The sequence below is a fragment of the Manihot esculenta genome, chromosome 7 (genome assembly GCF_001659605.2).
Source record: "Manihot esculenta cultivar AM560-2 chromosome 7, M.esculenta_v8, whole genome shotgun sequence".
Taxonomy (NCBI): Eukaryota; Viridiplantae; Streptophyta; class Magnoliopsida; order Malpighiales; family Euphorbiaceae; genus Manihot; species Manihot esculenta.
The window spans coordinates 12,645,930-12,718,018 of NC_035167.2; the positions used below are offsets into that span (position 1 = coordinate 12,645,930).

A 72,089-nucleotide genomic window follows, 5' to 3' on the forward strand; every position below is an offset into this window, starting at 1 on the left:
AAGCTCTTCAAAACTCTCTTCACACTAGTCGGTCCACAGAAACTTCTGATTCTTCCTGGTTAACCTGGTCAGAGGAGCTGCTATCTTTGAGAAGTCCTGAACGAACCTCCTGTAGTAACCTGCCAAACCCAAGAAACTTCTAATCTCTGTCACTGAAGTGGGTCTAGGCCAGTTAGCCACAGTCTCTGTCTTCTTGGGGTCCACCTCAATCCCATTCTCTGACACTACATGCCCCAAGAACGAAATGCTCCTCAGCCAGAACTCACACTTAGAGAACTTGGCATACAAGCCATGTTCCCTCAAAGTCTGTAAGACCAACCGCAGATGATGGGCATGCTCCTCTGCATTCCTGGAATACACCAAGATATCATCTATGAAGACAATAACGAAGTGATCCAGGTATTGGCTAAACACTCTATTCATGAGATCCATGAATGTTGCAGGGGCGTTGGTTAACCCGAACGGCATCACAAGGAACTCAAAATGCCCATATCTGGTCCTGAAAGCTGTCTTCGGCACATCTTCATCCCTTATCCTTAGCTGATGGTACCCCGATCTCAGATCTATTTTGGAGAAACAACCTGCTCCCGCTAACTGGTCGAATAGATCATCGATCCTTGGCAAAGGGTACCTATTCTTGGTAGTGACTTTGTTCAACTGTCTGTAGTCGATACAAAGCCTAAGGGATCCATCCTTCTTTCTCACGAACAAAACCGGAGCACCCCATGGTGAGGTACTCTATCGGATGAAGCCCTTCTCTACCAACTCTTGTAACTGCTCTTTCAACTCCTTCAACTCGGCTGGAGCCATCCTGTAGGGAGGGATAGAGATCGGTCTAGTTCCAGGCACCAACTCTATCTCGAACTCTATCTCCCTAACAGGTGGTAAACCTGGAAGCTCATCCGGAAAAACATCCTGAAACTCTCTGACAACTGGCACCGAGGCCGGCTCCCTGACCTGACTGTCTAGCTCTCTCACATGAGCTAAGTACCCCTGACATCCCTTCCTAAGCAACCTACGAGCCTGAAGGGCTGATATCAGACCTCTAGGTGTGCCCCTCTTGTCTCCTCTGAAGACGACCTCTGACCCGTTCTGATCTCTGAACCTGACTACTTTGTCCCTGCAGTCCAAGGTAGCACCATGGGTAGATAGCCAATCCATCCCTAGAATGACGTCAAAGTCTGTCAAATCTAGAACCACAAGGTCGGCGGAGAGGCATCTTCCCTCAACAAAAACTGGACTGTACTGGTAGACTGACACTGCCACTGACGGGTCACACTTGGGTCCACTGACCCATAGGGGACACTCTAACCTAGAGACTATCAGACCCAACCTCTCAACGGCTCTCGGAGCAATAAATGAATGAGATGCACCTGGGTCCATTAATGCATACACATCAGAACACCCAATGACGAGATTACCTGACACCACGGTGTTGGATGTGTTAGCCTCCTGCTGAGTCATTGACAGAGCGTATTTTGGGCCATATTATCATGATCTTAATGATAATTATTTGCACGTTTTCTGCCTAATTTGGTTGTTTTGTTCATGTTTTGCAGAAACTAGGTGTGAAAAGACATTCTGGAGAAAATGTGGTTAAAACTGCCAAAAAGTGCCAAATATGGAAAGTTCCAGAAAAGGAAAGTTTCATATATGGAAAGTGCCAAACAAGGAAAGAGTCAAAGAACGCAGCCAGCAAACTGTCCGAAATTCGAACTGCAGAATCCTTCCTGCCTTGTTTAGAACGTGTGCCAAGAAAGGAAAGTCTTCAAATAAGGCAAGTTTTCAGAAAAGGAAAGTCTTCAAATGAGGAAAGTGCAGAGGCAAAAGCAAATAAGGAAAGCTCAGTCAGAGGATTATTTAAAATTCAAATCGCAGATATTTCTTTCCTTATTCAAAGATGTGCACATACTGCAGCAGTCATATCTTCCAATTTAGGCAGCAAGATCTCATGAAGGCACACTTGCCTCTTCTGCGTTCAGCGTTTAAAATTCAAACGAAGGCTCCACCTGAAAAGGAAAGACTTGGCAGATCCACTTTCCCTCTTGCATTCAATGACTGCGCACTACTTGCCTTCTGCAACATGATCTGCGCACCACTCTCTATTCAGGAAGGAGATCTCTATGCACTTGGCCTTCATTCAGTCCAGATTCATAATTCAATAGAGGATCCATCTAAATAGGAAGTTTGGACAGCAAATATTTCCTATACAGAAGCATCCGCGCGCCTACCTCTTCTGCAAAGCCTGATCCGCGCGCCTCCTGCCCTTTCAGTGCTATCCGCGCGCATGCCTCTCTCCTGCAGAGCAAGCCACGACTTTTCTTCCTCTATTGGCATCCTTGGATCGCTCTTCCTTCCTTTTCAGACACAAGGTACGCTCCTTTCCTATTCTGAAAGCCATCTGCGCGCACCTGCCTTCTGAAGTGCATGCACTACGATTCTTTCCTCTTCTGCAACAACTTGGGCAGCAAGTTGAGTTTGGGCAGCAACTTGGGCAGCCTCTACACTAATAAGGAAGACCTAGGCAGCATCAAAACTCTATAAAAAGGTACTCTATTTGGCAGCCACGAATTTTTTTGGACACTTTCAGACTCATCTTCTCCTTCTCCATCCGGATCAAGCAAGGCCGCGCCTCCACCACCTTCGGCTTCTTCTTTTCTTCTTCTACCTTTCTTTATGGTTTTTGTTTCAGCCATGAGTGGCTGAAACCTTTCATTCTAGTTGAAGATCAAGTGAAGCTTTAGTTGTATTGTGGATTGAGAGACTTGGACATTCATTGTTTTACCTTTTGTTATTCAATATTCTTGTGATTTCATGCTTAAGGATATTATTGCTTTGTTATTTAAGATCTCCATTGATTTTTGTTGCAAAGTGATATATTGTTGTTTTGAATGATTTTAAGTCCGTATTTGCTTGAATCGTTTGAACATAAGAACACTTGGTGCACAACCAAGGAAATTGCATGATCTAGTGTTGTCTCCATGCATGTGGGTGACTAGAATTGGTTCTCTCCATTACTTTATGCGATTGACTTTTGCAAAAGGCCTAAGGCTCAAAGACTTTTTTTGGCAATTGTTAATTAGTAATTGATTGGTGGACTTTCCCTAATTAATTTAATCTAAAAGAGAGACTATGGATGTGAGAAGCTTCTTCAATCTCCATAGCCAATTTATTGAATCAACAAAGGAACATTTGAGTCAATGATCAATCCCTTCAACTAAAGTGAATCTAAATCTTCAACTAGAGTTTTTACCATCATTGTTTTACCCTCAATTTACTTTCTGCTTACTTTTAATTGCTCTTTTCTTTAGCTTAATCAAATCAATCTTGAAACCCCCATTTTTTACTTTACATGCACTTGCACTTTCTTTTCTTTTCTGCTCTCTTTAATTTGGTCTATTCAAGGAAGGTAAACGAGTATCAATTCCCTGTGGATACGATCCTCTTACCACTGTCTGCAATTTTAATATTGTTGGTAGTTAAACAGGTTATTTATTTTGACCGGCTTCGACAACCGTTCTGTCAAAATTGGCGCCGTTGCCGGGGAGTTGTCTAACTTGTTTATTTTCTTTCTTTTATGACCAGATCTGGACGCGAGGAAATTCTACCTTACGATCCAGAAATTGAGCGCACAATCAGGAGATTAGGTAAGCAAACAGGTACACATTTGAGGACTGCGCAATCCGGATCTGCGCAAAGACACCTTGAAATCGCAGATCAGCCTTCTGAAACCACTCCAACGCATCCTGAACCATCTGAAATGGCTGAAAACGTGGCACCACCTGCTGTAGATGCTGAACATGCTGTCCGTGAGGAAATACCTCAAGGAAATCCAGCCGTAAGGGCCCCAGAGCCAAGAATAAGAACCATGGGAGAATGGGCAGCCCCAACAGGTGATCAAGCACCTCTGTGCATCAATTATCCACCTCTGACCGTTCCTTTTGAGCTCAAAACAGGTTTGATTCATATTCTCCCAAAATTTAGAGGATTAGAAAATGAAAACCCACACAAGCACTTGAAGGAATTCACCATTATTTGTTCATCCATGAGACCTCAAGGAATTACTGAAGAACATGTTAGATTAATAGCTTTTCCTTTCTCTCTTGAGGACCTTGCTAGAGATTGGTTATTCTATTTGCCTCCTGGATCTATAAATTCTTGGGAAGAAATGGTTCAAACTTTTTTGAACAAATACTTCCCAACATCTAAATCAATTGGCATAATAAGAGAAATAACTAGCATAAGACAGAAACCTGCTGAAGATTTATATGACTATTGGGAAAGGTTTGAAAGGCTTTGTACAGGTTGTCCACAACATGATATGACAGACAGGTCCCTTATACAATTTTTCTACGGAGGATTGTTGTCATCAGAAAGGAGATACATCGATGTAGCCTGTGGGGGATCCATCAAGGACAAGACACCTGGAGAGATGAGGGAGCTGATCTCCACTCTTGCAGCCTCATCTAGGCAATATGGGGAGGAAAAGCAGATGCAAAGAGGGATCCATGAGGTAAGTAATTCTGATTCTCAAGTTTCAAAGCTAACTTGTCTTGTGGAAAAGCTTCTCCTTAGCCAAGCTCAACAAGTTCATCAAGTCCAACAGCCTCAGCAACTTCGACCATGTGGTTTATGTGCCTATGTGGGACACCCAACTGATCAATGTCCCACACTTCAAGAAGAGGACCAGCACGTTAATGCAATTGGAGGATACAACAATCAGGTAAGACGTGATCCTTATTCTAACACATATAACCCAGGTTGGAGAGACCACCCCAATTTCAGCTACGCCAGGACAAACAATCAGATCAGCCCCAGGAATCAAGTCCAACCAGCACCTGCAAATTCAGACCATGCCATTGGTGAGTTGACAAAGACGATACAAGTGCTGCAACTGCAGATCGGGGAATTAGCCTCCGCAATGAACAGATCTGGCATTCAAGGTAAGTTACCTTCTCAAACAGAAGACAATCCTAGAGAGAATGTGAATGCTATAACACTGAGAAGTGGGAAGGAGCTCCAACATGCCAAGACAGATGAGCCAGAAACCATTCCTGCGCAAGAATCAGAGGTTTCAGCTGAAACCACCCCTGCGCAACATCCACCTGAGCCAGCTAGCCATCCTCCTGCACAAACTGAAGCACCTTCTGCGCAAAAGGATGACCCCCAGGTACGTTTTCAGATCCCTCCCCCTTTTCCGAAGAGATTTGAGAAAGCACAGAAAGAAAAAGAGGAAAGGGAGATCCTTGACACCTTCAGGAAGGTGCAGATCAACATACCTCTGCTAGATGCTGTGAAGCAGATTCCCAGGTACGCGAAATTTTTGAAAGAACTATGTACCAACAGAAGGAAGCTGGCAGAGAGGGAAAAGGTAAGTGTAGGTGAAGTTGTGACAGCTGTCATTAAAAGAGAACTTCCAGCCAAGTGTAAGGACAAGGGCATGTTTGCAATCTCTTGTAAGATAGGAAATGTTGGGATTAGAAAGGCTATGTGTGATCTAGGTGCATCGATAAATGTTATGCCCCTGTCCATTTACAATTCTTTGAATGCAGGTGCACTGAAGGAAACTAGAGTTGTAATTCAACTAGCTGACAGATCCGTGGTATACCTAAAAGGTGTGCTCGAAGATGTTCTAGTGCAAGTAGATGAGCTTGTCTTCCCAGCAGACTTTTACGTGATTGACACTAAGGAAGACCGCTGCAGCACATCTTCAGACATCCTTCTTGGACGTCCTTTCTTGAGCACTGCCAGAACCAAAATAGATGTGCACGATGGTACCTTGACCATGGAATTTGAAGGGGAAGTAATCAAATTTAATGTCTATGATGCAATGAAATTTCCCCACGATTTTTCCCCTGTTTATGGTTTAGACATGATTGATTGTTTGAGTCAACAGATTTTTAATGAGAATCATGCTGATGTGCTAAACCGTGACTTTTGCAGGGAATCTGATCTGAAAAATGAAGAGCCAGAATTGACAGAAACCGTCTGCAGCATTCAAGATCTGAGCTGCAAACCACTGCAGGAAGAACAGGTGGAAATCGCACCACTCCAGAAAGGACTGCAGGACCAATCGCAGAAGACCTTTCAGCTTCCGCAGAAAGGCATCCTTAGGCCGCCGAACTCCTCAATGCCTCAATCGGCGCCTCCTGAGCCACTTCCGCAACATCTTCTGCCTCCAGCTCCAGCGCAAATGGTTCATGAACAAACAGAATCCCCTTCACAACAAATTCTGAAGTCTGAAGAGAGTGAGAATGACCTCTATGAGCAGGTCCACCACACCCAGGATGATGAACCATGGTACGCAGATATTGTAAACTACCTTGCTACAGGTAATCTACCTTCTGACATGCCCAAGCACACAAGAGACAAAATAAAGAATGATGCAAAGTACTATGTTTGGGATGAACCATACCTGTGGAGACATTGTTCTGATCAGATGATAAGGAGATGCATTCCAGATCAAGAAATCGCTTCAGTACTCACATTCTGTCACTCATACAGTTGTGGTGGCCATTTTGGACCACGAAAAACAGCTCATAAAATACTTGAATGTGGATTCTTTTGGCCTACTCTTTTTCGAGATGCTAATCTGTTTTGCAGGACATGTGGTAGATGCCAACAAACAGGAAATCTTGGCAACAAAAGCCAAATGCCACAAAACCCCATCATGGTTTGTGAGGTATTTGATGTATGGGGCATAGATTTCATGGGCCCCTTCCCACCTTCTTTTGGATACACTTACATCATTCTTGCAGTGGACTATGTGTCCAAATGGGTGGAGGCCAAAGCAACTAAGACAGATGATGCAAGGGCAGTAGTTGATTTTGTAAAAACTAACATTTTTGCTAGGCATGGAGTTCCCAAGGCAATCATCAGTGACAGAGGCACCCACTTTTGCAACAAGGTCGTTGCAAATCTTCTCAAGAAGCACAATGTGGTGCACAGAACATCCACCGCATATCATCCGCAGACTAATGGACAAGCTGAAGTGTCCAACAGAGAGATCAAAGCCATTCTAGAAAAAACCGTGTCACCTAGCAGAAAAGATTGGAGTACAAAACTGGAAGACGCCTTGTGGGCATACAGAACAGCCTACAAAACACCCATAGGTATGTCTCCTTATAGACTGGTCTATGGAAAAGCATGTCACCTTCCAGTTGAAATAGAGCACAAAGCCTACTGGGCTGTCAAGAATTGCAACATGGATCTAAAAGAAGCTGGACACCATCGCAAGTTGCAACTGCAAGAGCTAGAAGAGATAAGAAGAGATGCATATGACACTTCGTGGGACTACAAAACCAAGATCAAGGCCTCCCATGACAACCGAATTTCAAGGAAGCACTTCGAGGTTGGTGATAAAGTCTTACTTTTTGATTCTCGTTTGAAACTGTTTCCAGGGAAGCTACGATTTAGGTGGATTGGACCATTCATTGTTGAGTACACTTACCCTCATGGAGCAGTAGACATTCGCAGTATAGATACAGGAAAGCAGTTCAAGGTGAATGGCCATCGCCTGAAGCCTTACTACGAAGGATTCAAAGTACAACTAGTGGAAGAAATTCCACTAGATCGTCACTCACTCTGAATAGGCTCATCGCACCATGCCAACCACACCAAGGGAAGTACTCAGTTTCTTTGTTCTTTTATGTTTCTATTACATTGAGGACAATGTATGATTTAGGTGTGGGGGTACGGCATTTTAATTTTTGCATTTTAATTTTTGCTTTAGATTTTTGCGTCTTTGCTTTCAGTTTTTCAGTTTGCGTTTTTTTTTTTTTTTGCTTTCAGATTTCCTTTCAGATTCATGCTTTGCGTTTTGCTTTCAGTTTTTTTTAAAATTTTTCGTTTTTTCTTGCTTTCAATAACACACTCATCCACAATCTTCTTCTTGATTTGCTTTACTCAAACTGAACAAACTATGTTGAATGAACTTTCTCTCCATGGCCCCATTGATGTGATGACTCTTTAAACCTAGGTTGAATCAATTGCAATAAGATGTATTCATGTTTGGGAATTGCTTTTTGAATTGAATCCTTGAGCTTGCCATGGTGAAAAACATACTGATGACCCTCAACTGATGAGAATAAATTGAAATTGTGTGAATGTACTTAATGTGACTTGTTAGCAATTGGTGTTGATTTGCCCAAATCATTGAGAAAAGAAATTCAGAAAAGGCCTAGACTTCATAAGCACAATGTGAAAACTGTTCCAATGGTCAACAGACTATGAACAGAGCTAGTAGCCACTTGGACAGGTGACCAACTGAGTAACTGGGGGTGGGTATCACCAATATGTACCTTCACGTCAAAAGGTTGGTGACTTTTCCAAGCAAGTTTAAAGTGCAAAAAGGCTGAATTAAGTACTTCAAGGTAAGGGCAAGCCACTCTGAAAGCTAGATTAAGTCTTTGAATGAACAAGAACTAATGCATGTATGATCTCTCTATTGAGGAAAACCAATCCTAGCCATGGTAAGTAAAGGGAAACAAGGAAAGAGGTAAGTAACCTTGATGCATACATTCTTTATTGCAATGATTCAAAATAGGGGTCTAGAGTAAGAGCTTAAGTGGACATAAAGGATCTAAGTGAAGAGAGTTTGTTGAATTGTGTTTGTTTGCTTGAGGACAAGCAAAAGGTTAGGTGTGGGGGTATTTGACAGAGCGTATTTTGGGCCATATTATCATGATCTTAATGATAATTATTTGCACGTTTTCTGCCTAATTTGGTTGTTTTGTTCATGTTTTGCAGAAACTAGGTGTGAAAAGACATTCTGGAGAAAATGTGGTTAAAACTGCCAAAAAGTGCCAAATATGGAAAGTTCCAGAAAAGGAAAGTTTCATATATGGAAAGTGCCAAACAAGGAAAGAGTCAAAGAACGCAGCCAGCAAACTGTCCGAAATTCGAACTGCAGAATCCTTCCTGCCTTGTTTAGAACGTGTGCCAAGAAAGGAAAGTCTTCAAATAAGGCAAGTTTTCAGAAAAGGAAAGTCTTCAAATGAGGAAAGTGCAGAGGCAAAAGCAAATAAGGAAAGCTCAGTCAGAGGATTATTTAAAATTCAAATCGCAGATATTTCTTTCCTTATTCAAAGATGTGCACATACTGCAGCAGTCATATCTTCCAATTTAGGCAGCAAGATCTCATGAAGGCACACTTGCCTCTTCTGCGTTCAGCGTTTAAAATTCAAACGAAGGCTCCACCTGAAAAGGAAAGACTTGGCAGATCCACTTTCCCTCTTGCATTCAATGACTGCGCACTACTTGCCTTCTGCAACATGATCTGCGCACCACTCTCTATTCAGGAAGGAGATCTCTATGCACTTGGCCTTCATTCAGTCCAGATTCATAATTCAATAGAGGATCCATCTAAATAGGAAGTTTGGACAGCAAATATTTCCTATACAGAAGCATCCGCGCGCCTACCTCTTCTGCAAAGCCTGATCCGCGCGCCTCCTGCCCTTTCAGTGCTATCCGCGCGCATGCCTCTCTCCTGCAGAGCAAGCCACGACTTTTCTTCCTCTATTGGCATCCTTGGATCGCTCTTCCTTCCTTTTCAGACACAAGGTATGCTCCTTTCCTATTCTGAAAGCCATCTGCGCGCACCTGCCTTCTGAAGTGCATGCACTACGATTCTTTCCTCTTCTGCAACAACTTGGGCAGCAAGTTGAGTTTAGGCAGCAACTTGGGCAGCCTCTACACTAATAAGGAAGACCTAGGCAGCATCAAAACTCTATAAAAAGGTACTCTATTTGGCAGCCACGAATTTTTTTGGACACTTTCAGACTCATCTTCTCCTTCTCCATCCGGATCAAGCAAGGCCGCGCCTCCACCACCTTCGGCTTCTTCTTTTCTTCTTCTACCTTTCTTTATGGTTTTTGTTTCAGCCATGAGTGGCTGAAACCTTTCATTCTAGTTGAAGATCAAGTGAAGCTTTAGTTGTATTGTGGATTGAGAGACTTGGACATTCATTGTTTTACCTTTTGTTATTCAATATTCTTGTGATTTCATGCTTAAGGATATTATTGCTTTGTTATTTAAGATCTCCATTGATTTTTGTTGCAAAGTGATATATTGTTGTTTTGAATGATTTTAAGTCCGTATTTGCTTGAATCGTTTGAACATAAGAACACTTGGTGCACAACCAAGGAAATTGCATGATCTAGTGTTGTCTCCATGCATGTGGGTGACTAGAATTGGTTCTCTCCATTACTTTATGCGATTGACTTTTGCAAAAGGCCTAAGGCTCAAAGACGTTCTTTGGCAATTGTTAATTAGTAATTGATTGGTGGACTTTCCCTAATTAATTTAATCTAAAAGAGAGACTATGGATGTGAGAAGCTTCTTCAATCTCCATAGCCAATTTATTGAATCAACAAAGGAACATTTGAGTCAATGATCAATCCCTTCAACTAAAGTGAATCTAAATCTTCAACTAGAGCTTTTACCATCATTGTTTTACCCTCAATTTACTTTCTGCTTACTTTTAATTGCTCTTTTCTTTAGCTTAATCAAATCAATCTTGAAACCCCCATTTTTTACTTTACATGCACTTGCACTTTCTTTTCTTTTCTGCTCTCTTTAATTTGGTCTATTCAAGGAAGGTAAACGAGTATCAATTCCCTGTGGATACGATCCTCTTACCACTGTCTGCAATTTTAATATTGTTGGTAGTTAAACAGGTTATTTATTTTGACCGGCTTCGACAACCGTTCTGTCAGTCATGGTGAAGATCCTGGCTGGAGCTGATGGACCTTCACCTCGGGAACCAGAAGAAGGGCTGCCCCTCTCCCTCTACCTCTGCCACTGCCCTGAGTTGTGGCTGGAACTGCTGGCTGTGCCACACTACCAGAAGCTGTCTGTTGGGGCTGGCCCATAAAAGGCGCTCTAGGACAGTCCCGAGCCATGTGTCCCTCCTGTCCACATCTGAAACATGTGTTAGTCCCAGCTCGACACACTCCCCTGTGTGGTCTTCCACATCTCTGACATTCTGTACCATCTGAGCCTGAGCTCGAGCCACCGCCAAATCCCAGACCGGATTTCAGCTTGTTCCAAAACTTATTCTTCTTCGGCTTCCTGGTGGTGTTATCCCACCTCTTCTTACCTGAGCTCTGAGAAGAGAACCCTGGTCCTCCTCTGCCTGGGGTCTTAACCCCTGAAGACTGGGTCACTGACTGCTTCACTGACCCCTCAACTATAGCACTTGCTTCCATTCTTCGAGCCATATCCACCACAGTGTGGAAACTTTCTCTCTCAGCTGACTGAACCAACGAGGAGTACCTGGAATGCAGCTTCATAACATATTTCTTGGCTTTCTTCGTATCTGTATCTAGAGCCTGCCCTGAAAAAGGCAATAGCTCCAAGAATTTATCCGTGAACTCCTCTACACCTATGTGCTCTGACTGCCTCAGTTGCTCAAACTCAATCATCTTCAGTTCTCTAGAACTGTCTGGAAAAGCCCATCCAGCGAACTCATTCGCAAATTCTTCCCATGTCATACCGTCTAGTCTCGGGTCCACATAACACTTGAACCATTCCCGTGCCTTCTTGCACTTTAAAGTGAACCCTGCCATCTGAATGGCCCTGCTGTCACTTGCCCCTAGCTCATCAGTTATTGTCTTCACCACTCTCAGATACTCAAAGGGATCATCCCCTGACTTGTATTTGGGAGCATCTAGCTTGAGGTAATCTGTCATCTTTACCTTGCTCCCATCAGCTGAGCTAGGTCTAGGAGGTTGAGTAACTGGGGCTGCTGGTTCTGTAGGTGGTGGAGGTGGAGGTGCAGCATTCCCCGAGGTGGGGTTTGCTGGGTTTGGATAGAAAGGTGAGGGTGGATAAGCTGGGTACTGTGTATAAGGCGGATAGAAAGGTGGATAAGGCATGTAGGTAGGGTAGGGGTTAAAGCTGGAGTAATCCGATGTACCTCCCATCGGATACCCTGAACCCTGTGGGAAGGGTGGGTAATGGGGTGGAAAACCATACCCCGAGGCCTGAACGCCTCCCTGAGACTCCCCTGTCCCTTCTTCCTCCATGCTCACATCCAGATTCCCATCCCTACTCTGCTCCTCTTCCCTAACCTCCCTCACATCTGCCGAACTTCCTCCTCTATCAGTCCCCCTTCTGCTAGCATCAAAAGACCTTCTAGGGTCCCTTGACACTCTTTCTCTGTTGGCTCTACAAGACATTGCCCTAGGCAATGTAGGAGGACGGGCGCTCGTGCCCTCATCCTCAGGTGGCACTCCAGTCAATCGTGCAGATCGACGAGTTCCTCTCATCCTATTTTCTGAAAGACAGTACACATCAAGCAAGCATTAGCATCATATGGTTCATGTGGGCACACATGAACTCTCATCACATACATCACATAGCATAGCATATCATTAATGCACATGCACAAAGTCATGGCAATTCACATCATCATGCAAGACAGGACTCCACATCCTATCCTAGTGGACATGATCTTCCTATTGTGCTTGACCTTCTAGAACATCTATGAGCCCGACACTCTAGGTCCGATCCTATGAACCTAGGGCTCTGATACCATTCTGTAACGACCCGAAAATCGGACCGCTACCGGCGCTAGGATCCGGGTCGACTTAAGGCCGCCGGGACCCGTAGCAAGCCTGACATATAACCTGTAAACCTGTTTAATCCCAAACATGATCAACAACATACATAAAAATTTTAAACTTTTCCTTTCATTCATCCAACTCAACCTGAACATATATTGTGCATAGTCATAAACATAATCCTGATCCCTCTGAGAGATCTCAACAATGCCTCAATGGCAATACATCATGAGATGAGTTGGCTAACATCTGTATCATCAAATATCTAAGATCATGCATCAACAAGGGATTACAAAACTCATAGGGTCAAGCACATCTATAACCTCAATATACCTCATTACATACATACTGTAATCTCTTACATTACATCATATTACAATTGTCATGTCCACCATCTAACTATTACATACACATACTTCAAAACTCTGGCTAACCTCCTGGTCTACCCTGTACCTGCACATCTGGGGTTAGGGGAGAGGGGTGAGCTACAAAGCCCAGTGAGCAGAATAGTGAAAACATATATTTAAAAATCTCATGCCATTATGTAATGTAACACATCACAACAAATCACATCTCGGATGGTATTGTCACCAATAGTCCTCTACATAGTCCAACTGTGCCGGGACGTAGAATGGGTACAACCGGTCTTTCCCTTAACATAACATATCATACAGTCCAACTGTGCCAGGGACGTAGAATGGGTACAACCTGGACTTCCTCTTACATCGTGCCAGGGACGTAGAATGGGTACAACCTGGACTTCCATACCATATCATGCCATAACATCATCATATCATATGAGGACTAAAGGATCATCCAATGACCAATCCACATCAACATCATAAATGCAATGCAACATATTCGTGAATACTAATGCAAGCAACCTACTATATCTCATGGCATTCATGATGCATGGATCATGCTCAAAATTCATATTTCGTTATTTTAAAACTTAAGGTTTATTCCACTCACCTCTGGCTAGCTCTGATAAACTCTGTAGCAGCTGGCTCACTGCTGGGGTCCTCGGTTCCTCGGGTCCGAACCTACACAGGTGGACTCCAATGAGGGACCAAACATACATAAACATAACTCTAATAGACTCCCCAAAAACCCCCTAAAACATCATGAAACAACTACATAAAAACATGCAAGAAATGGCTGGACAGGGCACTTTCGGCGGCACCTTCGGCGGCCGAAAGTCCCAGACAGAGGCGAAACTCATGCATGTTCGGCGGCACCTTCAGCGGCCGAAAGTGCCAGACAGAGACGAAAGTCTCCTTTCGGGGGCAACTTCGGCAGCCGAAAGGCCTGCCTCTCCAGCCATGTTCGGCGGCCGAAAGCTCCTTCGGCTGCCGAACCTGGTTTCTGCCGAAGGGCAGAAACTTGGCTCCCTTAAGCATTTTCGCCTCCAAACTCACCAATCATGCATAAACTTATTCTAAAACATGCATACAAGTTCCTAGGGGTCTCAAACAATCAAATACCCCAACTACAACACTTCAAACACACACAAACAACATACATTGCTCAAATCATCATCAAAACCCATAAACTCAACTTAAAGCCTAACATGCATTTCTACCCCATAAAACAACTTAAAACTTACTTAAAACACATAAGGAGCTTAAGATCGGCTCTTACCTCTTGAAGATCGAGAGGGAGACGACCTAAACTTGGAGATCCACGAAAATGAGCTCCTGAGTTCCCAAAGCTCCAAAACTTGTTTCAAAAGTTCAAAACCTTCAATGCAAGCTTAAAACTCAAGAAAATGGTGGGGATTTGAAGGAAGAACACTAGATCTGGGGAGAGGGAGGTCGGAAGCTAGCTGTGGCCGAAAATGGGAGAAAGCTCGCCCATTTCGGCTAAGTGACCCTTTTATAGTGGCTGGCCAGACCACGTTCGGGGGCCGAACTTGCCTCCGCATGCATGCCATGTTCGGCGGCCGAACTTGACTTTCGGCGGCCGAACCTGAACTTCCCTCACTCATGCTTTCGGGGGCCTAACGTGCCTCCAAAACGCATGCATGTTCGGCGGCCGAACTTGACTTTCGGCGGCCGAACCTGGGTTTTCCTCCAAAGACTTTTCATGCAAAAACTCATTTAATTTTCATACTTAAACCATGAAATACTTTAAAACATTTTATGAAAACATGTTTCTACCCTACTAGAGACTTCCGACATCCGAGATTCCACCGGACGGTAGGAATTCCGATACCGGAGTCTAGCCGAGTATTACAGCTGCCATCTCTAGGTCATGTGTAGGATAATTCAACTCATGCTTCTTCAGCTGCCTAGAAGCATAAGCAATTACCCTCTCATTTTGCATCAACACATAACCTAGTCCCACATGGGACGCATCACAAAACACTGTAAAGTCTTCATTACTGGTAGGCAGAGCTAACACCGGTGCTGACGTCAATCTTTTCTTCAGCTCTTGAAAGCTTTCCTCGCACTGATCAGACTGAACAAACTTCTGATTCTTCTTGGTTAATCTGGTCATAGAAGCGGCAATTTTAGAGAAGTTCTGAACGAACCTCCTGTAGTAACCTGCCAAACCCAAAAAGCTCTTGATCTCTGTTACTGTAGTGGGTCTGGACCAGTTAGCTACAGCTTCTACCTTCTTGGGGTCCATTTCAATTCCGTTTTCGGATACAACATGCCCTAAGAGTGAGATGCTCCTCAACCAGAACTCACACTTGGAGAACTTGGCATACAAGTCGTGCTCCCTCAGGGTCTACAAAACTAACCTCAGATGATGGGCATGCTCCTCTATATTTCTGGAATACACTCAGATATCATCTATGAAGACAATAACAAAGTGATCCAGATACTGGCTAAACACTCTGTTCATGAGATCCATGAATGCTGCAGGGGCATTGGTTAGCCCAAATGGCATTACTAGGAACTCATAATGCCCATATCTGGTCCTGAAAGCCATCTTCGGCACATCTTCTTCTCTTATTCTCAGCTGGTGGTACCCGGATCTCAGATCTATCTTGGAGAAACAACCTGCTCCTGTTAGCTGGTCAAATAGATCGTCGATCCTAGGTAACAGATACTTATTCTTGGTAGTGACTTTGTTCAACTGCCTGTAGTCGATACAAATTCTCAAGGATCCATCCTTCTTCTTTACAAACAGCACTGGAGCACCCCAAGGTGAGGTACTCGGTCGGATGAAACCCTTGTCCACCAATTCTTGCAATTGCTCCTTTAGCTCTTTCAACTCTGCTGGCGCCATCCTGTAAGGAGGGATAGAGATTGGTCTGGTTCCAGGCATCAATTCTATTTCAAACTCTATCTCTCTAGCAGGTGGTAGTCCTGGAAGCTCATCTGGGAAGACATCTGGAAACTCTCTGACCACGGACACTGAGGTGGGCTCCCTAACCTGACTATCAAGCTCTCTCACATGAGCTAGAAACCCCTGACAACCTCTCCTGAGCAACCTACGAGCCTGTAGGGCTGATATCAGACCTCTAGGTGTACCCCTCCTGTCTCCTCTGAAGACAACCTCTGACTCATCCTGATCTCTGAACCTGACTACCTTGTCTCTGTAGTCCAAGGTAGCACCATGAGCAGATAGCCAATCCATCCCTAGAATGACATCAAAATCCGTCAAGTCTAGGACCATAAGGTCGGCTGGAAGGCATCTACTCTCCACAAACACTGGACTATACCGGCAGACTGACTCTGCCACTGATGGATCACACTTGCATCCACTGACCCAGAGGGGACACTCTAACCCAGAGACTATCAAACCCAATCTCTCTACGGCTCTCGGAGCAACAAAAGAATGAGATGCACCAGGGTCCATTAAAGCATACACATCTGAACAACCAATGATGAGATTACCTGACACCACGGTGTTGGATGTGTTCGCCTTCTACTGTGTCATAGTGAAGATCCGAGCTGGAGTTGATGGACTTTCACCTCGGGAACCTGTTGAAGAGAGGCTGCCCCTCTCCCTCGGCCTCTGCCACTGCCCTGTGTCACGGCTGGAGCTACTGGCTGAGCCACACTACCAGAAGCTGTCTGCTGAGATGGTGCCATAAAAGGTGCCCTAGGACACTCCCGAGCCATGTGTCCCCCCTGCCCACACCTGAAGCAGGCTGTTGTCCCAAACCAACACACTCCCTTGTGCGGCTTTCCACACCTCATGCATTCTAAACCATCTGAACCTGAGCTCGAGCCACCACCTAAACCCAGACCTGACTTCAAATGGTTCCAGAACTTGCTCTTCTTGGTCTTGGATCTGCCCCACTTTTTACTGTCTGAAGTTGCTGCACTCTGAGAAGAGGAATCTAACTTTCCCCCGCCTGAGGTCTTGGAACCCGAGGACTGTGCCACTGACTGTTTGACTATCCCCTGAATAATGGTACTAGCCTCCATCTTTCGTGCTGCATCCACTATAGTGTGGAAGCTCTCCCTCTCTGTTGCAAGAATTAGGGAGGAATACCTAGGGTGGAGCCTCATGGTATACCTCCTAGCCTTCTTCTGATCTGTATTATAAGTTTGCTCCACAAACGGCAACAGCTCCAAGAACTTATCTGTAAACTCATCCACACTCATCTCCTCAGTCTGTCTCAGCTGTACAAACTCAATTATCTTCAATTCCCTTGAGCTATCAGGGAAAGCCCATCCTGCAAATTCATTAGCAAACTCCTCCCAGGTTAAACTATCCAATCTTGGGTCCACATAGTTTTTAAACCACTCACGGGCTTTTTTGTATTTAAGAGTGAACCGCGCCATCTGAATGGCTCTACAATCATCTGCCCCTAACTCATTTGTAATCATTTTTACTGTCTTCAGGTACTCAAATAGATCATCTCCCGTCTTGAACTTGGGAGCATCCAACTTCAAGTAATCAGTCATCTTAACTCTGCTCCCTCCAGATGAGCTAGGTTTGGGTACTGGGACTTCAGAAGCTACAGACTCAGGGGGTGGTGGAGGAGGTGCAGCATTCCCTGGATTAAGGTTTGCTACATTTGGGTAGAAAGGTGAGGGTGGATACATAGGGTACTGGGGGTATGGTGGATAGAAAGGAGGGTAAGGCATGAAAGAGGGGTAAGGGTTAAAGCTGGGGTAATCCGATGTACCTCCCATCGAATATCCAGGGCCCTGTGGAAAGGGTCGATATTGGGGTGGTTGAGCAAACCCCGAGGCCTGAGTGCCTCCTTGAGATTCTCCCATGCCCTCTTCAGACATGCTTACACCCAGACTTCCATCCCTTCTCTGGTCAACATCCATTTCATCCCCCTCAGCTGACACTCCTCCTTGAACTGCTCCCCTTCTGCTTGCATCAAAAGACCTTCTAGGGTCCCTTGACACTCTCTCTCTGCTAGATCTACAGGACATTGCCCTTGGCAATGTAGGGGGACAGGCATCCATGCCCTCACTTTCTAGTGGGACTTCAGTCAATCGTGTAGATCGACGAGTGCCTCTCATCCTGATTACTGAAAAACAACACATACATAAAACATCAGCATCATATGGTTCATGTGGAAACACATGAACCCGCATCACATACATAGCATAACATTAATGCACATGTATAAAATTATGGCATTTCACATCATCATTCAAGACAGGACTCTACATCCTATCCTAGTCGACATGATTTTCCTATTGTGCTTGCCCTTCTAGAACCTCTATGAGCCCGACACTCTCTAGGTCCGACCATATGAACCTAGGGCTCAGATACCAATCTGTAACGACCCAAGAATCGGACCGTTACCAGCCGTAGGATCCAGATCGACTTAAGATCGCCGGGACCCATAGCAAGCCTAGCATACAACCTGTCATACCTGATAAATCCCATACATGATCATACATTACATAAAAACTTTAAAACTTTCACATATACCAAGCTTGATCTGTGCATGCACTAAAACTGGATACATAAAAACCCCACACTAGAGCCCTCATCAAATGCTCTAGTTGGGTCAACATTACATACATCAAGCTTGATTTACATCACATTAATAAAATATTACATAAAGATCATGTATTAAAGGGATTAACCATAAACTCTAGGGTCAAGCACAATACTAATTCTCAATACAAAACTGTACAATATCTTACATTACATTACATTACATTATCTTTCATGTCCACAGCTAACTATTACATACAGAACACTTTTACTCTTGCTGACTTCCTAGTCTATCCCGAACCTGCAAACCTATGGGTTAAGGGAAAGGGGTGAGCTACTAGAGCCAGTGAGCAGAACATATAAAACAGTTTATATAGATATGCCATCATGAAATGCGTCACATCACAAACAATTCACATCACAGATGGACTTGTCATCAATAACCCTCTTTCCTCTTACTCATAACAAAATGCCAGGACACGTGGACTGGGCAGCCTTGGACTTTCTTACATGGTGTCAGAACGCGTGGCATGAGCAGCCCTGGACTTTCTTGCATTGTGCCAGGACGCGTGGCGTGGGCAGCCCTGGACTTTCTTATCATGCTGAGGGCTAATGGGTCATCCAAAATCCATCCACATCAACAATCATATTATGCAATGCATCATATTCGTGAGTTTCTAATGCAAACATCCTAATACATAACATATCATTCATGATGCATGAACATGCTTAAAAATTTAGTTTACTTTAAAACATAATTCAGTTCTACTCACCTCTGGCAGATACTGGACTGACTCTGAAGCAGCTATCTCACTGCTGGGTTCCTCGGTTCCTCGGGTTCGAACCTACACAGGTGGACTCAAATGAGGGACCAAACATATACTAACATGACTCTAAACATCTCCCCAAAAACCCCCCAAAACATCATAGAAAACATGCAAAGAAAGGCTGAACAGGGCACTTTCGGCAGCAGGTTCGGCGGCCGAAAGTCCCTCCAGAGCCGAAAGTCAGGCACTTTCGGGGGCAGGGTTCGACGGCCGAAAGTCTGTCCAGAGCCGAAAGTCACCAACCTTCGGCGGCAGGTTCAGCAGCCGAAACTTTCCTCAAGAGTTGAAAGTCTAAACTTTCGGAGGCAAGTTTAGGCGGCCAAACCACCTCCACAGGCAGGTTCGGCGGCCGAACATGGCTTCGGCAGCCGAACCTGGGTCCTTCAGAAGGCAGAACCCAAGCCACAAACATGCATCCAGCCACCCCAAACCTCACAACTCAAACCAACTCTTGCAAAAACATGCATAAACACATTCATAAGCATTTAGGGGCTTAAAACTAGCATGTACCCCAACAACATCAACATTTAACATACATTAAACATACATTTCATCATTAACTCACATAAACTCCTAACATTTTACAACTACTCTAATCATGCATCCTACACCCTTCAAACCCCTCAAAACTTACTTAAAGCATAAAAGAAGGGTAGAATCTCCACTTACCTCTTGAAAATCGAGAGGAGAGGCGATCCAAACTTGGAGATGGGAGAAATCGAGCTCTGGGGTCTCCAAGCTTCAAAACTTCGTTTTTAGTTCAAAAATCTTCAAAACCAAGTTAAAACTTGTTAAAACTTGAAGAGATTGAAGGAAAAACTCAAAATCAACTAAAGGAGGGCGAAATCTCACCTTTGCCCGAAAATAGAGAGAGAAAACTCGCCCATTTTCGGACAAGGGGCCTTTTATAGGTGGCTGGCCAGACCACCTTCGGAGGTCAAAAGAGCTCCCACAAGTCACCAACATTCGGCGGCCGAACATGGGGTTTGGCGGCCGAACCTGGCTTTTCCAACCTTGGTCTTTTCTTTCAAAACTCAATTTCTTTCTTCATTCAAACCATAAAACATGTAAAAACATTTTATAAAAATATGATTTTACCTTTCTAGAGGGTTCCGATATTCGAGATTCCGCCGGAAAGTAGGAATTCCGATGCCGGGGTCTAGCCGGGTATTACAGGAAGGATGTTTCAAACTAATCAGTTATCCTGATTGGTTTAAAACAAAGAACAAAACCGGCAAACAACCAGTTAAGGAATATAAGTAACACTAGAATGGTGGCAACTGTAGAAGGAGGTAGCATTAGAGAGGACAATTCTCTGGACTATCCTAACACAACAACCAGAATCAATGAATTAACATCTATGTTAAGTTTATTAAAGCAAGAAGTTACACAACTTGTGAAAGGCAAAAGTGTTCACACTGCAAGCTCCTCAATTGAACCAGACTCTCACTTCATGGATTTTGCTAGTAAGTCTAATGATATCAAAACTTGTTATGGAAAATTATACAATGATACTAGTTGGATTCTAGACACTGGAGCCACAAATCACATGTGCTCAGATAAAGCTGTGTTTACTTCCTTGCATCCTTTGCACAAGCATGTATCTATTTGCTTTCCATTTGGTAACGCAACACAAATATCACATTTTTAAAAGTTAAATCTATTTGAGAAAATGATGCTTGATGATGTCTTATATGTTCTTCACTTTCAATACAACCTGATATCTATTAGTCAGCTAGTAAATAGTTATGCTTATTGTGTTATAATGTTCCATCATTACTGCATTATACAGGACCCATTGAATAAAAAGGTGGTAGCCATAGGAAAGAAACATGGAAGCCTTTTCAGGCTCAATCAGATGAGTTTCTCTCATACTGATATTAAACACTGCTTACTTCCGATCATGAATTTTAGTCCAAAACTTCATACTCTTGTAAATACTATGCTTCCTATGACTGATTCTAATAAAGGAAGTTTTATATCTTCTAAACATGTGTATAATGTGTTGTGACTATGATTGATTTGTATGATAGACTAGGTCATGCATCTGTTGGGAAACTCAAACACATCAAGGCATAAACATTAGTGATAATTCTATAACTTGCTGTCCTGTTTGCCCCTTGGCAAAGCAATCAAGATTGCCCTTTCTCAAAAGCCATACTCTGACTTTAAAATCTTTTGATTTGATCCATATAGACATATGGGGACCTTATAAAACTAGCTCTATCACTGGTGTTAGATTTTTTCTTACCATTGTGGATGATTATAGTAGAGCATTCTAACCTTTATGATGCATATTAAGGGCCAATCTTTTAATTTGATCAAATACTTCATCAATATGGTGGAAACTCAATTTAATACCACCTTTAAGACCATTAGGACAAATAATGGTAGAGAATTTTTAAGTCATGTCTATAGTTCTTTACTCACCAATAAAGGCATTATTCAACAAAGGTCCTATCCATATACTCCACAGTAGAATGGAATTGTGGAAAAGAAATATAGACACATTCTTGACAGTGCTAGAGTATTAAAAATGCAATCTCATGTCCCTACACAACTCTGGCCAAAATATATTGTGATTGTCGCCTATCTTATAAACAAAATGCTTATGGAATAATTTAACTGGACCACTCCTTATGGGAGACTTTATGGAACACTTTAGAAAATTTGGATGTCTTTGTTTTGCCACTACTATAGGGACTTATAAGGATAAATTCCAAGAAAGAGCCATAAAGACAGTGCTGGTTGGCTACGCAAGCACACACAAGGTTTATAATCTATATAATATCACTGATAAGTCCATCTTCATCAGTAGGGATGTTATCTTTCCCTTTCAAAACAATAATGAAATTGAGAGTTTTGTTCTTCCCATACCTGTTGTTGACTTTGAATACACTGATTCTCAATCATGCAAGTCCAGTACTGCTAGTGACTACCTTCGTGAACCTTCTCTCTCTAGAAGGTCTCAAAGACATAGACAGCCTCTTATTTAGATGCAGAACTGTGCCAATCCTCTGCATACATCCTCCCTTTCTTTCTGTCCTTCATATAACTGTTACATTTGCAATGTGAACAAGGTCCATGAACCTTGCACATATGCACAGGCTTCCAAAAATACTCAGTGGGTTAAGGCCATAGAACAAGAGCTTCAAGCCTTGGAAAATAACAATACTTGGACCCTGACCCTTACTACTTTGCCTAAGAACAAAAAGGTAATAGGCTATAAATGGATATATAAAGTGAAACTTAAACCCAAAGGAGAAGTTGATAGATACAAACCCCGTTTGGTTGCTAAATGTTACAACCAAATAGAGGGCTTAGACTATAAAGATAGATTCTCTCCTGTGGCCAAACTTACTATAGTGAGAATCTTCATTGCTCTTGCTACTTCTAGGCAGTGGTCACTCTTTCAATTAGACATAAATAATACTTTCTTGTATGGACATTTAAATGAAGAGGTACACATGGTACCTCCTCAGGGCTATTATAAAGCTCAACCTGGGCAAGTCTCTTTACTTCAAAAATCTCTATATGGGCTTAAATAGGCCTCTAGGCAATCAAGTATTGAGTTTACAGCCTTTATTAAAACTCTGGATTTTATACAATCCTCACATGATCACTGTATCTTATACAATATACTGATACTCTATTTTTGGCACTGCTGGTATATGTTGATGATATTATCTTGATTGGAAATTTTGTTGATGTTATTAATAAATACAAGCATGCATTACACTCATAGTTTACTATTAAAGATTTGGGACTTATGAAATATTTCTTGGGTCTGGAGGTGGCTAGTTCCTCACAGGCCACTGTTCTCAATCAAACAAAACTTGTTTCATATGTGCTTAAAGATGCAAGCATGTTTTATTGCAACCAACATCATCTCCATTACCACAAGGTTTACATTTAACTCTTGACTTAAGAGAGCCTCTAACTTAACCTGATATATATAGGAGGCTGTTTGGTAGACTTCTTTACATAAATTTAATAAGGCCTGATATATGCTATATTGTGTAACACTTGAGACAGTTTATGAGCATGCCCATAAATCTTCATTGGGAGGCTGCTTTATATGTGCTTCGATATCTTAAAGGGTCCTTGCATTAGAGACTCTGTTTTCCTGTAACATCTGATTTATATCTCACTACTTATTGTGATTTTGATCGGGCAACTTGCTCATATTCACGTAAATCATTATCTGGTTACTGCATTTTTCTGGGGTCTTGTCTCATATCTTAGAAAACAAAAAAACATACCACTATTTCTAAATCTTCTAATGAGGAAGAGTACCGTGCTATGGTTAACACAATCTTTGAACTTTTCTGGATTAACTATATTTTTTAGGATTTGCAGGTCTCTGTTCAATTGCCTATATCCCTTTACTATGATAGCAATGCAGCTATGCATATTGCTGCTAACCCAATATTTCATAAGCGCATCAAGCATATAGAAATCGATTGCCATATTATACAAGATTAATTCCAATAGGGATTTATTTTGTCTAGTCATCTTTCTACGTGAGACCAACTGGTAGACCTCTTCACCAAAACATTATCGGCTTGTTGCCACAACTTTCTTTCCCGCAAGTTGAACCTGCTTGGCTTTTACTCAAGGAAATATTTTTCCCATCTTTTAAAGTTTGAGATATTTGAAAAAATTTATTAATGAAAAATATTGTTTTTAGTGAAATGAAAAATTAATCACTTTTTTATTTTTTTAAAGATAAAAATTATCTTTTTGAACTTTAAAAATATATTTTATGCAAATATTTTTTATATATAAATTATTTTTTCAAACGTAACATCAATTTATCTTTTTATATTTATGTATATAACATAAAAAATAAGTGATCATATTTATCATGGAAAATGCATATGAATTTAATATACTATCAAGCAAATCATTGCTTTAGGTATAAGTATTTTAGTTTAGTTTAGGCTTGCATATATTTAGATCGTTAAAATTGAAAAATTCATCTTTATAAATTTACAAGCTAATTTATATATATATATATTTATTTAACTAAAATCATTTAATTTTAAATTTATTAATTTTAAACTAAAACTCATTATATATGTAAATAAATTAAATTATTCGAAACTAAATTCGATAAAACTCGATTTATCTAAATTCGTTTGCTAAATGAGTCAAATTTGAGTTTATTAATATTTGACTTTGAGTTCAAAATGAATAAAACTCGAGTTCGACTCGATTTATTTATATTCCTATGAATCAATCATGTAATCGAATGGATAAGTTATATTATCAAATCAAACACGTGCCATTAGAGTTATAATAATTTTATTGAATGTATGGATGAACGGGTAATTTTACTGAACAAATGAACGATTAAATCATGATATATTTATTGAATGATGAAAAATAAATCATGATATATCTACTAAACCGATGGATGAATGAACCATTTCAGAGTGTTATATTAGTCTCTCTAGAGCTTCAATTGTTAGGGCTTAAAGAAGAAAATGAAACAAATGATTGGGAAGCAACTCCTTAATTTTAATTTTTAGTTTTTTTTTCTATTATATAAATTTGAGAAATAGGAAGAAGCTTGGATTTAATTTGGGAAATCTGAAACGGGAAACAAGTAGATGAGAAGATGATGAGTTTGCTTTTATTGTTATTTTCCTTTTTGAATAATAAATATTTTTATTACTTAACATTATAAAATTAATATTTAATTTATTAAAAATATAAATAATCAATATTTTACTTGTGTAAAAATGGGTCTATTTGAACTAAGAAAAAAAGTTTTAGATTTATTTGAACTAAAAATTTAAAATTGTCGTTGAACTAATTTGACTTTTATCCTAGCATTTATAGGCTAATATAACTCTTAACAGAGTTTTTTAATTAACTAGTCATTATTAACACTCTTTACGTTACTATTTTATAAAATAATATTTTTTTATGAATTTACTCTGTAAAACTGTAAAATATTTCCTCCCTTACATTTAGATTTCAAACTCGAAATCACTGATGGATAAAACATAGATTATAATATCTTATTTTATCTTTTGAGATTTAAAATATTATAAAAAATATTTTTTTATAAAACAAAATATTTAATTTTATTCATATACCTTATTTTATATATTAATAAAATATGCAACGTATTACCTGCAAATAAAGAAGATAATGGAGGAAATTTAGAAATCTAAATGATATATATGATTTTTAATTCAGAGTAAAAAATTTAAAATTTTCAAATATTAATCAAGAAGTCATGCATCATCAAAATTAATTGTATTAAGAAAATTAAAATTTTTAATATTTATTATCATGTATTATTAATATTTAATAATAAATTATTAAGCTCCAACCGTAATGTATGGGGTGACAGCAATGATAGTAGTAGTGGATGAGAATCATTCGAATCAAAGAATCGCAATATCTTGATGATTTCTAATCTAAATTTTATTTATCTAAAAGAGTTAAATTCATATATTATATATCAGATTAAATATTAAAAAAATAATAAAAAAATTTTCAAAATACAAGTTATTTAAAAATGAACGAGAGATAGTTATACGAAAAAAATATAGAATTGAGATTGTAACGGTGAATTTTATATAAAATAAATATATGAATATTATATTTTTATGAAAAATAATATTTGTCTTTTTAAAAAATAAAATAAAATAGCTCATTAATTTTAATTAAAAAAATGAAGGATTTATATTAATATGATATAAACTAAAGTTTTAAACATAATTAGAGTCAATGGTATTATCAAAATTTGATAAAAGAGTAAATAAATATGATTTAAATTTTTTAATTTATAAATTTATAATTTTAATATTTGATATTATAACCATATCTATTAGAAAAATATTTTCTAGCATAAAAATGTGAATAATTGGTTAAATAATAGAATTAAATATTAATAATTGGTTAAATATTTTTATCACATATATTAAAGAATATATTTTTTATAACATTAATAATTAAAATATTATGTTAAAATTCACTATAAAAATTTATAGCGATATATATATATTTTAATTTCATTATTTTTATACTATAAAATTTTTAAAGACTTTTTCCGTAAAAATAGATTAATTCTACTTTTATATTTAGTAAACAAATGTAGTTAGTATACTTGAAAAAAATATTATTTTCACAATATATTATAAGCTTATATCAATAATACTAAAATTAAACAATTATATTTATTAAATTATGTTAAAATTAATTTTATTTTTTAATATATTTGAAATATGAGTATATTAATAAATTAATAAATAAACTATATTTAAAAAAAATACTTATAATAAGCAAAAAAATTTGAAGTAAATATATTAATCCTAGATTAACATAGTTGAACATGAAGAAAAGTGATGAATCCCAAATCAACAGCCATCCAAATGTAACTAAAATCAACAACCAATGGAGGTTTTAGCTACAAGTTAAATGTTCACAGGCTACTGCATTCTGCCCAATAGGCAAAATCTGTTGCAAATTTCCAATTTGTTTTGCAATCCAGAAATCTCAGACAAGTTGGAGAAGAATTGGTATGTTGAAATATGAGATATGTTGGATAAAAAAGGCCCAACAGAGAAATTACAGCTCACCTTGGACTCTTCCCTTTTCAAAATTCTGAGCGAGGAAGGAGGGGAGTATAAGTTACAACCGTAAAAGTCGAGGGACCAAATAAACAATTAATAATATTTGAGGGATTAAATACAAATTTGTTCGTTACGGAAATGAGAAAAACACGTATTGGGTTCCTTGATATAAATATTTCCTTCCTAGGGTTTACGGAGGTTAGGAATGATGGATCTAGAGGGTCTACCCATGCTTTGCGAAGGAGGAGTTGCCGATAACACCACCGTTGAAGAGGTAAAATTTGCCGATAGTGAGGGGGTTAAAGTTGCCGATAAGTCCATCGGTGGAGACGTTGAGGAGGGCTCCGACGGCGGAGACGTTGAGGAGGGCTCCGACGGTGATGACGTTGAGGAGAGCTCCGACGGTGAAGAGGATAGCTCTGATAGTGAGAATACTACGAAACGTATCCTTTTCAGGAACAAAGATGAACCTTACGGCTATGATGACCCTGACTATGAGGGCAACCAGAGGGATGTCTATATTAATTACAGACGACAGTATGAGGAAAGCGATGTAATTATATATAACTATTTTCCCTTTGTAGTTTTTCTTCTTGTACAATTGCATTCTTAACGGATTGGACAACCTTCTTCTCCAGGGTTTTGATTTTGATGACTATCCAAAGTCAGGTGACGGAGAATTTTTTCTGGGTGTTGCTTTTCATGTGGACCTTGAAGATGATGATGCCGAATTTACTATAGGCTGCAAAGAGGCCCTTGCCTATGCTATCGAGGAACAGAATAAAAAGGTGTGTTGCTAATCTTAGATGCTAAATATTGTAAATATTATCCTCTAAATGAATTTCTCCGATTATACATAAATAGTTATTTCGCACATATTTTTTTAATTGTATTTGTCTTGTTCTTTTCTTTCTATATTTCGGATTATTATTACATATCCATTTTACATTTTATTTAACAAAATATTTGTGTAGGGTGCAAATCTGAGACTCCTTGATATTATCAAGGCGAATGCTGAATCAGTTGCTTTGTATCACATAACTTTCAGAGCTGAAGATGTTTCTCTTGGAGAAGTGAAAGTTTATCAAACTAGAGTCTTCCATAGTTTAGTTCCTGCTCACAAGGAGACTGTAGTACGTATTTTCAGGCTAAAAGAACCAACAAACAAAGGTAATTGATTTATGTTAATAGTTAGCTTATTTTTTTTATTTTCTGTTGTCTTTTATGTAGCCTTGTCTTTTTTATATCTTCTGTGTTATTTGCTTTGATAACCTTTTTATGGTTATATTACCTGGTATTGATGGGATAATTGTTGCACTTTTTTCCCTGTGGTTCAGAATTAGCATTACCTAAACTTGAGTTTGAAATTAATTATAATTTATCTTATGTTGTCTATAACATTCACTCCCATAATTCAGCTAATTTGCCTGTGCTGTTACTTTTTTGCCTTTCTTTTAATGAACAAGCTAACTGATACTTATTTGTTTATTTACTGTAGATGATAAAACTGATTGAGATATGAGGATAATTGAAGGTGCTTTATGCAAAAACTGACAGCATATCTATGGGGTTGCTTTTCCAACTTTTTCTGGATAGAGAATCTGTAGATGATGGGGACAATAGTTTGATAGGTTGAGAATTAATCTTTCCAGTCTCAATATTTTATGGATAGATCATAAAATTTTTATCTTGGGAAATACAACTCTTTTAGCCTATATTAAAATACTAAAGTACTTGGTATTTTATATGTGTTTCACGTGTGATTAGCCATTGTTTCTTTTAACCGATTAGTTTGCCCAATAAGAAATTTATTTATTTTTTAATTTTTTATTATCTCAAAGGTGGCTTATTGTGGCAAGCAGTAATGGAAGTGAAAAATCTAATTGTATAAAAAGGTAATTGAACTAACTCATTTAAAAGACTAACCAAATTGTTCCCTATTATCTAAAATTCAGACCAAATGGCTAATTTCCATCCCAATCAAAAGCTAAGAGGATTGAAATTTTATAAAATACAGCAAAATCTTACAATTTGTTATTGGAAATCTAAGGGAAACTCTTACGAACCTGGAATTGATGAAAAGGTCATCTTAAATGGGATGGGATGTGCGGATGAAATAGACGGCTGAAAATTCTATCCTTTTTAAAATTTCAAACCCACATAAGATTGATGAAAAGCCTAATATAGGATGGGAGATTATGAATAGTCTAAAAGTCAGAGTTAGTGATATTTAAAATTTATTTGAAAGTTGTAAAACTTTTAATCTTAAATTTCCAATATATATGTTAGGCTTGACTGAATTCTTAATTGTCCCTTTTTAATGTTTAATGTCTTCCCTAATATCTGCGCTCCTCCATGAGGCGTGAGAAGGTGGAGAGTGGACTCCTTGTGAATGTTGTAATCAGCTAGACTCTGGCGATCTTCTAGACACTTCCCTATGAAGATCAACTTTATTTAATTGTTACTAGATCGGAGAGAACTAATGAAACATAAATGCAAGTCTAAACTTTATTTAATTGTTCAATCACGATGCATGTAGAAACAACGTTAGGTATTAAAATATGAAATATAGCAATTAGAAAAAGAAATTATATATATATGCATTTGGTAGTCACGTATAAATTGTCAATAAATAATTATTAATAGCAAAATGGTGCTTGGATGGGTTAAACTTCCGCATGCAGTTAAAAGAAAAAGAAAAACAAGGTAGATGCAATTATATTCTCCAATAATGTCAAACATTCATGGATGTGGCCAAAGTAAGGAGAAGCTTCAACTTTCAAGGTGTTTGTTTAATGGCTCCATCTAGGTCACCAACTTCACATCCTTCAATATATTAAAAATATAACTAATCAAAACCACTAAACATAAAATTAAATATTAAATACAGTAATGGTATAAAATGATTGAAGTTATCAAAAAATTGAATGAAATTTCTGACCTTTGGGCACCATATCTTGACGAAGATGGATTTCTCCGATTCTCTAATTATTTTACCAATATCCTCTATCAGTTTTCTCCATATGAATTTCTAATTTTCCAGTATTTAGTTTCATCATTATGGACACCAAATCCAGTAATGACTACCGAATGCAATTCTTTTATTTTTAATGGTCCAGGTCCTCTGTATATATCCTACATGTAAATGATTATTTTTTCTTAAATAAAATTAAAGGCAATAAAAACAAAAATATTTAACATTAAAAATTACAGTTACCTCCTTTTTCAAGTTTTAAAAATTACTTGAAGCCCAAATGACACCCAACACAGGCCCTTTTGCAACCAGCTTCATCAATTTAGCTTCATCAATTTAACTTCATCTATTTTATCTTCAATCAGTTTTGCTCCGGAAATAGTAGCTACTAGTCCTTCCATATCTGATAAATGCAACACATTTTGATTGATATTATATAATTTAATTTGAATTAAAGAAACACTACACTTAATTACCTCTCCTATAAAAGGACATAGGTCTTCGGAATATAACCTCTGATTAACTAATATTTCTTCAACATACTTAAAGTGGGATATTGCATAATGGCCTACGATGTTTATCAGCATCTGGCTGGACATGGAAACCCACGAGTCCCTATTGTTCTTATTAAGAATTATATTCAATCGAGCTTCAATCACGGTAGCTATCGCTACGGCCCAACATATATCTTTATTTAAAAAGAAAAAAAAATCAATAATGAATATACATTACTGCACATAAAAATGATTTACATTACTGTACATAAAAATGATTTTCTTTTCCTATTCAGTTTAGAGAAAACTTATAAATTAAAATGAAATCAGATGCATCTATGTATACAAACCTATATATTACAAAATTTAGAATTGGTACCTTCTCGCTGATACCAAATTGGAGATATTATGTATTCACTCAAATCAATGGTTTTATACTTGTCCTGATAAACAAATAACTAAATTTCATATATTAACTCTTCAAAAAGCGAAAATCAATTTATATAAAACATAACAAAATGATTCTGTTCAATAATAAATTTACTGATTTGGCATAATTTTGCTTTAGGTGCCATTTCAACTATGCTAAAATATAACAAAATGATTGTGTTCAATAATAGAGAAAATATAAGTAATTTATATATATATAAAGACTACATGATAAACAGTAAACGGAGGGAGAGACTTAAAATAACTGAGGGGTTCTATGTATTATGTAACTCCAAACTACAAAATCAATACATTACCAACTAACCCATTACAAGGCTAACAAAAAAACCTAGAAAACCCACTGTAAAAGCAGAAAGAAAAAAATAATTTAAAAGACCTACAATACAGCAGCTTTCCAAACTATTCATTATGTCATACATATCAAATCCATTCCATTTGTGGATATTGGCTACTTGAAGGCATTTTGAAGGAGGATTGACAATACTATTATCTTTCCTAGTCTAGGGTTTTATAGGCAAAAGCACATCTCAAAATAACTCCAATAGATTTTTAGATAGCATACTGCTCAAAGATATTAATTAATACCCGGACAACTAAAACAATAATAATAAAAAAAACTTACCAATGTTGATGAGAAATAAAAGAAATGGAGTCCAGCGGCACTAGGATGAAAAGCTCTTTGACAGGAGAAATGGAGAGCAACAATGCGGTGGCAAGGCAATGCAGGAGCTGCTGAGACAATGAGGGAAATATGGGTATAAAAACTAGCCTAAACCCCAACAAACAACAACAAAAACATCACAAGGGCATACATTTAACATAAAGCTAACATAAACCCTAACATATAGATCTAACCAAAACATGCATATTCAACCCTTACCCCTTATTAAAACTTACTTAAAACATAAGGAAAAGCAAGTATCTACACTTGCCTCTTGAAGATCAAGGGGATGCGACCCAAACATGGAGATGAGGAGAAAGAGTCTCCGGAGTTCTCCAAACTTCAAAATCTTGGATTAAGCTTAAAATCTTCAAAAACAAGATAAAAAAACATAAAAATCTTGAGAGATTTTGAAGGAAAAACACAATATCATCAAGAGGTGGCGAAGACTCACTTTGCCCGAAAATGAAGAGAAAAAACTCGCCCATTTTCGGACAGGGGGCCTTTTATAGGTGGCTGGCTAGACGAGGGGCCAAAAAAGCTTCCGAAACTGCCCCATGTTCGGCGGCCGAACATGAGGTTCGGCGGCCGAACCTGAGCCTTTCCCTCAATCTCTTTTCTTTTCTTCTTTAAAACTTTAGCTCAAAATCGAACAATAAAACCATAAAAAAATCTTTTGTAAAAAACATATTTTTACTCTTCTAGGAGGTTCCGACATCTGAGATTCCGGATTCCAATGGAGATTCCGTCGGAAGGTTGAAATTTCGACACCAGAGTCTAGCCGGGTATTACAATACATTACTACACATAAAAATGATTTTCTTTTCCTATTCAGTTTAGAGTAAGCTTATAAACTAAAATGAAATCAGTTGCATCTATGCATGCAAACCTATATATTACAAAATTTAGAATTGATACCTTTTCGCTGATACCGAATTGGAGATATTATGTATTCATTCCAATCAACGGTCTTATACTTATCCTGACAAACAAATAACTAAATTTCATATATTAACTCTTCAAAAAGTCAAAATCAATTTATATAAATAAACACCCCCTTACATTTTTATTATGTTTATGGCTGCTAAATTTGTTGCTTTGGTCTAATTTTGCTTTAGATTTAGGTGCCATTTCAACTATGCTAAAACATAACAAAATGATTGTGTTCAATAATAGAGACAATGTAAGTAATTTATATATATATATATATATATATATATATATATATATATATATATATATATATATATATATATATATATATATAAAGACTACATGCTAAACAGTAAACGGAGGGAGGGACTTAAAATAACTGAGGGGGTTCTATGTATTATGCAACTCCAAACTACAAAATCAATAAATTACCGACTAACCCATTACCAGGCTAACAAAAAAACCTAGAAAACCCACTGGAAAAGCAGAAGGAAAAAAATCTTTTAAAAGACCTACAATACAACAGTTTTCCAAACTATTAATTATGCCATACATATCAAATCCTTTCCATTTGTGGATATTGGCTACTTGAAGGCATTTTGAAGGAGGATTGACAATACTATTATCTTTCCTAGTATAGGGTTTTATAGGCAAAATCACATCTCAAAATAACTCCAATAGATTTTTAGATAGAATACTGCTCAAAGATATTAGTTAATACATAGACAACTAAAACAAAAAAAAAAAAACTTACGAATGTTGATGAGAAATAAGAGAAATGGAGTCCAGCGGCACTAGGATGAAAAGCTCTTTGCTAGTGCTGTTACTTTTTTGCCTTTCTTTTAATGAACAAGCTAACTGATGCTTATTTGTTTATTTACAGTAGATGATAAAGCTGATTGAGATATGAGGATTATTGAAGGTGCTTTATGCAAAAACTGACAGCATGTCTATGGGGTTGCTTTTACAACTTTTTCTGGATAGAGAATCTGTAGATGATGGGGACAATAGTTTGATATGGTTGAGAATTAATCTTTCCAGTCTCAATATTTTATGGATAGATCATAAAATTTTTATCTTGGGAAATACAACTCTTTTAGCCTATATTAAAATACTAAAGGACTTGGTATTTTATATGTGTTTCACGTGTGATTAGCCATTGTTTCTTTTAACCGATTAGTTTGCCCAATAAGAAATTTATTTATTTTTTAATTTTTTTTTATCTCAAAGGTGGCTTATTGTGGCAAGCAGTAATGAAAGTGAAAAATTTAATTGTATAAAAAGGTAATTGAACTAACTCATTTAAAATACTAACCAAATTGTTCCCCATTATCTAAAATTCAGACCAAATGGCTAATTTCCATCCCAATCCAAAGCTAAGAGGATTGAAATTTTATAAAATACAGCAAAATCTTACAATCTGTTATTGGAAATCTAAGGGAAACTCTTACGAACCTGGAATTGATGAAAATGTCATCTTAAATGGGATGTGCGGATGAAATAGACTTAGCTGAAAATTCTATCCTTTTTAAAATTTCAAACCCACATAAGATTGATGAAAAGCCTAATATAGGATGGGAGATTATGAATAGTCTAAAAGTCAGAGTTAGTGATATTTAAAATTTATTTGAAAGTTGTAAAACTTTTAATCTTAAATTTCCAATATATATGTTAGGCATGACTGAATTCTTAATTGCCCCTTTTTAATGTTTAATGTCTTCCCTAATATCTGCGCTCCTCCATGAGGCGTGAGAAGTTGGAGAGTGGACTCCTTGTGAATGTTGTAATCAGCTAGACTCTGGCGATCTTCTAGACACTTCCCTATGAAGATCAACTTTATTTAATTGTTACTAGATTGGAGAGAACTAATGAAACATAAATGCAAGTCTAAACTTTATTTAATTGTTCAATCACGATGCATGTAGAAACAACGTTAGGTATTAAAATATGAAATATAGCAATTAGAAAAAGAAATTATATATATATGCATTTGGTAGTCACGTATAAATTGTCAATAAATAATTATTAATAGCAAAATGGTGCTTGGATGGGTTAAACTTCCGCATGCAGTTAAAAGAAAAAGAAAAACAAGGTAGATGCAATTATATTCTCCAATAATGTCAGACATTTATGGATGTGGCCAAAGTAAGGAGAAGCTTCAACTTTCAAGGTGTTTGTTTAATGGCTCCATCTAGGTCACCAACTTCACATCCTTCAATATATTAAAAATATAACTAATCAAAATCACTAAACATAAAATTAAATATTAAATACAATAATGGTATAAAATGATTGAAGTTATCAAAAAATTGAATGAAATTTCTGACCTTTGGGCACCATATCTTGACGAAGATGGATTTCTCTGATTCTCTAATTATTTTACCATATCCTCTATCAGTTTTTTCCATATGAATTTCTAATTTTCCAGTATTTAGTTTCATCATTATGGACACCAAATCCAGTAATGACTACCGAATGCAATTCTTTTATTTTTAATGGTCCAGGTCCTCTGTATATATCCTACATGTAAATGATTATTTTTTCTTAAATAAAATTAAAGGCAATAAAAACAAAAATATTTAACATTAAAAATTACAGTTACCTCCTTTTTCAAGTTTTAAAAATTATCTGAAGCCCAAATGACACCCAACACAGGCCCTTTTGCAACCAGCTTCATCAATTTAACTTCATATATTTTAACTTCAATCAGTTTTGCTCCGGAAATAGTAGCTACTAGTCCTTCCATATCTGATAAATGCAACACATTTTGATTGATATTATATAATTTAATTTGAATTCAAGAAACACTACACTTAATTACCTCTCCTATAAAAGGACATAGGTCTTCGGAACATAACCCCTGATTAACTAATATTTCTTCAACATACTTAAAGTGGGATATTGCATAATGGCCTACGATGTTTATCAGCATCTGGGTGGACATGAAAACCCACGAGTCCCTATTGTTCTTATTAAGAATTATATTCCATCGAGCTTCAATCACGGTAGCTATCGCTACGGCCCAACATATATCTTTATTTAAAAAGAAAAAAAAATCAATAATGAATATACATTACTGCACATAAAAATGATTTACATTACTGCACATAAAAATGATTTTCTTTTCCTATTCAGTTTAGAGAAAACTTATAAATTAAAATGAAATCAGATACATCTATGCATACAAACCTATATATTACAAAATTTAGAATTGGTACCTTCTCGCTGATACCAAATTGGAGATATTATGTATTCACTCCAATCAATGGTTTTATACTTGTCCTGATAAACAAATAACTAAATTTCATATATTAACTCTTAAAAAAGCGAAAATCAATTTATATAAAACATAACAAAATGATTCTGTTCAATAATAAATTTACTGATTTGGCATGATTTATCTTTAGGTGCCATTTCAACTATGCTAAAATATAACAAAATGATTGTGTTCAATAATAGAGAAAATATAAGTAATTTATATATATATAAAGACTATATGATAAACAGTAAACGGAGGGAGGGACTTAAAATAACTGAGGGGTTCTATGTATTATGTAACTCCAAACTATAAAATCATTACATTACCAACTAACCCATTACAAGGCTAACAAAAAAACCTAGAAAACCCACTGTAAAAGCAGAAGGAAAAAAATAATTTAAAAGACCTACAATATAGCAGCTTTCCAAACTATTAATTATGTCATACATATCAAATCCATTCCATTTGTGGATATTGGCTACTTGAAGGCATTTTGAAGGTGGATTGACAATACTATTATCTTTCCTAGTCTAGGGTTTTATAGGCAAAAGCACATCTCAAAATAACTCCAATAGATTTTTAGATAGCATACTGCTCAAAGATATTAATTAATATACGGACAACTAAAACAATAATAATAAAAAAAAACTTACCAATGTTGATGACAAATAAAAGAAACGGAGTCCAGCGGCACTAGGATGAAAAGCTCTTTGACAGGAGAAATGGAGAGCAACAATGCGGTGGCAAGGCAATGCAGGAGCTGCTGGGACAATGAGGGAAATATGTGTATAAAAACTAGCCTAAACCCTAATAAACAACAATAAAAACATCACAAGGGCATACATTTAACATAAAGCTAACATAAACCCTAAAATATAGATCTAACCAAAATATGCATATTCAACCCTTACCCCTTATTAAAACTTACTTAAAACATAAGGAAAAACAAGTATCTACACTTGCCTCTTGAAGATCAAGGGTAGATGCGACCCAAACTTGGAGATGAGGAGAAAGAGTCCCCGGAGGTCTCCAAATATCAAAATCTTGGATTAAGCTTAAAATCTTCAAAAACAAGATAAAAAAACATAAAAATCTTGAGAGATTTTGAAGGAAAAACACAAGATCATCAAGAGGTGGCGGAGACTCACTTTGCTCGAAAATGAAGAGAAAAAACTCGCCCATTTTCGGACAGGGGGCCTTTTATAGGTGGCTGGCTAGACTAGGGGCCAAAAAAGCTTTCGAAACTGCCCCATGTTCGGCGGCCGAACATGAGGTTCGGCGGCCGATCATGAGGTTCGGCGGCCGAACCTGAGCCTTTCCCTCAATCTCTTTTCTTTTCTTCTTTAAAACTTTAGCTCAAAACCGAACAATAAAACCATAAAAAATCTTTTGTAAAAAACATATTTTTACTCTTCTAGGAGGTTCCGACATCCGAGATTCCGGATTCCAATGAAGATTCCGTCGGAAGGTTGAAATTTCGACACCGGAGTCTAGCCGGGTATTACAATACATTACTACATATAAAAATGATTTTCTTTTCCTATTCAGTTTAGAGTAAGCTTATAAACTAAAATGAAATCAGTTGCATCTATGCATGCAAACCTATATATTACAAAATTTAGAATTGATACCTTTTCGCTGATACCGAATTGGAGATATTATGTATTCATTCCAATCAACGGTCCTATACTTATCCTGACAAACAAATAACTAAATTTCATATATTAAATCTGCAAAAAGTCAAAATCAATTTATATAAATAAACATCCCCTTACATTTTTATTATGTTTATGGCTGCTAAATTTGTTGCTTTGGTCTAATTTTGCTTTAGATTTAGGTGCCATTTCAACTATGCTAAAACATAACAAAATGATTGTGTTCAATAATAGAGAAAATGTAAGTAATTTATATATATATATATATATATATATGTATATATATATATATATATAAAGACTACATGCTAAATAGTAAACGGTGGGAGGGACTTAAAATAACTGAGGGGGTTCTATGTATTATGCAACTCCAAATTACAAAATCAATAAATTACCAACTAACCCATTACCAGGCTAACAAAAAAACCTAGAAAACCCACTGGAAAAGCAGAAGGAAAAAAATCTTTTAAAAGACCTACAATACAACAGTTTTCCAAACTATTAATTATGCCATACATATCAAATCCTTTCCATTTGTGGATATTGGCTACTTGAAGGCATTTTGAAGGAGGATTGACAATACTATTATCTTTCCTAGTCTAGGGTTTTATAGGCAAAATCACATTTCAAAATAACTCCAATAGATTTTTAGATAGAATACTGCTCAAAGATATTAGTTAATACATAGACAACTAAAACAATAAAAAAAAAACTTACGAATGTTGATGAGAAATAAAAGAAATGGAGTTCAGTGGCACTAGGATGAAAAGCTCTTTGCTAGTGCTGTTACTTTTTTGCCTTTCTTTTAATGAACAAGCTAACTGATACTTATTTGTTTATTTACTTTAGATGATAAAGCTGATTGAGATATGAGGATAACTGAAGGTGCTTTATGCAAAAACTGACAGCATGTCTATGGGGTTGCTTTTACAACTTTTTCTGGTTAGAGAATCTGTAGATGATGGGGACAATAGTTTGATATGGTTGAGAATTAATCTTTCCAGTCTCAATATTTTATGGATAGACCATAAAATTTTTATCTTGGGAAATACAACTCTTTTAGCCTATATTAAAATACTAAAGGACTTGGTATTTTATATGTGTTTCACGTGTGATTAGCCATTGTTTCTTTTAACCGATTAGTTTGCCCAATAAGAAATTTATTTTTTTTTTTTAATTTTTTTTATCTCAAAGGTGGCTTATTGTGGCAAGGAGTAATGGAAGTGAAAAATCTAATTGTATAAAAAGGTAATTGAACTAACTCATTTAAAAGACTAACCAAATTGTTCCCCATTATCTAAAATTCAGACCAAATGGCTAATTTCCATCCCAATCAAAAGCTAAGAGATTTGAAATTTTATAAAATACAGCAAAATCTTACAATTTGTTATTGGAAATCTAAGGGAAACTCTTAAGAACCTGGAATTGATGAAAAGGTCATCTTAAATAGGATGTGCGGATGAAATAGACTTGGCTGAAAATTCTATCCTTTTTAAAATTTCAAACCCACATAAGATTGATGAAAAGCCTAATATAGGATGGGAGATTATGAATAGTCTAAAAGTCAGAGTTAGTGATATTTAAAATTTATTTGAAAGTTGTAAAACTTTTAATCTTAAATTTCAAATATATATGTTAGGCTTGACTGAATTCATAATTGCCCCTTTTTAATGTTTAATGTCTTCCCTAATATCTGCGCTCCTCCATGAGGCGTGAGAAGGTGGAGAGTGGACTCCTTGTGAATATTGTAAAAAATATATTTTTACCCTTCTAGGAGGTTCCGACATCCGAGATTCCGGATTCCAACGGAGATTCCGTCGGAAGGTTGAAATTTCGACACCGGAGTTTAGCCGGGTATTACAATACATTACTACATATAAAAATATTTTCTTTTCCTATTCAGTTTAGAGTAAGCTTATAAAATGAAATGAAATCAGTTGCATCTATGCATGCAAACCTATATATTACAAAATTTAGAATTGATACCTTTTCGCTGATACCGAATTGGAGATATTATGTATTCACTCCAATCAACGGTCCTATACTTATCCTGATAACAAATAATTAAATTTCATATATTAACTCTTCAAAAAGTCAAAATCAATTTATATAAATAAACATCCCCTTACATTTTTATTATGTTTATGGCCGCTAAATTTGCTGCTTTGGGCTGATTTTGCTTTAGGTGCCATTTCAACTATGCTAAAAGATAACAAAATAATTGTGTTCAATAATAGAGAAAATATAAGTAATTTATATATATATAAAGACTACATGCTAAACAGTAAACGGAGGGAGGGACTTAAAATAACTGAGGGGGTTCTATGTATTATGCAACTCCAAACTACAAAATCAATACATTACCAACTAACCCATTACTAGGCTAACAAAAAAACCTAGAAAACCCACTGGAAAAGCAGAAGGAAAAAAATAATTTAAAAGACCTACAATACAGCAGCTTTCCAAACTATTAATTATGCCATACATATCAAATCCTTTCCATTTGTGGATATTGGCTACTTGAAGGCATTTTGAAGGAGGATTGACAATACTATTATCTTTCCTAGTCTAGGGTTTTATAGGCGAAAGCACATATCAAAATAGCTCCAATAGATTTTTAGATAGAATACTGCTCAAAGATATTAGTTAATACATGGACAACTAAAACAATAATAAAAAAAAACTTACGAATGTTGATGAGAATCAAAAGAAATGGAGTCCAGCGGCAATAGGATGAAAAGCTCTTTGACATGAGAAATGGAGAGCAACAGTGCGGTGGCAAGGCAATGCAGGAGCTGCTGGGACAATGAGGAAAATATGGGTATAAAAACTAGCCTAAACCCCAACAAACAACAACAAAAACATCACAAGGGCATACATTTAACATAAAGCTAACATAAACCCTAAAATATAGATCTAACCAAAACATGCATATTCAACCCTTACACCTTATTAAAACTTACTTAAAACATAAGGAAAAGCAAGAATCTACACTTGCCTCTTGAAGATCAAGGGTAGATGCGACCCAAACTTGGAGATGAGGAGAAAGAGTCTCCGGAGGTCTCCAAACTTCAAAATCTTGGATTAAGCTTAAAATCTTCAAAAACAAGATAAAAGAACATAAAAATCTTGAGAGATTTTAAAGGAAAAACACAAGATCATCAAGGGGTGGCGGAGACTCACCTTGCCCGAAAATAGAGAGAAGAAACTCGCCCATTTTCGGACATGGGGCCTTTTATAGGTGGCTGGCCAGACCAGGGGCCAAAGGAGCTTTCGAAACCGCCCCATGTTCGGTGGCCGAACCTGAGCCTTTCCCTCAACCTCTTTTCTTTTCTTCTTTAAAACTTTAGCTCAAAACCAAACAATAAAACCATGAAAAATCTTTTGTAAAAAATATATTTTTACCCTTCTAGGAGGTTCCGACATCCGAGATTCCAGATTCCAACGGAGATTCCGTCGAAAGGTTGGAATTTTGACATTGGAGTCTAGCCGGGTATTACAATACATTACTACACATAAAAATGATTTTCTTTTCCTATTCAGTTTAGAGTAAGCTTATAAACTAAAATGAAATCAGTTGCATCTATGCATGCAAACCTATATATTACAAAATTTAGAATTGATACCTTTTCGCTGATACCGAATTGGAGGTATTATGTATTCACTCCAATCAACGGTCTTATACTTATCCTGACAAACAAATAACTAAATTTCATATATTAACTCTTCAAAAAGTCAAAATCAATTTATATAAATAAACACCCCCTTACATTTTTATTATGTTTATGGCTGCTAAATTTGCTGTTTTGGTCTGATTTTGCTTTAGGTGCCATTTCAACTATGCTAAAACATAACAAAATGATTGTGTTCAATAATAGAGAAAATATAAGTAATTTATATATATATAAAGACTACATGCTAAACAGTAAACGGAGGGAGGGACTTAAAATAACTGAGGGGGTTCTATGTATTATGCAACTCCAAACTACAAAATCAATACATTAGCAACTAACCCATTACGAGGCTAACAAAAAAACCTGGAAAACCCATAGAAAAAGCAGAAGGAAAAAAATAATTTAAAAGACCTACAATACAGCAGCTTTCCAAACTATTAATTATGTCATACATATCAAATCCTTTCCATTTGTGGATATTGGCTTCTTGAAGGCATTTTGAAGAAGGATTAACAATACTATTATCTTTCCTAGTCTAGGGTTTTATAGGCAAAAGCACATATCAAAATAACTCCAATAGATTTTTAGATAGCATACTGCTCAAAGATATTAGTTAATACATGGACAACTAAAACAATAAAAAAAAAAACTTACCAATGTTGATGAGAAATAAAAGAAATGGAGTCCAGCGACACTAGGATGAAAAGCTCTTTGACATGAGAAATGGAGAGCAACAGTGCGGTGGCAAGGTAATGCAGGAGCTGCTGGTTTTGTTTTGCCTCTTTTCATGTCTTTCCGGCCTCCTCTCCTCCGGGGTTTTTCCTCTGTCTGCTGCCTCCTTGGCAAATCTGCTCATCATCAAGGCATCATCCTGCCTTATGTATTTTTCTGCCCTCTTCATCAGTTCTGCCAGCGAGGTAGGGGGCTTCCTACTCAATGAGCCGAAGAACTCGGGGAAGGTGGTGCCTTTCTGCATGGCTTCCACCGCCCTACCCTCATCTAGCTCAGGGATCTGCAGGGCCTCCGTATTGAAACGGGCTACATACTCCCTCAAGGATTCATTCCTCCTTTGCCTGACCGTCTGACGCGGAACCCTATGGCACAAGCCTCAAACTCACACGCACAAGTAGATATGGAATCCAAAGATTTGATAAACCCACCTCCTATGGCACCCCAAACTTAGAGAAGCTGAAACACCAATGATCGAAGGATTTAGATGAGAATCTGACAAACGCCACAACGAATAGTTGATAAATTAGCCAAGATTCATGGTGCAATTGATGAAAGCAAATCCTCACTCTCACTCAAAGCAATACACGCCAAAGGCATGAGAAGAATTCTGAAATTTTGATTAAAAGATGCCTCTTACAATTGTTTCTTATCTTTATATAGTAAGGAGAAAAATAAATAAAACCCTAAGACACTCTTCTTGGGCCTGACTTAAACACATAAGGTCCAAGCCCAATCACACACAAAATAACACATAAGTTTTAAAACATAAGCCTAAAACATGGCCCAACACTCTAAAACTTAAAAGATAAAATATGGCCAGAATACAAGCCCAAACAAAGCTAAAATAAAACAAGTGTTTCAATAATAACAATATAGCAAGCCAACCATGACAAAGCTGAATCTTCACAAAAGCCCTTCTTGATCTTCACTTTAGGCTTTCCTTTGTGTAGTTTTAGCCCATAGGTTTGATTAGGCTCCCTAAGCCTATGATTGCAAGTGTTGCACCAAATCTGCCCCATATGAGTTGAAGCATGCCCCAAATATATATGGATCATATGAATATGATTTTGAACTCCTTCTAGATCCATTTGAATGAAATAAGTTTGCTCCACACCATTGTTAGAAGTTTGCCCTATTGGATCCGTATCATTCCCTACTTCTTTAGAAAAGATTCGTCCTCGAATCTTGCTGATATTTATGTCAAAAAGGGAAGCTTTAGGAACCCATGTATCTTCAAAGACCTCCTTTTGAATAGGTGGAAATAGGATAAAATTTTCATCATGAATGTTTTCATCAACAACCTGCACATTAATAACAAATGAACTAGGCATTAAAATATTAATCATAGAAAGATCTTGTGGATGTGACATATTCTCCTCTACAACATCCAAAACAGTCTCATTCGCCTCCTCCACCTCATCAATCACGTGCTCCCTATGTCCCTCATCATTCACAACCTCTTCTATAAGTTCATTGATGGAATTCTCAACAACAACTACATTAGATTCATGCATTACAACTTCCTCTTGAATTTCAATCTCTATGGAAGTTGAGATTGGAACTTTAGCCTCTTCTTTCCCCCTTTCTTTCTCCACCTTCCCTCCTTGAACTAGTCTTGATTCTTTTTCAGCCTCTTTATCCTCAAACTCACTCTTTTCTCTCATCTTTTCCGCAGAATTCAAGCTCTCACTCCCCTTTGTGGCCAAGGTCGAAGCCTCCCTCTCCCTCTCCAACATCTTTATTTGATCAGCATATACCTCTTGAGGTGATAAAGGAGCGAGTATAACCTTCTGTCCTTCATGAGTGAAGGAGTATTTGTTATTGAACCCATCATGTTGCACCTTTCTATCATGTTGCCACGGCCTACCCAACAACATATGGCTTGCCTGCATAGGTACCACGTCACACAATATCTCATCCTTGTACCTACCAATAGAAAATGGTATAACCACCTGGCGTGTAACCCTAACCTCACCACAATCATTCAACCATTGCAATCTGTATGGCTTAGGGTGTTCAATAGAAGCCAAACCCAATTTCTCCACCATATACACACTAGCCACATTTGTGCAACTACCTCCATCAATAATGAGAGTACACACTTTTTCATTAACCAAACACCTAGTGTGAAATATGTTTTTCCGTTGTTCTAGGCTTTCTTTCTTAACTTGCATATTCAGAGCACGCCTAGTAACAAGCATCTCACAATGTGCAGCAAGCAACACATTATTAACCAACACATCCGAATCATCACAGTCATTATTGCAATTAAGAGTTCTTTGAGGTATTCTTGTAGAAGTGGAAGCTTGTGAGACATTCAAACTCTCCATAGTTTCAGTTAACTTCTCAAGAGTCTTATTGAGCCTTTGTAACTCACCACTAACTGACTTCTTAAAGAGCTTATAATCGTTACCCATATTCGATTTAGTTCCATCAGTACTATCCTCCACATTCTTGTCTTTACTCATCCTACCTTAAATCAACAAAGAACAAAAAGAACTAGCAAATATTGTATTAAAAAAAAAGTACTCAAGTGTTTGCACTCTTACCATTCTTTTGCTGATTTATCAATTGCACTTCAGAAACTAAGGTCAACCAACCAACCACAAGGTGCATTTAATAAAACCAAAAAGAAAACCTAAAGAAAGAAGGAAGCGCGCAAAAAACTAGAAAGAAGACACTGACAATTTGGAAAGTAACACATGAACTAGGTTTTGTGCTACTTGAAAAATATCACCTAGAGTATAGACATAAGCAAACAATACTCCAGCAATGTAAAGGAAGCAAAAGCAAGCTTAAACCAAAAAAAGAAACTTTGAATTCAAATAAAAACAAATCTGGACAAAAGTTTGAATTTAATTTGCTTCAACGCAAATTAAATACGGATCTATTTAAATCTACCCAAAAAGGCAAGTATCAAAACCCCACAAATAGACTAAAAAAAATATATCTCACTCAGTGCAGCATCATGGACGAAAATGGGCATTAAAAGTTGGATTTGACACCAAATCGATTTAGATGCAGTTGCCTTAAATGTGCACCTTAAGAAATAGGCAGATTTCTTTTGTCTCCTAATCTGGATTCAACCCAATTCAAAATTGATTTCCATAAACTACAGCAATCAATTGAGATAGATAAGGAAATATGGATGAAAAAGGACGCATATCACAATTTCGGCCAGATCAATATAAATATGGCAAAGGCGATTTTTTTTTCTTCGTTTTTTTTTTTTGGATTTCAAATTTTTCTTTTTTTTTTATGATTAATGATCAAGAAGGTGCAGCCATGGACACAAAAGCTTTCATAGAAATCAATAACGAAGAAAAGAAAAACTCAAAAAAAAAAACTCTAGATCCTGAGATAAATAAGAATTTACCTCACTTTAGCTCTGATACCAACTGATGCGGAACCCTATGGCACAAGCCTTAAACCCACACGCACAAGTAGATATGGAATCCAAAGATTTGATAAACCCACCTCCTATGGCACCCCAAACTTAGAGAAGCTGAAACACCAATGATCGAAGGATTTAGATGAGAATCTGACAAACGCCACAACAAATAGTTGATAAATTAGCCAAGATTCGTGGTGCAATTGATGAAAGCAAATCCTCACTTTCACTCAAAGCAATACACGCCAAAGGCATGAGAAAAATTCTGAAATTTTGATTAAAAGCTGCCTCTTACAATTGTTTCTTATCCTTATATGGTAAGGAGAAAAACAAATAAAACTCTAAGACACTCTTCTTGGGCCTGACTTAAACACATAATGTCCAAGCCCAATCACACACAAAATAACACATAAGTTTTAAAACATAAGCCCAAAACATGGCCCAATACTCTAAAACTTAAAAGATAAAATATGGCCAGAATACAAGCCCAAACAAAGCTAAAATAAAAAAAGTGTTTCAATAATAACAATATGGCAAGCCAACCATGACAAAGCTGAATCTTCACAAAAGCCCTTCTTGATCTTCACTTTAGGCTTTCCTTTGTGTAGTTTTAGCCCATAGGTTTGATTAGGCTCCCTAAGCCTATGATTGCAAGTGTTGCACCAAATCTACCCCATATGAGTTGAAGCATGCCCCAAATATATATGGATCATATGAATATGATTTTGAACTCCTTTTAGATCCATTTGAATGAAATAAGTTTGCTCCACAGGTAACTAGTTTTTCTGTCTGCCAACACCCCTGCTATGAACCGACTGATGAATACATTGGCAAGGTCTTCGAAGCTTTTGATACTTCCGGCTTCCAAGCTATTAAACCACGCCCGTGCTGGCCCTGTGAACGTCGTGGGGAATACCTTGCACATCAAGGCATTCGATAAGGTCTGCAGCTCCATGAAAGTTTTATAGTTAAGGACATGCTCCTTGGGATTTCCCGTTCCATCGTATGCTGCCATAGGCGACATCATGAACTTTTTGGGGATGGTCTCCTGCTGCACCCATTTCGAGAAGGGCGAGGATGCAGGTAAGAGGGTCTGATTGTGATCTTTCGCCCCCAATTCGGCCAAGAGTTGTTCTCTCATTTTCTGCAGCTTTTGATCTACATTTTCTTCTTATTGTCTGGGCCTCTTTTCCACGCGGTATTCCTCCTTTCATTCTTCATTCTTTGTTCTTCTGGTTGTTCTGGCAGAGTAACTATCCGCCTCGTCATTTTATATTAGCTCCCTTACCCTTCTCCCATGGACTCTGGCCTCCGGCTCTTCTCCTTCACCGGCACTTCTGCCTCTTTCTCCGATTTCTCTGCTGTTTTGTTGGGGATGATTGAAGGTAGGGTGGGGCTCGTTGGTTTTGATTGCTTGTATCACAGGCAGCACATTCAATGGGGTGCTGAGGCCCCTTTGTTGTATTATTTGCCCCAGCCAGTGGGCGATATTTTGTAACTGGAGGGACATGGCCTGAAGGTCTTGGTTAGATAAGGTGGCTCTGGGTACTTTCCCTGCCGAGCTCGGCGAGGGATTAAAAGGGGTTTATGGTTGGTTATTGGGAGTTATGGGACTGGAGAAAGAGAACTGTTGCCCCTCTTGGGCAGAGCTTAGGTCATTGAGGGTATTGGTAATGTTGTTTTCGTTATGGTTGGCCATTGTGGATCTCAGTGGGTTTTGTAAGTGTGAAACTCCAGTGACGGAGAGATCTCCTTCGTTTCCACAGACGGCGCCAATTGATGCTCTGAGATCCAGAGAAAATAGGGTTTACAATGGTTGAGTAAGCTTGGTCTGAGAGGAGGGTGCTCCTCTCCTTTTATTCTTTTCTTTTGTCTGCTAGTGACGTCCAACGGTCTTGCTGCTACTGGGCCACCTGTCTTTGTCATACGGATACGTACGTACAAAAGTGTCAGACGTCTGCTTCATGCTGAACGGCCATTTAATTTCCCCCTGGCACGCGTGTAAACAAATCTATTAAGTGGATGAGCCGGTTATCCCTTCTCTTGCTAGGCCTCATGACCGAGCTGGGGGTGAAGAGGCTGAGGCCCAAGGGAGGCCTGATTTCAAGGCCGAAGGGTCTGGACCGGCCCATTTAAGAGGCTTCATAAACCTTGGACTAGAGCTGTCATCATGGGTCCGGCCTCGTATCGAGGTGGTGAAACCCAACGGTCATCACACACAATCTAAAAAATTAAGTATGAAAAGTAATTAACATATATTTAACGTGTTTCACCAATTTGGCTACGTCTATAGTGACCGATTGGATCTATGATCGTGGAGTATGGTATATAGTTCATAATATATCATTATAATATATCATTAGATTCTATATCTCAACAACTTCTAATTACTATGTAGGTGTATGGAATTTATGCTCCAAGTAATGGACAAATGGTGGTTTGTAAGTTTGCAAATGTGTTACAGACATTGTGTGGGGATGAAATACGGGTGTTGTAAGAATAAGGCTCCAATGGTTGAACTTTTAGTGACAATAATTATAAGGCATGGAAGGCGATGGGTTTTATTTTATGAAAAAATGAGACTGTAAGATGGGGTTTGGTGACTATTAGAATCAAGGTATAAAATTAGTTCAAAGTGGTTAGATATAGGAAAATTTTTAGATGGATTTAGTCTTCTCTGAATTCAAGAGATATTAAAATAGATTTCATCTTTATTTTTCATGGAACCCATTTATCTATGTCTTATACATGATGGATTGAGTTTAAATAAGTATTTATTTTACGTATAAAAAGTGGGGCTTGTAAAATAAGAGGGTGGCATTGATGGAAAGAAGAGAAGATTCAACATTATGTTGCTTTAGATATTTTTGAAGGCTATTTTTTTCTTATGATTTTTTTTTATCTGTTTGCTTCTTTCAAATTTCCCATGAATTTTATTTAAGGAAAAGAATAAATAGAAAAAAAGAAAGAAAAGTAACAAGAAAAAGAGATGTGTAAAAGGGGATAGATAAATTAGATTAGAGATGATAATTTAGTCAATTAAAATTTTAGGTTAACTAGGGTAATTTTTACCTATCATTTTTAAACTTTGAAGGTATTTCATCAACATTCCTTAACTTCAATTTCAATCACAAAACCCTCCAACTTTAATACAAGTCAATTAAAAGTCCTTTTACTTATTTCTGATGAGATTTCTTGGCTAAATACGATGTGGATATGCAAAAATGGATTAAAATCAATTTAAAAACAATTTCTTAACTAGAAATATGAAGTTTTAGAGTTTTGAACCTTTCCTTTCTTTATTCTGTTTTGAACCTCTTATTTTCACTCTCCAAGCACTAAATCTTTTTTACTACCTTTTCAATCTTAGTAAATTTTATTGACCTATTTTTTAGTATAGAAGGCTCTCTTTTAACATCTTTAACGAAGATTTATTTTCAATCTAATTTTTAATTAGGAGCTCTTCGACAAGTCATAGAAACTTGGTAAGAAAAAGACGAGATTGAATTTAAGTGGAGAATAGTGGAAAGTAAATAACCAAAGAACATGAGAATGTCTTGGAGTTATACTTAAGTGTGTATATATATATATAATCACAGTGTTCATAAGGACCGAAGAAATTATTTTTAAAATGATTTTCATCTACAGTTGCATCTCCACATTAACGATTAGCTAAAAATCTTATTGGAAATGGGTGTAAAAGACTTTTGGTTGACTTAAATTAAAGTTAAATGATTTTTGTGATTGAAATTAAAATTAAATGATAGTGACTAAATACCTCCTAAAGTTTAGAGAACGACAAATTGAGAGGAGTGACATTTAGTTTTAACAGAACTAAAATTGAGTAAGTTGTTTAATTTCAAAATTAAGGGGCCACTTCATTGTTAATAGTAAAATTTAAGGAGGAAATTAAATTTTTATTATAAAGATTTAGGATGCTGAGAATCATAGGATTCTTTATATTGTTGATTGTGAGATATGAACTAATCCAATATTTTAGTATTTTAAAAATTATTTAAAATTTGTCACACTTCAAATAACTTTAAGATTATTAGAATTTAAAGTAGAGATTATGATCCATTTCACATTTGATATCAATTTTAGTAACTCTACGTTTAATAATTTGAATTAATTTTTTATAGAGATAATATTTTTATATTAATTAGGGGTAAATGTATTACCATATTACATACCTAAAGGTATTTCAACTCCAACTAAATGTAAAAATAGTTCTCTTAAAAGAGAAAGCAAAGTGAGAAAAATAGAAAGAGACAAAAAAGAGCATCATAGAAGGAAATTATGTTTACTGAAATGGGAGTCCTCCGCCTTTCAGCCAATGAGGCTTGAATTTTATATGTGCTTCTTGAATCCTAGATTTTTTTTTGTTGGTTTCCGATGATCTGAAATCCAGGAAGAGGTAAGGTTTAGGTGTGTATGAGTAAGTTTAGTTTCAATGGGTCACGCTCTCTCTTTTATTCTATTTTTCCTTATTCTCTAGTGACGCATAACCATCACCTTACTACAGTATCACTCGCTGTCATACAGAACCGTGCGTATGGGCATATCTGTTTATTCACCATCGATAAACGGTCATTTAATTCCCTTCCGTGCTCGTATTGATAGGGTCACGTTATAACTGGACTTGCTCTCATACTCCCCGTCACGTCAGATGAGTTGGGCTCCTTTCTGATGAGGCAGGGCTCTCGGTCAGTCCGGCCTGCTTCAACTGCGGGTTGGGCGATGTGCTGATGGGTCAGCTTGCTTAGCGTGCTCTAATAGGTATTGGGCCTGACTTTTCTAGTAGAACTTGACCTCAATTCGGGTGTCAGGAGTCCAGCGGTCATCAATTTTTTTTGATTTCGTATGTGTTTTATTGGAATTTATTTTTTGAGAATAGGAGTGCTTTATTTTCTAGTTGTTGATCCTAACCTAACTAGTATTTCATCAGAGTTCAAATGAGTTAGAGATTATGGATATCAAAACATAATAAGTGTCTCCTTTAGTTGGCTTCATGATTATAATAAACTGAAATGGCCATAAGCTGGCTCCTTTTAAATGACCGTCGGAGATGAGCATGGATGCTTGGTGCTTGCATGGTTTGTGATTGATTTGCTACTCTAGTTTTTTTAGTCTAGCTTGCTGTTTGGTTTCAACTATCTTGGTTGGAGCAATTTGCGCCACCTAGATCTTTTCATTGTTATTTGCTTCCTTTAGTCAATGGTTGGTGCAGCGAGAAGCAGTGTGGGTGCCTAGTGCAGTCGGCATGTTCTAGTTCTCTCCTTTAGTTTGGTTCTACTAGATTGGGCTTTGTGTTTACAGTGGGCTAAGGATTTGAGCTTGTTGCTTGTGAGTTTTCCTTGATGGTAGCCTATTGGGCTTTTAAACATTCAATACTATTTGCACTAGCAAAAACAAAAAAAATCCAACTAAGTTATATATATAATTAGCATTATATTTTTTTCTTGCCAATGGCAATGTTAATTAATTAGAAGAGACAAAGCCAAGGACCCAAATGGAGCCCGAAACAAGGTAAAATCACATGCTTAAAAAACATAGCTGTAAACATAAATAAGACTAAACCGATGGTAATCACAAGCTAGGCTCAAGATCTAAAATAAAATAAAAGCCCACAACAAAAAAGCACAATCTGTATGACCTATTGCCCTAACCCAAAAATCATACTCTCCAAGCTTTTTGGAGAAGTAGGTAGGGGTGAGCAGTATTCGGTTTAAATTAAAAAAATCGATCAAATCGAATTAATTTAAAAATTCGATTTAATTTTTTATTCATTTTTATTCATTTTTTAATTTTAAAAATTTCAATTATTTCAGTTCGATTCGATTTTGATCAGAAAAAATAAAAAAAATTAAATCAAACCGATTAGTGATAATAATATATTATTTTCAATAATATAGAGAGATTAAATTATATTAAAGTTAAAATATTTTAATTAAATTTTAAAATATTAAAAACAAAGTATAAAAAATAAAAAAATTATTAAAAATTAAACTAATCCAATTAAATCAAATCAAATCAAATCGATTCGATTTGATTTTCATAAATATCAAAATTTTAATTTTCAATTTATTCGATTCGATTCGATTTTGAATCGAACTGACCAAATGTCAACCCCTATTAATAGGGACCTTTAGTTGAAGTACTACCACCGGAGTAAATCTCCTTTCTTAGAGATAACACTAGATCAACACATGAGCCTTTCAAAAACACAAAAACTCTCACAAAGGAAAATAAAATTTTGAGATGAAAACATCGAAGGTCTTAAACAATTGTTGAGAGGCCAAATCGCAAAAGGCAAAAAACAGATCAGGGAGGGAAAGGAAATTGGAAAATGACATGATAGACCTCCGAGATCTCAATTTCTTTTAGCCTTTGAAATCGGCATACCATCAAGTAGCTATTATGACACCATGAACGTCCGTGAGATAGCCACTCATTAGCTTCCCCTATGTGCGCAACTAAGACCATCTCCAACGCTACACTAATTCTCAATTTAGAGTTGAAGATGGCCCTCCAACGCATCATCAAAATCCAGCGGGATTTTGGTGCTGCGCTACAGTGTCACGCTAAATATGGTGTGACACTGTAGCAACGCTATTTTGTTTTTTTTTTTTTTAAATTTATATATAATCCAAAATTTATATATATTTTCAATTAAGTCTAATTTTTTTCATTCTCATAATTTATTATATTTTTAATTTATTTTATATTTTTATAATTATTAAAATTTAATTTAAATTAATATATTTTCAATTATAAATAGTATTTATGATAAATTAATTTATTTATAATATATTATATAAAAAAAGTAGAGTGACACATATATTATAATTGAACAATATATATTAATTTAAAATACAATCATCAACAGTACATTAAGTATTTAATATTCTGGAAAGTCAGATTCGGATCCAGCAATATTATTGAGATATTGATCATATACTTTAGATGCGGATAACGGTGGTGGTTGTTGACGTTGATATCTTTTCTTTGATATTTGAATTTTTTCTTGGCATACATATTTTGGAATACCTGGCTCTAATAACGATATTAATATTTTGGAGTCATCGCATTTATTTTTCGATCTTGGTAAAGGTATTACTCATCCCGCTCATTATATTATTCAAGGAAAAATTTATAATATGAGTTATTATTTAACTGATGGTATATATTCGAAATGGTCAACTATTATACAAACTATTCGTGAACCACAAACAAGGAAGAAGAAGTATTTTGCAATGAAACAAGAATCATGTCGAAAATATGTTGAACGTGCTTTCGGAGTGTTGCAATCACGTTTTGCAATAGTTGCAGTGCCATCACGTTTTTTAAAAAAAGAAGTATTGCATGACATTTTAACTATATGTATTATCATGCATAATATGATAATCGAGGATGAACATGACCTTAGTGCACCTATTGAAGACGCTAGAGAATTTTCAGCTCCAACTGTTGAAATGGTTGTCGATGAAACTACTCGATTTGAACAATTTTTGGCTCGACACAAAAAAATTAAGGATAAAGATGCCCATTTTGCACTTCGTAATGCATTAATATAGCATTTATCGGAGCAATATACGAATTCAAATGATCATCTAAATTAGCTTGTATTTTTTTATTGATAATTTAATATGTATGAGTCTATTTTATTTTTAATTTACTAATTAATGTTTAATTAATGTTTAAGTAATATTTTTTTATAATTAATATTTAATTAATGCATTTTTATAATTAATTATTTTTGTTTATCTATAATATAATTGAATATTTGAATATTGGATGAAATTGTAAAATATATAAGTATTTAGAGTAAATATATAAAATTATATGAATTTTTTAAGTGAAATGTATAAATAAAATTAAAGTAAAATAAATAATATAATATTAAAGAGAGAAAAATATAAATAAAATATTTTTTTGTATTAAAAATAATATAGAAATTGGAGATAATATTATGCTATTTTAATATTTTATATTAAAATAATATAAAAAATAATGCATAGTGTTAGAGATGGCCTAAACGGCACAGTTTCCTAGACAAATAACCAAAGAGACCTACAAGAGTACATCATCAAACTCACAAAAACAAAACAAAACCACAAACGAGCAAATCCAAAAAGATCTCACAAATAAGCCATATATATGCTAAAAGTGTCCAACAAAACTAAAACAATATACATATATATCTATATTTTCCTTTGTGAGGAAAGCAAAGCTTCCTTTGCGTAAAAGTAGCTGAGAAAGCTGACTGAATGGCGGAGAGCATGTTTCCGGTAAATATTAAAAAATTGAATCGAATCAAATTAAATTAATTTAAATTAAATTATTTAATTTATTAAATTTAATTTCGATTTTAATTTTAAAAATTTCAGATCAGTTAATTATCTGAAATCTGAAACCAATTGGAAAACCAAACTAACAGAAAATATATATATATATATATATCTCTTACAAGAAAACCCTAGCCCATTATTTCTTCTTTTTCGCTCCGCACCCTCCCCATTCCCAAATCCTTTGTCTCTCCCTCACCAAATGATACCCTAACCTCTTCTCCCTCTCCACGACACAACTTCTTCCTTCTCCCTTCTCAGATTCTTCTTCTATTCTTAAAGTACTGCTCATGTCGTTCTCGATTTCATATCGGCTGTATCATTTTCCATTTCATGCAATTCATGTCGTTCTCCCCTTTGTCATTCGTCGTTCGTTGTTCATCTCATTAGCTCTCAATCAGTGCAAGCCGTTCATTGTGGGTTGTGGGTTCTCTCAATTATTTGGATTTTAGGACATGCAATCTTGCTATAGTCATATTTGGGTGTGTAATTTTTTGATATGTGTTGAAACTTTCAGGAATGTAATTTTGTTTGACTTGTTTGTGTACACAAATTTTTTTTTTTAAATTTTTCTTGTATTAATCAACTTTAGGCTTTTATTGTTGATTTGTTTGATTTCAATGGAAGATTTGAATTGATTGGCTTGTGATTATTACTATAGTCAAGTATTCAATATGAAAGTTAAGATGATTTGTGATATTTGATTGGTTTTGTTTGTTGTGAACTGAATTATGAAGAAATTTCAATTTTCTTCCATCCGAACCTAAATGATATTTTTCAGTTTGATATGATTCAATTGGTTTTTTATATTTGATTTGATTTTTATTTTTAAGTGATTCGATTTTTTTTTCTTAATTTGGTTTGGTTCAAATTGAACCGACTAAATCACCCTTAAAACAAAGATTAATCTTCAAAGAAAACAAAGGGAGAGAATTTTTCTCTCAAGGTAATACATAAAAAATCAATTTATTCTTTTTTTTTAAATTTATTTATTACTAAATGTTTATTATTTGAATTCGATTGCATTTCATTTCTTGAACTCAAATCTAAAATATTAAAAATTCTAGTAAATTTCTAGATTTAGAATAATTAAGAGAAAAATATAAAAAAAATAACATGTGATTTTATTAATTTTAATTTTAAAGTTTGTAATTCAATTTGTATTAAAATAATATTTTGTGATCTAATGCTATTAATAAATAGTGAAAATTTTTAGACCTTTTTAGAAAACTCTAATGTTGCACAATTTTCAAGTGCACATATCATTAACAAGTGATAAAGTGACGATAGAAGTATCGTTTTCTAAAAAATAGGTTGAGTATTAAATATTGATTATTTTAATTATTCAGACTATTAAGAGATAATTATAAAATTAAATTTATTTAAGAAATGTTTTTTTTTTTTTAAAAAAAAAAGGATAGAACCCTTATTTTATTAATTTAAGCCATGAAAGTTCTAACCTATCAGCATTCAATAAAAATTTAATAGTAACAGAGGCCATTGAAAAAATTTAATTTAAGAAAAATAATAAATAAATTAATAAGTGTATTGGATGAGCCCTTATGAAATAAATATTTTGGGATTAGAGGTTCACACTTTAATTGAAATGGACAAAAAATTAAACATTTAATAAACATGAGATTACTTATTTGAAGGAAATTAATCTTACAGGCTCTTTCAAAGGTGTAAAGATTATATCACAATTAAATCATTAAATCAACTAGAATTCATTAGGATCTATGATTAACTATTAAAATACCTTAAAAGATTAAATCTATCTCTAGATCTAAAACTCTAGATTAAATTTATATATTTTTTTATATTAATCTTCACCTTTAAGTTTTTAAATTAATATATTAGATTAATAAAAAGTGGGTATAAAACAAAACAAGCATTAAATCCGCATAAAATTGAATCAAATAATGAAAATTTAAATTTATAGAATAAAAGCAATTAAAGATCCATATAATCAAAGTGTTACTTCTCAAATCCTAAAATAAGGAAATTTACTCGCTCATATTCATAATTGAAAAAAAATAAAATTAAAAAAACAAGATATAAGAAAAACAGAACCAAATAGATTCACTGTTGAAATTGACAGCTTGATCTTCTCAGGTTTTTGCTTGAAATTTACTCTACGAACTAATAACTTCTTCTTCTTTTGTTCAATTTCACCTTGGTGGTCTTCGAGTTCAGAATGCTTTTTTGATGAAAATTCTTGGCTTTTATTCCTATTATGACTCTTGTTTTAATCCTCGACGACTTAGGAGACCCGTGGGACTAATCAGAATATAATAAAGTTGACTGGATCGAGTTTATATACCGAATCTCATATACCAGTATAAAATATAAATTGAATACTTTACATGGGTCTAAAACGTTACACGAGTTGAACCCGTGTAAATTAATGAGCCCCAGTAAAAGTTACATTGGTTTCTTAGATCATACGTAGGGGTGTAATCGAACCGAGTCGAGCCGAGCTTTGTAAAGCTCAAACTCGTTTATTAAAAAAGTTTGGAAGCTCGACTCGAGCTCGAGCTCGACTCGAGCTCTAATATTTGATTCGAGCTCGGCTCGAGAATTAAATATTATAATCGAGCTCGACTCGTGAAAGGCTGATTCAGTTTAATAACGAGCCTAATTCGAGTTCGAGCTCGAAAAGCTCGATTAAGAAGCTCATTAATAAAATTCGAGCTCGAACTCGAAAAGCTCGATTAAGAAACTCATTAAAAAAGCTCGATTAAGAAACTCGTTAAAAAAGCTCGATTAAGAAACTCGTTAAAAAAGCTCGAGATCGAGCTCAAAATTAAAAAGTTCGGTTTGAGCTCGAGTTCGGACTCGAGCTCGAATTAATAATTACACTTTAATCAGTTTTTAATTATCATTAATTTAAATAATATAAAAAAAAGAGAGTGCACATAAAAAAAATTACATAACACAATTCATAACTAAAATAACACAAATAAATATAAATTCAACAACATAATAAAATTACACACAAAGTTTAATATCAAACGAATAAAGTTGATTCCAACTTCCAACAGTTGAAACAAGCTAATATAATTTAATTATCTTCATAATCATTTTCATGCTTGTTCAACTAGTTAACTTGAATTTCAACTTCAACGTCCATATAACCTTCAAAATAACACAAACAAAAAAAAAAACTCTATTAGCAACATAAACAAATGTGTCATTATCTAATTAGTACTATAAATTAAAAAAATAAAAAATAAATTAATTTGTACCTGAAAAATAATTATAACAACAAAGTTGAATGTTAAGGATCCAACCACTAAGGTAGTATGACCTCTTGAATATCATCTTTATCCTTTAATAATAATAAAAGAATAAAAAAAGTTAATTAAATATTATTATTTGGAAATAAAAACAATAATGTGTTATTGAACTTACCTTCTTTTTTCTCTTAATGCTATAAAAGGCTCGCAACTAATCAGCTCCACAAGTTAAAACTTGAACAGTTTCTACTCCCAATGATGCTCTATGTGGATCAATAATTCTACCTCCAGCACTAAAAGCAGATTTTGAAGCAACAGTTGTTATAGGAATTGATAGTATGTCACGAGCCATCTTTGATAATATCCTAAATTTCATATTGTTCATCTTCCACCATTCTAAGGCATCAAAGTTAGAATCATCTTGACAAATATGAACATCTTCTTCCAAATACACATCTAATTCAGACTTTGCTTGCTCAATCACACAATCAACATTCCTAATATAGCTATAAAATTGTGCTCTTCCTCTTATTTTCCCTTTTCCACTTATAATACAACTAGATCCTTCTTTTTGAGTTTTACCACTACTAATTTCTGATCCAATACTTTTTGTTTTATGAGCATCTACATACTCATTATAAAGCATGCGCAATGTCTCCATCACAGTTGTAATATGCTCATCAGAATCAAACTCAGAATATATTTCTGGAAAACTCCATTCAATCAATTTCATCTTATTCCTTGGATCTAATATAGCTGCTAGAGAAATCAACAAATTACAATCACCCCAATACTTATCAAATTTACATTTCATCTTACCAACCATGGCTTTCATATAAATATTCTCATTTTCATGTGCTTCATCTAATAATTTTTTTATTTAATGAAGTTCAGGAAGAAATAGATTTGAAGTTGGATATTCAGTACCTGAAATGACATTGGTAACTTCATTAAATTCTTCAAGAAAAGAACACACTTCCTTAACCTTTTGCCAATCATCCTCATTAGGCAAATATGTATAACTTGAATCTCTTTGCTGATATCAAGGAAAGATATCTTTAAACTTCAAAGCAACTGATAGCATGAAATAAGTTGCATTCCACCTTGTGCCACAATCTAAAAGAAGCTTCTTGGAAGGTAATTTCAATAGCTTTGCAATTTCACTAAAAATTAAACGGCGAGACTCAGAATCAACAAGATGTTTTACACTTTCACGCACATTTTTAATTATATATGCAATCTCAGACAAACCATCTTGTACCAATAAATTCAAAATATGTGCACAACATCTCACATGAAATAATTTACCATGAAGTGCAAGACTATTCTTGTAAGCAAGATTATCCTTCAACATCCTAACAGCAACATCATTATAACTGACATTATCAACACTAATAGTCCATACCTTATCTTCGATGCCCCATTCAACTAAGCATTTTTGTAGCACATCACATATAACAACACCTGTATGAGGTGGTGGGACATCACAAAAATTCAAAGTACGTTTTTGTAACTTCCATTCAGAGTCCACAAAATGGGCAGTAACAACCATGTATGAAATGTGCTGCCCAGACTTCCATAAATCCATAGTTACACTAACCTTGTCAGTGTCCTTCAATAATGCTTTCACTTTCTTCTTCTCAATTTCATACGTAGAAAAACAATCTTTCCTTGCAGTTGCACGACTAACCTTCTGATAATATGGAGTTGCGGTTCTCATTAACAAATTGAAGACCTCATACTCTACAAAGCTGAATGACAACTCATGAACAAGAATCATATGAGCAATGACTTCTCTTACTTTTGCATGGTCATATTTAAAATTTTGCACAGAAGTCACACTTTCTGTCTCAGCTATGGTTGTTGTGATGTTGAGTTATTGTTGCCCATTCAAATTCACCTTCCTTCTTAGGCAACTCTTTAAATGTCTAAGCAAGTGTGTTGTGGCACCAGTTTTGCACACTCCAAGTTAGTGCTTGCAATGAATACATTCTGCCTTCACTGTTCCATCAGAAAGTGAAATTTCCTTGAACTCAGTCCACACTTTTGAAGTTCGCTTCCTTTTTTTCGGACAAAATGGACTTTCCTCATCTTCTTTTTCTTTATTTTGATTTGATTCATCAACATTTGTAGTGGCATCATCCATGGCTGGACTTGTAGATGAATCTTGAATAGAAAGAAAAATAACAGAAGGCACTTGATCAATAGGAATACTTAATTCATTCGAATTTGCGTTTGACATTCTGTTAAAAAAAACTACATGTTAATTTTATTAAATATACAAGTCCATTTTACAATAATGTATCATATCAATTATGTATTCATAATTAATGAACATACAATAAATATAGATGATTCAAATTAATAGAAATAATTTTATCCAAATGGTATACAAACAAGTTAGTAGAAGGACAGTAGGAAATCCTGAAAACAAAATACTTTAATATATATAATATAAAAAAAAACATATGCATGTGAGCCTTGTTCAGGATAATTAACACGACCAAAAAAAGAAACAAACCGTACCCAAATTTTTCAATTTTAGGAAAAGTTGCTATAGAGCATTTCAATCTCTCTTTTCCTACAGGGCATTAAGAAAACATTCTTCTAATGGATTTGCTATCTTTTATAAGAAAAAAAAAGGTCTTGAGACTAATTTCACATCTGTTTTGATAGTAAGGTTAACCTAACTTCATATCTGTTAAATGCACTGCTTATTTTATTGTTACAGAAGCTCCTATCCTAATAGGCTAAAAGTATGGAGATTATTTATTAAAAGTTTTTATTCTACTGCGATTAATATGTTATATTAAAGGTGTAGGAAATTAAAAAGTTAGATACTAATAATAATGATCATAAATTTAAAAAATTAAATATAAATTATAATAATAAAGATAATAAATTATATTTACATTAGATCCGATCGACGGAATGGCGGGACGTGGCTCACAGTGATAGCTATGGATTCAACAATGTCCTCCAGCAATGTGATGGGTCTTAGAACACTATGATTGGCATGCAGCAGAAAGTGAGGCTGTGATTGGCATGCGGTAGAAGGTGAGGCTATGATTGGCATGCGGCAGAAGGTGAGTGGTGGGATGGTGTTGGCATGCGGCAGCAGCAAAAGGTGAGTGGTGGGATGGTGCTAGCATGCGGCGGCAACAGAAGTTTGAATTGAATAAATAATAATATTAATTTTGGTTAAAACTAATATTATTAGGTTATATGATTAGTTAGGTTATTATTAGTTACACAAAACTACGTAGTTTTGATTAAAACTAGGTAGTTTTGATTAAAACTAGGTAGTTTTGATTAAAACTATCCAATTTTAATGAAAATGTATTTATTTATAATTAATTAATTACATAATTTAATTAATAGGTTATAAAAATATTTTTTTTTATATAATTAGAGTATTTGATTTAAAATTATATTATTTTAATTAAAATTATAAATTTTTAGTAATAATTATATAAATATATTAATAATGATTAATTAAATATTTATAGTAGTATCTAGATTTTGATAATTATACTTTAATTTTAAAAAGTATCTAGTTTTACAATTCAATTTATCAAGTAATACTACTTGAATAATAATATTAAAAAGTACTTATTCTTATTTGTAATTTTTAAAAATGTGATTTTTAATTATTTATAGTATTGATATAGGACTGATTAGATTTTTTTAAGTTAAAACTTTTAACCAATAATATTTGGTTAAGATTAAATTTGAAAACGAAATGTCAGAAACCGAAAACTATTGTCGATAATTATTATTTTTAACCAATAATGCTTTGATACTTTAACTAATAATGTTTAGTTAAAATTTTTAAGTAATAATACTTGATTAATATACATTGTCTACTTAATTAATTATTATTAATATACTTTGATAATTATTATCATCTTTTATATTGTATGCTTAATTATATACAAAATCTTTTTATAATTATACTTTAATTTTAAAATATATATAATTTTTACAACTCAATTTATCATGTAATACTATAATTTTAAAAAATACTTATTATAATAATTAATATTAATTATTTGTGATTATACATTAATTTTATGGAATCTTATTATAATAATTATATACAAAAGATTTTTATAATTTAATTTTAAAGAATACTAATTATAATAATTAATCTTAATTATTTGTAATTTTCAAATAATTTTCAAGTATTTATAATAGTTTAAATTTTATAACTTTATAGTTATTTTTATTTTTTTAATAATATATCAACTTGTTCATAAATTTATTTAACAAATTAGTTCACCAGTTTATTTAAACAATATTACTCACGAGCATTCTCAACGAGCCAGCTCGCGAGCCTTTTCAACGAGCCAGCTAGCGAGCCTTCTCAACGAGCCAGCTTGCGAGCCTTCTCAACGAGCCAGCTCGCGAGCTTGTTCAATGAGCCACCAGGAGCCAGCTCGCGAGCCTAAAAACGAGCCAGCTCACGAGTCTTAACGAGCCGAATACTATTGAGCTCAAGCTCAGCTCGTTTAGGTGACGAGCCTCAAAATTGAGCTCGAGCTTGGCTCGTTTAAAAAACGAGCCGAACTCGGTCGAGCTTTTATCGAGTCGAGTCTCGAGTAGCTCACGAATAGCTTGGTTCATTTACAGCCCTAATCACACACGGGTTCAGACCTTGTAAATTGATGACCCCCTATAAAATTTACATAGGTTGCTTAGATCGCATGAACCATGTAAATTTTGGACATCTTTTTCTTCTTCCAAATTTACAGTGTGATCTAAATTGCATGAGATCACTCCGTGTAATCTTCAATAGTCTTGTGTAACTTTCTGAGTTCATCCAAACGTACCTTTTTTTATTCCACGGGGTCACCATATTTACATGGGTTTACCCCATGTAATTCAACCTGAATTACATGGGTTGAATTACATGGGGTTGTTGAGTGCTTCCTTTCACATTTTAACTTGGTTATTCTTCAAAAAATTAGAGCTCCTAAGCATTCCAAAACTCATGATAGAGGACATATTGAAAAATAAAATAAAAAATAATAAAATAATAATAATAAAAAGTATTTAATACTAAAAATAATTAAAATAAAGATCCTAAATACTACTTGATGTTGCTGAGACTAGATTAATGACGTGGCCGGAATAGATTTGTATTGTGATTAGTTAGAACCTACACGAGAGGAAGCATGAGGTGGTGGTGGTGGATGCCCACGGCAACCACTCCGACGCTCAAGTCAATATCTTGAAGAATAGAGAAAATATAATAGACTACTTAGAGTTTGAATAGTATTAGAGATAGCATATCTTTACCTTTGTGATCGTTTCCTTTATATATTATAAGAAGATGGAGATTAGTATAGCATTTCCTGAGAATCTGGCAATGATGTGGCTGGCTATTCGATAAGGGACATCGCCAGTTAATAGGTTGGTGATCCCGTAATTATAAGCGAGATGGGAGTGTGCCTGATAACAGTAATTTTGTGCCTAGACTCAGCCTATCGGGGGAGGGCGAGTCTTGACTGCAAATCGGGTGTTAAAGTATCCGGGTCTCCCTTTCCTTGAACGGGACTATGTTTCCTACTTGTCAGATCCTTGCCACGTGACCTCTATTTTATGGTGATAACTCATAGCTTACTTTGGGCAGATGTTTTTAACATCAAAGGTTCCTCCGCTAGTCTTCGACTCTTTAGGTTCGAAGGTGGCCATTTGCCTTTCCGGTTTAGGACACGTTACGTGATCTTAGATGTGAGCATCGCTTCGCTTACGTGAGGTCCTTTATCTTCTGCGCCGCATTCAAAGCTTTGTCGACTATTTCACTGTATAAGAACTCTTCTTTCTTCTTTTTTTGGCTCCCAACAGTTTCTCATGGGAAGGAGGGGTGGTGGTCCTTCTTTTTCTATTCTTGAGGGGAACCAAATCTGTGTGGAGGATATCATCATGGTCTTCGAAAAGCAGCTGAAGGCGGGTCTTCATAAAGGTGTGAGCACACTACTTAGCTCTGTGTACTGACTGAAGACTGCATCTAGCCCAACTATAATGGCTTTTCAGCAACGTGAACCTTGGGGGGTTTGGATTGTACAAGATTGATTTTGAGGGCAAGGCCAGGAAGGTAGTTGAAGAGATAGCTCTTGGCATGGCTTTTCAAATGGCTCCCTCCCACAGGATGGGATAAATTTTAAAGATTCTGATGTAATAGAGAATTTTGATGTAATAGAGATTTTGTTCAAGTCCCTTTTTGACTCCTTGTAATCTTTTGCAATGTATATTTGTACACTTTTGTGTGCTTCCTTTGTTGTTGCCATTTTTACCGAATGAAAGGGGCTAAAGCGCCCAAAATAATTTTTGAAAAATTTACCAAAAAGTAGGATAAATACCTAGGCTTATGGCTTGGCAGACTACCATCCTTCCGTGTAGAACATCTAGGGGAATTTGTTAATAAGGGTCTTTCACCCAATCTAGTTCTTTGTTTGACACCTTCATCCTTTATCTTTTTAGGGGTTGGTATATCCACTTTTTCGACTATTTAGCACAGACGACTCTATCGATGGGATCAAAGCCTGCATTCGTGGTCTGGCGAGAGTCGTCTCGTGGCCTGCCCTAGTGAACACTGCCTTGTGGCCTTGCTTAGTGGGACCAACACCCGAGTATTCTGATGGAAATTGCCTTGTGATATGGCTTGGCGAAAACTGCCTTATGGTCTTGATTCCTGGGATCGACGCTCGAGTGATCTGGCGGAAACACCTTGTGACCTGGCGAAGATTTGCCTTGCGACCTCGATTCGTGGGACCGACGCTCGAGTGGTATGGCGGGAACGCCTTATGACCTAGCCTAGCGAAGATTTGTCTTGTGGCCTTAATTCATGGGACTAGCGTCTGGGTGGTCTAGTGGGAACTACCTTGTGACTTGGTCTAGCAAAGATTTCCTTTGTGGCCTTGATTCATGGTATCAACGCCCGAGTGGTCTGGCGGGAACTACTTTGTGACCTGGCCTAACAAAGATTTTCCTTGTGGTCTTGATTCATAGGACCAATGCCCGAGTGGTCTAGCGGGAACTGCCTTGTGACCTAGCCTGGCGAAGATTTGCCTTATGGCCTTGATTCAATGCTCGAGTGGTTTGGCGGGAACTGCCTTGTAATACCCGGCTAGACTCCGGTATCGAAATTCCTACCGTCCGGTGGAATCTCGGATGTCGAAAACCTCGAGAAGGGTAAAATCATGTTTTTATAAAATGTTTTAATGTATCTTATGGTTTTAAGCAAAAAGGAAATTGAGTTTTAAAAGAAAAAGACCAAGGAGACATTTCCAGGTTCGGCCGCCGAACCTCAAGTTCGGCCGCCGAACGTGGGATGGTTTAGGGGGGCAAGTTAGGCTTCCGAAAGTTTCAAAGGTTCGGCCGCCGAACCTCATATTCGGCCGCCGAACTTGCATGAGTTTTGGAGGCACTTTAGGCTGCCGAAAGGTGGTCTGCCAGCCCCTATATAAGAGCTCGATGGCCGAAACGGGCAAGTTTTCTCCCCATTTTCGGCCACGGTGAGTTCTTGCTCTCCCATGGTTCATCTTAGATGTTTTTTCCTTCGATCTTTCATGTTTTAACAAGCTTTATGTTGATTTGAAGATATTTGAGCAAAAGAGCGAGTTTTGGAAGCTTGGAAACCAAAGAGTTGAGATCTCTCCCATCTCCAAGTTGGATCGTCTCTCCTCTCGTTCTTCAAGAGATAAGAGTAGATCCATAGTTCCTTTAATGTTTTAAGTAAGTTTTATGAAGTTTCTTGGGGTAGAAATGCATGTGTAGGTTTATGTGGAGTTTATGGGTTTACTATGCGTTTTTGAACAATGTATGTTGGATATGCATGTTTGATGTGTTGTAGATGGGGTTTAGGATAGTTTGAAGCCCCTAGGAGCTTGTATGCTTGAGTATGCATGTTGTAGAATAGGAAAATGCATGATTGAATGAGTTGGGAGGCGTTTATGCATGTTGAGCTGAGTTTCTGCCCTTTTGGGAAGAACTCAGGTTCGGCAGCCGAAAGCTCTTTCGGCCGCCGAACCTGCCTTTGGTAGCATGTATCGGCTGCCGAACCCTGCCCTCAAAAGTGGACTTTCAGCTCTGGAAGGGAGTTTCGGCCGCCGAAAGTGCCGCCGAACATGCATGAGTTTCGTCTCTGGAGGAAACCTTCGGCCGCCGAAAGTGCCGCCGAAGGTGCATGACTTTCGGCTCTGGAGGGCCTTTCGGTAGCCGAACCTGCCGCCGAAAGTGCCCTGTTCAGCCCTCCTTTGCATGATTTATGTGATTGTTTTAAGGTGTTTTAGGGGGTTTTTGGGGAGTATTTTAGAGTCATGTTTATGTATGTTAGGTCCCTCATTTGAGTCCGCCTATGTAGGTTCGGACCCGAGGAACCGAGGACCCCAGCAGCGAGTTCAGCTGCTTCTGAGTCTGTTAGAGCTTCAGCCAGAGGTGAGTGGAATACCTTATTTCTTTTCAAAGTAAATAAATAAATTCTGAGCATGATACACACATCATGAATGCCATGAGATATACTAGGGTGTTTGCATTAGAATTCACGAATATGTTGCATTGCATAAAATGTTGTTGTTGCGGATGAATGTTGGATGATCCTTTAGCCACACTACGTTATGATATGATGTGATACGGTATGGAAGACCAGTGAGGCCCATTCTACGCCCCTGGCACTATGTAAGAGAAAGACTAGTGAGGCCCATTCTACGCCCCTGGCATATTGGAATGTTATGTTATGAATGTAATGTAAGAGAAAGACCAGTGAGGCCCAGTCTACGCCCCTGGCACTATTGGAATGAGTAGTGGGCTATTGGTGACAAGTTCATCCTTGATGTGAATTGTTTGTGATATGTTGCATTTCATGAAAGCATGAAATTTAAATTGAATGTTTAATTATTCTGCTCACTGGGCTTTATAGCTCACCCCTCTTCCTTAACCCCCAGGTTTGCAGGTATAGGGTAGACCAAGAGGTCAGCAGGAGTAGAGTCAAGTATTATGTAATAGCTAGATGTGGACATGGATATGATGTAATGTAAAAGTATGATATAGAAATGTTATGTAATGATGCTTATGAAAGTTTAGAGTTGTGCTTGACCATAGTATTATGTTAATCCCTTTCTAGTACATGATCTTAACGTCCAATGATGATTATTGTAAACCAAACTTAATTTATGCTATGTCACCCCATTGGAGCATTGATAAGGACTCCAAGGTGGGGTTAATGTTTATGTTTATGAATAGTGCATGCGCAGGTTGAGTTTGGTGATTGAATGGAAAGAAAAGTTCAAAATTTTTATGTATGTTGTTGATCATGTATGGGATTAAACAGGTTCTCAGGATGAATGTTTGGCTTGCTACGGGTCCCAGCGGCCTTAAGCCGATCTGGATCCTAGCGCTGGTAGCCGTCCGATTTTCGGGTCGTTACAGATTGGTATCAGAGCCCTAGTTTCATATGGTCGGACCTAGAGTGTCAGGCTCATAGATGTTGTAGAAGGTCAAGCACAATAGGAAAATCATGTCCACTAGGATAGGATGAAGAGTCCTGTCTTGAATGATGATGCGAAATGCCATGATTTTATGCATGTGCATTAATATTATGCTTTGATATGTGATGTATGTTGTTTTTCAGAAAAACAGGATGAGAGGAACTCGTCGATCTGCACGATTGACTGGAGTACCACCCCAGGACGAGGGCATTGATGCCCGTCCTCCTGCATTGCCTAGGGTAATGTCAAGTAGGTCCAGCAGAGAAAGAGCAGTAAGAGACCTTAGAAGGTCTTTGGATCTGGGTAGAAGCAGATCAGTGAGGGGAACAGTGCAAGGGGATATGTCAGAGGATGTGGGGGATCAGATGGATGTGGATCAGAGGAGGGATGGCAGTCTCGGAGTAAGTATGTCGAAAGAGGGAATGGGAGAGTCCCAAGGAGGCACTCAGGCCTCGGGATTTGTTCAGCCACCTTACTACCCACCCTTTTCACATAATCCCGGGTATTCGATGGGAGGTACATCGAATTACCCCAGTTTTAACCCTTATCACTCTCAGATGCCATACCCACCTTTCTACCCACCGTGCCCCACAGTACCCTATGTACCCACCCCCATCTTTCTATCCAGGTACGGCAAACCCTACCCCAGGAGATGCTGCACCTCCTTCACCACCAGCAGCACCTACTGTCCCAGAAACCCAAATGCCTAAACCTAGCTCATCTGGGAGGAGCAAGGTCAAGATGACCGATTTCTTGAAGCTGGGTGCTCCCCAGTTTGAAACCGGTGATGACCCGTTTGTGTACCTTGAGAGGGTCAAGACACTTACGGATGAGATAGGAGCTGATGACAGTAGAGCCATTCAGATGGTTGGGTTCACACTAAAATGCAAGAAGGCTCGAGAGTGGTTTAAAAACTATGTGAACCCGAGGTTGGACAGCCTATCATGGGAGGAGTTTGCAGGATGGGCTTTCCCTGACAGTTTAAGAGAATTGAAGATGATTGAGTTCGAGCAGCTGAGGCAGACGGATGAGATGAGTGTGGATGAGTTCACAGACAGGTTTTTGGAGCTGTTGCCGTTTGCCGGGCAAAATCTGGATTCAGATCAGAAAAAGTCAAGGAGGTATATCATGAAGCTCCATTCCAGGTATTCATCCTTGATTCAGTCAGCATAGAGGGAGAGTTTCCATGCCATAGTGGATATGGCTCGGAGGATGGAGGCTAGTGCAATCATCGAGGGGAAAGTCAAACAGTCAGTGGCACAGCCTTCTGGTTCCAAGGCCCCAGGTGGGGGAAGGATGGACTCTTCTTCTCTGAGTTCAGCTAGTAAGAGGTGGAGCAGTACCACCAAGAAGCCAAAGAAGAACAAGTTCTGGAATAAGATCAAGTCTGGTCTGGGATTAGGAAGTGGCTCGAGCTCAGGTGCAGATAATGCAGTATGCAAGAAGTGTGGGAAGCCGCACAAAGGAGTATGTCTGATTGGGACGACAGCCTGCTTCAGATGTGGGCAGGAGGGACACTTGGCACGGGAGTGTCCTAGGGCAGCTTTTGTGGCACAGTCTCAGCAGACAGCTTCTGGTAGTGTGGCTCAGCCAGTAGCTCCAGCCGCGACTCAGGCTAGTGGCAGAGGCAGAGGAAGAGGGGCAGCCTCTTCTTCAGCGGGTTTTAGGGGTGAGGGCCCGTCAGCTCCAGCACGGATCTTCACCATGACTCAGCAGGAGGCAAACACATCCAACACCGTGGTGTCAGGTAATCTCATCATTGGTTGTTCTGATGTGTATGCATTAATGGACCCGGTGCATCTCATTCTTTCATTGCTCCGAGGGCCGTCGAGAGGTTGGGATTGATGGTCTCTGGGTTAGAGTGTCCCCTATGGATCAGTGGACCCAAGTGTGACCCGTCAGTGGCAGAGTCAGTCTGCCAATGTAGTCCAGTTTTTGAGGAGGGAAGATGCTTGTCCGCCGACCTTGTGGTTCTAGATTTGACAGATTTTGACGTCATTCTAGGGATGGATTGGCTATCTACCCATGGTGCTACCTTGGATTGCAGGGACAAGGTAGTCAGGTTCAGATGTCAGGATGGGTAAGAGGTTGTCTTCAGAGGAGACAGGAGGGGTACACCTAGAGGTTTGATATCAGCCCTACAGGCTCATAGGCTACTCAGGAGGGGTTGTCAGGGTTTTCTAGCTCATGTGAGAGAGCTAGATAGTCATGTCAGAGAGCCCGCCTCAGTGCCAGTGGTCAGAGAGTTCTTAGATGTTTTCCCAGACGAGCTGCCAGGTTTACCACCTGCTAGGGAGATAGAGTTTGAAATTGAATTGATGCCTGGAACTAGACCGATCTCTATCCCTCCCTACAGGATGGCACCAGCAGAATTGAAGGAGTTGAAAGAGCAGTTGCAAGAGCTGGTAGATAGGGGTTTCATCCGACCAAGTACCTCACCTTGGGGTGCTCCAGTGCTATTTGTGAAAAAGAAGGATGGATCCCTTAGACTTTGTATCGACTACAGGCAGTTGAACAAGGTCACTACCAAGAATAAGTACCCGTTGCCAAGGATCGACGATCTATTCGACCATCTAGCAGGAGCAGGTTGTTTCTCCAAGATAGATATGAGATCAGGGTATCATCAGCTGAGGATAAGGGAAGAGGATGTACCGAAGACAGCTTTCAGGACTAGATATGGGCATTATGAGTTCCTTGTGATGTCGTTCGGGTTAACCAATGCCCCTGCAGCATTCATGGATCTCATGAACAGAGTGTTTAGTTAATACCTGGATCAATTTGTTATTGTCTTCATAGATGATATCTTAGTGTATTCCAGGAATGTAGAGGAGCATGCCCATCATCTGAGGTTAGTTCTGCAGACCTTGAGGGAACATGGCTTGTATGCCAAGTTCTCCAAGTGTGAGTTCTGGCTGAGAAGCATCTCTTTCTTGGGACATGTGGTGTCAGAAAATGGAATCGAAGTAGACCCCAAGAAAGTGGAAGCTGTAGCTAACTGGCCTAAACCCACTGCGGTGACAGAGATCAAGAGTTTCTTGGGTTTGGCAGGTTACTACAGGAGGTTCGTTCAGGACTTCTCTAAGATTGCAACTCCCATGACCAGATTGACTAAGAAGAACCAGAGGTTCGTGTGGACCGACCAGTGTGAAGAGAGCTTTGAGGAGCTAAAGAAGAAGTTGACTTCAGCACTGGTGTTAGCTCTGCCGACTAGTAATGAGGACTTCACAGTCTTTTGCGATGCGTCCCGTGTGGGACTGGGTTGTGTGCTAATGCAGAATGAAAGGGTGATTGCTTATGCTTCTAGACAGCTAAAGAAGCACGAGTTGAATTACCCTACACATGACCTAGAGATGGCAGCGGTGATCTTTGCACTCAAAATGTGGAGGCACTACCTTTATGGAGTTAAATGTGAGATCTTCACAGATCATAAAAGCCTGCAGTACATCTTGAGTTAGAGAGAACTGAATATGAGGCAGAGAAGGTGGGTAGAATTGCTTAGTGACTATGATTGCAAGATCCAGTACCATCCGGGTAAGGCGAATGTTGTGGCAGACGCCTTAAGCCAGAAATCACTTGGCAGTTTGTCCCATATTTCAGCAGAGAGGAGGCCAATGGTGAGGCAGTTCTTCGAGCTCATGAATGAAGGTCTACAGTTGGAGTTGTCTGGTACAGGTGCTTTGATTGCCCAGATGAGAGTGGCACCAGTGTTTCTGGAGCAGGTGGCTCAGAAACAGCATGAGGACCCAGAGTTAGTGAAGATTGCCAGGACTGTTCAGTCAGGCAAGGATAGTGAGTTCAGATTCGACAACAAGGGGATCCTCCGCTATGGAAACAGATTGTGTGTACCAGATGACGTTGGGCTGAAGGGAGACATTATGAGAGAGGCTCATAATGCCAGATACAGCGTTCACCCCGGAGCCACCAAGATGTATCAAGATCTGAAGAAAGTGTATTGGTGGCCAGCTATGAAGAAAGAAGTGGCACAGTTTGTGTCAGCCTGCAAAGTGTGTCAGAGGGTGAAGCTGGAACATCAGAAGCCGGCTGGAATTCTTAACCCACTACCTATTCCAGAGTGGAAATGGGAGAATATAGCTATGGACTTCGTGGTGGGATTACCGGCGACGTCCAACAGATTGGACTCCATATGGGTGATTGTGGATAGACTGACCAAATCTGCTCACTTCATCCCTGTCAGGAGTGGCTATTCTGTGGACAAGTTGGCGCAGGTGTATGTTGATGAGATCGTCAGGCTGCATGGGGTTCCTGTTTCAATAGTGTCTTATCGAGGGCCCCAGTTCACCTCCAGGTTTTGGCGGAGTCTGCAAAACGCTATGGGTACCAGGTTGGATTTTAGCACTGCTTTCCATCCACAGACGGACGGACAATCAGAGAGGACCATCCAGACAATAGAGGATATGCTCAAAATGTGTGTGCTGGATTTTGGCGGTTCTTGGAGGCAGCATCTACCTTTGGTGGAGTTCGCCTACAATAACAGCCATCATGCTAGCATAGGGATGGCCCCATATGAAGCTTTGTATGGAAGGAAGTGCAGGTCGCCTGTCTGTTGGGAAGAAGTTGGAGAAAAGGCCTTGGCAGGGCCTGAACTAGTAGAGATCACCAGCAGAGTGGTGCCCATCATCAGAGAAAGGATCAAGACTGCTGCAAGCAAGCAGAAGAGTTATGCAGACATCCACAGAAGGCAAGTAGAGTTTCAGGAGGGGGATTTGGTTTTGCTCAAGGTGTCTCCAATGAAAGGGGTGATTCGATTTGGGAAGAAGGGTAAGCTAGCTCCACGGTACATCGGACCCTTTGAAGTCTTGCAAAAGATTGGGAATGTATCGTACAAGCTGGACTTGCCTACTTTAATAGAGAGAATCCATCCGGTTTTCCATGTTTCTATATTGAGGAAATTCGTGTCGGATCCGGACAAGGTTCTTAGTGAGCCTGATGTGGAGATCCAAGAGGATCTCACCTATGTTGAACAGCCAGTACAGATCCTAGACACCAAGATCAGAAAGCTAAGGAACAAGGAAATCCTGATGGTGAAAGTCCTTTGGAATCACCACAACATCAAAGAGTGTACCTGGGAGACACGGGAGTCTATGTTCCGGCAATATCCTCATCTCTTCTAAGGTGAGTTTTATGTACTTTGTATGAATGTTTATGTTTTATCCTATGCCATGTGTTTATTTGGTGAACATTCGAGGACGAATGTTCTTAAGGGGGGAAGAATGTAATACCCGGCTAGACTCCGGTATCGGAATTCCTACCGTCCGGTGGAATCTCGGATGTCGGAAACCTCTAGAAGGGTAAAATCATGTTTTTATAAAATGTTTTAATGTATCTTATGGTTTTAAGCAAAAAGGAAATTGAGTTTTAAAAGAAAAAGACCAAGGAGACATTTCCAGGTTCGGCCGCCGAACGTGGGATGGTTTAGGGGGGCAAGTTAGGCTTCCGAAAGTTTCAAAGGTTCGGCCGCCGAACCTCATGTCCGGCCGCCGAACTTGCATGAGTTTTGGAGGCACTTTAGGCTGCCGAAAGGTGGTCTGCCAGCCCCTATATAAGAGCTCCATGGCCGAAACAGGCGAGTTTTCTCCCCATTTTCGGCCACGGTGAGTTCTTGCTCTCCCATGGTTCATCTTAGATGTTTTTTCCTTCGATCTTTCATGTTTTAACAAGTTTTATGTTGATTTGAAGATATTTGAGCAAAAGAGCGAGTTTTGGAAGCTTGGAGACCAAAGAGTTGAGATCTCTCCCATCTCCAAGTTGGATCGTCTCTCCTCTCGTTCTTCAAGAGGTAAGAGTAGATCCATAGTTCCTTTAATATTTTAAGTAAGTTTTATGAAGTTTCTTAGGGTAGAAATGCATGTGTAGGTTTATGTGGAGTTTATGGATTTACTGTGCGTTTTTGAACAATGTATGTTGGATATGCATGTTT

General features: G+C 37.2%; 2 protein-coding genes across 4 annotated transcripts; one reads left to right on the top strand and one right to left on the bottom strand.

The window, feature by feature from the left end:
- Positions 1–27,027: 27,027 nt before the first annotated feature.
- On the top strand, positions 27,028–33,477 carry LOC110619838. 3 transcript variants are annotated; one of them, XM_043958669.1, is made up of 4 exons: positions 27,028–27,403; positions 27,489–27,638; positions 27,825–28,020; positions 33,249–33,477. In XM_043958669.1, exons 1-4 carry the CDS (start codon positions 27,056–27,058, stop codon positions 33,263–33,265), a joined length of 711 nt encoding a protein of 236 aa, XP_043814604.1. In that variant the 5' UTR covers positions 27,028–27,055; the 3' UTR covers positions 33,266–33,477. The 3 variants fall into 3 exon arrangements, with proteins under 3 accessions (XP_043814604.1, XP_043814603.1, XP_043814605.1); XM_043958668.1 differs by lacking the exon at positions 33,249–33,477 and adding an exon at positions 28,349–28,426; XM_043958670.1 differs by lacking the exon at positions 33,249–33,477 and adding an exon at positions 28,349–28,426 and having other exon boundaries at positions 27,028–27,394.
- Positions 33,478–57,702: 24,225 nt separating this feature from the next.
- LOC110618977 (zinc finger BED domain-containing protein RICESLEEPER 2) lies at positions 57,703–58,902 on the bottom strand. The gene is made up of 2 exons (XM_021762243.1): positions 58,650–58,902; positions 57,703–58,514 (listed from the first exon to the last, which is right to left on the bottom strand). Exons 1-2 carry the CDS (start codon positions 58,900–58,902, stop codon positions 57,703–57,705), a joined length of 1,065 nt encoding a protein of 354 aa, XP_021617935.1.
- Positions 58,903–72,089: the final 13,187 nt, after the last annotated feature.

What these genes read in the sequence shown, in the direction of transcription:
- LOC110618977 (XM_021762243.1), bottom strand. Translation starts at nt 58,902, where the DNA reads ATGTCAAACGCAAATTCGAATGAATTAAGTATTCCTATTGATCAAGTG. An exon ending in TGGAACAGTGAAGGCAGAAT is followed by an intron (nt 58,515 to 58,649) that starts GTATTCATTGCA and finishes CAACAACCATAG; the next exon opens with CTGAGACAGAAAGTGTGACT.
- LOC110619838 (XM_043958669.1), top strand. Translation starts at nt 27,056, where the DNA reads ATGATGGATCTAGAGGGTCTACCCATGCTTTGCGAAGGAGGAGTTGCC. An exon ending in GACAGTATGAGGAAAGCGAT is followed by an intron (nt 27,404 to 27,488) that starts GTAATTATATAT and finishes CTTCTTCTCCAG; the next exon opens with GGTTTTGATTTTGATGACTA. An exon ending in TCGAGGAACAGAATAAAAAG is followed by an intron (nt 27,639 to 27,824) that starts GTGTGTTGCTAA and finishes ATATTTGTGTAG; the next exon opens with GGTGCAAATCTGAGACTCCT.